The sequence below is a fragment of the Talpa occidentalis genome, unplaced genomic scaffold, assembly GCF_014898055.3.
Source record: "Talpa occidentalis isolate TD23 unplaced genomic scaffold, MPIMG_talOcc4v2.1 talOcc4.14, whole genome shotgun sequence".
Classification (NCBI taxonomy): Eukaryota; Metazoa; Chordata; class Mammalia; order Eulipotyphla; family Talpidae; genus Talpa; species Talpa occidentalis.
The window spans coordinates 27,013,925-27,085,279 of record NW_023601433.1 but is presented as its reverse complement, the minus strand read 5'-3'; the positions used below and the strand labels follow the sequence as shown (position 1 = coordinate 27,085,279).

Here is a 71,355-nt window from a genome sequence, read left to right as displayed (position 1 = left end):
GTCTTCACAATCTTGTAAAACATCATCTGCACAAGGTGTGTTTTTATGAAATAAAATAAGGACTATAATGTGTCTCTCTGGTGAGAAACTTGGTCTGAGTTGCACACTTGTGACATAAGTAAGTTTACCTTTTTTGGGCTTATATCACTTTTTTGTGATGTAGTTCTAATAACCAGCATTGCAGCAAATTCAGCAAGAGCTTCTGGAAACCTCTGCCCTGATGCTGCCCAGCTGCACTGGCCTCTCCATGCTCCAGTCTTTTCCTCCCTGCCTGTAGCTCCAGGAGGCAGGGCAGCCAATGCAAATCTTCTCCAGTCCCCGGGGTATGTGTCATAGTCTTGTCTGAGCCCTGAGCCTAAGGGCCTCAAGCTGGTGATTTCCTGAATTTAGAAGAATGGCAGGTGTGGGTTTCAATTTGGAAGTTGATTTTTACAGCTGAGTGTCTTCAAAGGGAGAATCAGTCATGCCCAGTGCACTTGAGCACAGCCCAGTGTCTTGGACTAATTTGCTCTCCAAACAAGGACCAGAGCGCCCCCTGGTGCCAGGATGAATGTCATCCTGCATGTGCCGACAGTCACCAGCATGACTGCTTCTGACCCTGATGGAGACCAGGCCCTGGGTGAGTGTGACATGAGCCCCCTCACCAGACACTTGTAATAACCCATGGCAGCCTCCACTCGTGTCAACTAAATGAGGAAACAGGGAGAGGGTAAGTGATCTTCTCTAAATAACGAAGACCATGATGATGGGTTAGAATTCCCAACCTCAGCGCACTTTATTCACCCTCCTGCCCTACTCCTTATGGAGCCCCAGGTCTTCCCTTTTCCCTTTTTGCAGTCCTCCAGGGCCTTCCTAACAGGACTCTACTTTCTGTATTCAGGAGTCTGTCCTCCCCGCATCTTTCAGTGTACACTGAGATGTTCACAGTGCTGGAGTCTGATTTCCTGTTAAGTATGAGTCTGTCTGTGCACAGAGGTGGGGACACTCTACCTGCTCCCTCTGGGGCAGACAACCCAGATGCTGGGTGGGTGGGACACGAAGACCTGAACTGCCTAGTAGGGCTCCGAGTGTCAGGCTTCTTTCCTAAGAAGTTAGGACCAAGACTCCTTTTCTTACTTGTCAAGGCCAGGGCATTTGGAGAACTGTTAGTAGGAACAGAAACCATTTGTTTTTAATATACAGTCTGAAAAGTGCATGTTCCTCTAATGTCTTAAACAAATGTATTGTCCTCCTGCTCCTGCTGCTGAAAATGTACAATGTGACTCATTGACACATGCTGAGATGCTGCACCTGGACCCCCTGAGAGGCCCCTATAGCCCCTGGGCACAGACACCCCTGACATGCTGCCCCTCCCAGTTGTATGTGAAGAAGTGACTGAGACTGGACAGGGCCACGGCCTTAGGCCCGTCCATCCTGCTCCCAGCTGAGCGCCCCACACAATCCTTCCCCTGAAGCCTCCTCTCCTCCATGTGTCCCTCAGAGTCTCCAGGGGCTCTGGCTCCTCAGGACCAGTCCTCACACCTTCCCATCTGGGTCTCAGTGCAGTGTGTGGCGAGTTGTTAGCACCATCCTGGGAGAACGGACTTTTGCAAAGTGACCTGAGCTTGGGAACTCGGTAAGATCTCTGTATGGAGAATGACAAGTCATCCGACTTCATAACATTTCCTGATGATCAGCCACCATCTAGGTCTATTCTAAAATACAACTTTATGATTTGTCACAAGATTCACAGAAATGACCTTCTCTGAAAGGGATTCTTGTAACACGTGAGTTTTTCACACGGTCATTTGTCGGTCCTTACACTGACTCATAATACAGCTGTGTTGGATGATGGACACTCATCTTTAAAATTGTCACTATATTCAATGTCTTTTGTTTGAGAATGAGATTAGTGTGGTCAGCTGTGATAACCATTCCCCCGTTCTGAGTGGGTCTGCATCTTGGTTTGCCTGAGAGTGGAGATGTCCTTCCCCTACTGAGGCCTCTGCTTCGTGGCTTCTCCATCGCTCCTGTGTCTGCATGCACAGCTGCAGGGCCTGTTGTCTCAGGAAAACTCAGCCCTCCACCTGCTCTGTCGTGTTGTGGTCTAAAGCCACAGGTCACTGTGGAGGATGAAATGTGGGCAGTCTCTGGAGAGATGTGCTACATATACTTCTGAAATTCCCACCACATTTAGGAGACCTAGTATAAAATAATGTAAAATACAGTATATGCACTATTGAATACTTATGGAAATAATTTATTTGATTGAGTTAAAATATAATATAAACTACTTGCATATCATTCTGTAATTTTTAAAATTAAATTTGAACAAACTGGAATATTTAATTTACATATGTGGTTTACATATTAGTTACATTAGTTGAGGTACCCAGTGAATCACACCATCAGTCACTTGGCTTTGAAAGGCAAAGACCCCACCAGACATTAAGGAGAGACAGTTCTCAGCTCTGAAAGCACAAGCACAAGTTTGGTGGCGAGGAGCGGGCACTCTGGGGCCAGAGAATCTGCTGTGCGATCAGTTGTTTCCTAGATCTGAGTTCATGTATCTTGCACATCGCTCTGTGCCTTAGTTTTCCAATCAGTGAAACAGGTGAAATGAGAGCACTTACTCTTAGGGACTGTCATTGAAGTCCCTAATAAATATGCAGTGCTTTGAATGGTTCTTGATATGTGTTAAGTACAAAAGTATTTCTTTTCCTCCTTCTATTAACATCCTTCCATAACTAATCTAATAAAAAGCAAAGACACTGAAGATGGAAGAAAGTAAAATTCTGGATATGAGAGACTGACATGGTTTCCACTTACCAATACAAAACTGTACGCACAAAGACAAGCACACGCACACGCTCACACCCACACATGCACAAACCAACAAAAGCTATAGACAGCAGGAGTAACACCCTCCCAGGCCACAGACCTGTTCACTAGGCCTTTATGTCCAAGGGCAGGATCATGGCACAACTGCCTCATACTTGTCCAGATTCTGTGAGGCGTGTCCTTTCTTCCCCATTGTGACCACCCCATTCTGAGCATGTGTACCTCGTCCTGCAGAATCTGCACCCCTGCCCTGCCCTAGGCTGAGCTAGTGTGTGTCCTCTGCCCCCTGCCAGCTGGGCAAGTGAGGCCTAGGGGGCGCAGCATGGGCTGGTGTCACTGAGGCAATGGGAGCTGAGGTACAGGTAGCAGAGTCACCTGATTCTGGTCCTTCCCAGTTGGGCCACAGAAGGGCAGAAGGCGTCAGGGGCTCTGAGGGATCCAAGGGCACAGCAGAGCTGAGCTGGCCAGAGACCAGGAACTGCAGATGGAGAAGAGAGCAGTGAGTGTCCTGAGGGCTCCTCCAGGAAGCAGCTGAGGAGTCCCCTCCCCCCGGAGACAGGTGACCATGGGTTTGTCTCACTTATGTCCTGATGGGAGGCCCCAGAGGCCACCTTGTCACCTGTCAGAGATTTTGTTACTGTGTGATGATGAGACAGCAGGATGGAGCCAGGGACAGTCATTTAGGGAGGGTTAGGGTCCTTGTGGGCCTTCAGTACTGCCCATGATTGATGATTGATGTTGAGAGCTTGACTGATGTTGAGAGCTTGGTGGTGTAACCTCCACCTGCAGTGTCCCCAAGGAGAGGGGGGTTGTGACCATGGAGGAGACAGTGTTGGGAGTTCAATTGGGTGGACTAGATTTCTGGTTTTCCTGGTCTTTATAGGTTTGGGACATCTGGATGCAGCTGCTTACAGGGAGATGCCATGTGAGGCATGAGCAGAATCTACAAGCTGAGGAACCACAGCAAAGTAGCAAGAGCTGAACAGAGGCACGGAAAAGATTTTCCTCAGAGTCCACAAAAATCTGAACAAAACAAAACAGAAAACTAACCCTTCCAATAGCTTGATCAGATATTCTCTTCAGGAATGTGTCAATGTGTCTCTCTTGTCAGCCATTGGTGTGTGGTTCTCTGTTACTGCAGCCCTTAAAAGGACACTTTTTTTTTTTTAAGTTTGAAAATAGTAACTTATTGTGATTTTTTTTTATTTTTAGGTTTTTTTTTTTATTTTTTACATCATTGTTCATCTTAAAACAATATTTGCTTCCCCCTACCCCCCCAAGTGTAGTCCCATAGTTTCTTGTACCAAGGCACCTGTACACCATCACCTCAGTCCCCTGTGCTCCTCCCTCCCTCCCTCTGATCCCTCTCCCTCCTCCCCTATAATATGGCTCTGATTTATAATTGTCTCTTTTGCTTTGTTATGTTCGTACTGTTATTTTTTTGCACTGATGTCTTATTTGGTTTCCCTATATTCCTGCTATACGGGAAACCATCCAATATTTTTTTCTTTTTCTTTTTGACTTATTTCACTGAGCATAATTCCTGAAAAGGACACTATTGCCCAAAGATCTCTGCTCTCAGGGTATCAGCAGTTTCTCCTTCCAGAACCTTCAGTCCCTGGCATCACCAGCTTCCGGCTTGAACCTACTGCCATGTGCTTCCCTCCCCTCCAGTGTCAGAAAGCAAACTGTCCTCTATGGCCCTGAGTATCTGGCCCATCTGTGGTCACAGTGTGACTGGGGTCACAGTGGGGCTCCATACCCATGGTCTCCAAGGTCCTGTCCTGTCCCACAGAACGTTCGTTCATTTCCATGTGAGTTGTCAGCATGACTGTGAAGAGTCATCATTAGTTTCTTGGGTCCTGTGCTCACTATTGATGTCACAGAAGTGAGTTTCCATGTGACTGACGTGTCAGGAGAGGTGACTTTGTGCTCAGGGATTACCAAGGGTGACCTGTGCTAAAGAATTTACTGTGAGAATATTCAGTAGATTATCTCACTGGGTTGTTCATGTGGGTGGATCCATGGGGATGGGACTTTGTAATAGAATAGTGAAGGACAATTTTGTGATAAAGAGTTTGACAGCAGTTGCCAGGCAGCTAAGAGCAGGGAGGTGAGCTATTCCTTGGAGCTGGAGGGGGAGGCAGGGATTTTCTAGAGGAAAAGACATCCAATTCTTGCTGTGGGTGTCACCTGGCATTACTCCCACTCCCCTATTTCATTATGAGAAGTGACTTTCTTCTTTTCCTCATTTTCTGTTGCTGAAGGTTTTCTGAATTCTTGGATTTGTGCTTTATTGTTTCCACCAAATTCTGAATATTTTTAGCTATTTTTTTTTCCAAGAATTGTTCTACTCACACACCCCCAACCTTCTCTCCTTATCACCTCCAATTACATACAATCATCTGAATTAGCCCCATAACTCAGGGATAATCTGCTCATTTATTGCATTTTTCTGTATTTCATTTTGGAATATTTTCTACAGCTTTGCTGTCATTTTCACTCTTCACTGGTAATATGATCTGATCTGTTGTTACTCCAGCCACGGTATTATTTAACTGACCTCAGTTATTGTGGTTTTACTTCAAGAAGTTCAGTTTGATCCTTTGCCAGGTATGTTCTGTGTCTCCACTGAGCAGTTTCTCTCACTCTCCTCCACTCACGTCTTGGAATATAGTGAAATCATGACAGTCACAAAAGCCACAGATCTTCCTCTCAAAGCACCGCTCTCATCTACGCCACCAAATATCCTCGTTTTTTTCTTCTGCCTCTTCTCCGTAAGTCTCTCCTCAGTTTGTTATAGAGCAACCCCGATATTAAACGGGTTCCTGGCTGTGGGTCTTCACCCGCGCGCTTTAAAGGGACTTATGAATACTCTACTACAGACACACACAAAAAGGTTAATAAAAAGTTTATTTACAAGAGGAAAGGAAATAAGGAAAATGTACAACTCAGGGAGAAAATAGGGAAATGAATTCTTTAATGCGTCCTACCCGATCTGACGACCTGGAAACCCAAAGTCACTCTCAGAGCTGGCCGGACGCTGCGAGCTGGTGGAGAGCCCAAAATGGGGTCCTCCAAAGCCCACGTGTCTGCCTTTTGTATCCACCTGGCTGCTTAACCCCACCCTCAGGTCCCAGCCACCTTCCCTTTGGTGGTGATGGGATTTGGAGTTCCCAGTGTCTTTGGCTTTGGCCTGGGGTGGGGGTGGAGTCCACAAAGCCTATATGGAATTTGCTTTGGGACATCCTTTTCCCCCTAACAATTCCCCCCTTTCACTTTTTGCCACCATTTCCATGGTGATGAAGATCGAATATATGGAGGTTGGGATGCAGTCTCAGATGAACATTTTGTCAGGTTCCAGTGTGAAAGAAAACCAGTCTCTCCAGGTATTTGTCCATTGTGGAATGCAAAAGTTCTCCACTCCAGGAAAAATAGTTCATCAGTTCAAGCCAAAAAAAAAAAAAAAAAAAACCATCTGGAGGCATTAGCCAAAACAAGACAGCAGATATGTAAAAATCACAGGGAAAAAAAAAAATCTTAAAATGGTTCAACTGATGTAAAACACAAATTTTCTCAACCATGATCCCAAACTTTTAACAGCATAGCAAAAGTTTGCAAACTAAATCTACTTTTAAATCATTTTTCCTATTTTTGCATAAAATCACAGGGCAGAAAATAACTAACAGCAATTTTTTGCTGGCTTTGTTGAAATACTCCATACAGGATCAGAGCGAACCGGTGGCATCCAGTCGATGTAGGCTTCAGGTATAAAGTTGGTCTCATCAGACTCCACCTGGGCTTTCCTCTTCTCGAGGGTACCAGGGCATTTTCGTTGGCCGGGTTGTCCAGTCCTGCCAATGGAGGCAGCTTCCTCACCTTCTTTGGAGGTCTCTGGAACCCTACAAACAAGGCAAACAGGTTCTCCTCTTCTTGGTTCAGCTCTTTTTCAACTTTTTGGAAGAACTCCACACAAAGCCACACAATCAAACTCACGTCCAATTTTTGTTAAAACAGACAAAATCCCTATGGGAGTTATGCAAAAACAGACTCTAAGATAAGTAGCAAAATTACTACCACTATTTGTATGCTGTGTTGGTATCAAGGGGAGAGAAAATGTGACAAGTTAGCTTTGCTGGAAAAAAAATTGCAACCTTGCTGCAGATCCTGGTTACTCAAAACAAAACAAAACAAAACAAAACAAAAACTTTGTGGATTCAGGACAGAATGCATAGAAAAAATTACCAGTATTATGTCAAAGAAACCTTAGTAAATGTCAGGTGTATTTCCAGGTCTATTCAGTCCTTTGTAGGAAAGTTTTTTTTACTCTCAACAGTTCCATCAACAGGAATCTGTTGAGACCTTTTCTCCCTATATTTCCAGAAACAATTTCTGTAGATGTGAAACAATTGAATTATACAATATTACAAGGTGACAATCACCATTGACAATTTACATACATACCAGATACTGAGAGGTTTTTTCATACACATTTTAGAAAACTACTGTTAACATTTTGTACATACCAAAGTTTTACCATTTTCCCAAGAGACAATGCTTCCCTTCCAGTTTTACTTCATTAGGTAAAAGCCAAATAGAACAAATTCATCTAATGCCTTCCCAGGAGGAAAGGGAGAAACTTTGTGGAGTGTCTCAGGAGCTCTACTGAGGTTCCACAAAATTTCCTTGCATCAGTCAAATGACAGGCTACCAAATTTGTACTTGAATTTAGATTTCTGGGAAGCTTTGCCATAAATATCAGAAAATTAACAGAAACATCAATATTCAGTCTCTATGAAGGCACCGGCTTAGTTCAGTAGCACAATGTTGACAAACCATAACTTTTTTGTTTTTCTCATAACTGGAGACGTCTGTGGGCACCATGTATACCAATTTGTCAATCACTGGAGGTCAAGACGGTTAGACACAAGGACATACAGACAGACAACATATAGACACAAAGAGCTCTTTAGTTACCATTCATCACGCGTGGGATATCCCATACAACTGCAGTTTGTCTGATAGGCCAAAGTAAGAATAAAAAAAACAAGCAGAAAAAAAAAAACTTCAAAGTAAAAAAAAACAAAAGTTGATAGGAAATAACAAAATCAAGATTAAAAACCTTTCTATGTAAAAAAAATACTGGCAGCATATGCATGATCCTAGATGTTATTTCACATCTCCTAAACTTTGAAAGGAAGAGATTGGTTAGAGCATGTTAGTTTTTTTCCCAGGGTTTCTTCAGGAAAAAAAAAAAAAAAAAAAAAAACAAAACACGAGTTCTTGGTTATCCTGCAACAATAACTGGAAAAGAAGTCAGTAACATTCAAGTTTTTTTCTGTTTCTTAAACAAATATCTCAAGTCCTCAATGGGTTCACAAGACCAATGGGACTTCGTCTCTGGGTCAGTTCCTTCTGGCGCTTTCTTAACTCTGGAATGATGTACCCAGGGTTTTATACCTGCAAGTTTCAGAGAAGTATGTGTGCTTAGCAAAACGTCACATGGACCAGTCCATTTTTCTGACAGCTGGTTTTGGGCATCCCCACTCTGCCAGGTCTTCAGTAAGACCTGATCTCCAGGTTTGAAGGGATGCAATGGTTGATCAGGAGGCATAGAGATCCTTGAGTTTGCAAAGTTATGAATTACTGCCAGAACCTACTGGATGTGTTTCACATATTGTGTGATTCGGCAATCTTGAGCTATTTCCGGACTGACTTTCAGAACTGAGGCCTGGAAGGGTCTTCCAAACACAATTTCAAAGGGGCTTAATTGTAGCCCACTTCTAGGTGCCACTCTTATGCGGAGGAGGGCAAGGGATAGTACCTGGTCCCAACGAAGCTGTGTTTCTTGGCAAACTTTTGCCAAGGTTTTCTTTAAGGTGTGGTTCATTTTCTCCGTTTGTCCAGAAGACTGCGGTCTCCATGCAGCATGCAATTTCCAGCTGATCTGTAACGCACTGCTTACTGCATGAGTAACGTCAGAGACAAATGCTGGCCCATTATCACTCTGGATAGAATCCGACAACCCAAAGCAAGGAATTATCTCCTTCAGCAGCTGTTTTGCAACCTCGGAAGCTTTTTCCGTCTTTGTGGGAAATGCTTCCACCCATCCCGAGAACGTGTCCACAAAAACCAATAGGTATTTGAAGTTGCCTGTTATTCTAGGCATTTGTGTAAAGTCCACCTGCCAGTCCTCAAAAGGGCACTTGCCTCGATATTGAACCCCAACGGCTTTAGGGTGGGAGTCAGTCTTGGGGTTATTCCTGGCACATAGTTGACAACCTCGGGTGATCCGTTGTGCTATTCTATGCAAATATGTTCCCTTCAAATATGGGCGCACAGTTTCTAATAAGGCATCTCTCCCATAGTGGGATCCTTCGTGAAGATGTTTTAGCACCGGATATACCAGGGCCTCCGGGAGGAGTATCATCCCATGGGAGTTTACTCTCCAAGTGGAGCTGGGGTCAAACTCAGTAAATCCCCATGCACGAGCTCTCTCCTCCTCCCGCTCGGTGTATTCAGGAGCATACTGAGTCAGGTCCACAAGAGGGATGAGTGCACCCTGGAGGGCAGAACGGGCAGCGGCCTTAGCTGCCCGATCAGCTGCCCTGTTGCCCTTTGCCAAGTCAGACCCACCCTTTTCGTGGCCAGGACAGTGCATCACAGCGACAGCTGATGGTAAAGCTACTGCCTTTAACAAGGCCAGGATTTCTAATGGGTGTTTGACATCCTTGTTACTAGCCGTAAGAAGTCCCCGCTCCTTCCAAATGGCCCTATGCATGTGGAGAATCATAAAAGAATACTTTGAGTCAGTAAATATATTGACTCTTTTACATTTTGAGAGTTCCAAGGCACTGGTCAGGGCTATTAATTCGGCTTTCTGTGCTGATGTACCTGCCGGAAGAGCCTTGGCTTCCACGGTGTTCTGGAGCGTCACCACTGCATATCCAGCACATCGACGGCCATGATCCATAAAGCTGCTGCCATCTGTAAATAGCTCCCACTCTGGATCTGGCAGAGGCTGGTCCGTTAGATCTGGTTGGCTAGTATACACTGTGTCTATGGTTTCTAAACAGTTATGGATTAAAGTGTCATCCTCAAGTCCGTCTGCATTGCTTGAAAGCAGTGTGGCAGGATTCAGGGAATTAGAAACCTGCAGCTTCACATTAGGATTGTCCAACAGAGCTGCTTGATATTTTCCCATTCGCCCAGCGGTTAACCAAAGTCCACCCTTCTGCTCCAGCAATGTCAAGACCTGATGTGGCACACACACAGTGATGGGCTGACCCAATGTAAACTTCTCTGCCTCGTGTAGGAGGTCACAAGTGGCAGCCACAGCACGCAAGCATGAAGGCCATCCCTTAGTGGTGTGGTCCAACTGTTTGGACAGATATGCAACGGGCTGCATTTCTGGTCCCAACAATTGGATCAGCACTCCTAGGCCAACCCCCTGTCTCTCATGTACATAAAGTCTGAATGGCTTCCTAAGATCCGGAAGCCCTATTGCTGGTGCTGAAATCAACTTTACTTTTATTTCATCAAAAGCCTTTTGACATTCCGGAGTCCAAGACAAAGGTTCAGAGTCCAGGCCTTTGAGAGCATCATATAAGGGTTTTGCTATTAGTCCAAAATTAGGAATCCAAATCCTACAAAACCCAGCCATACCCAAAAATCCGCGCAACTGTCGCCGGTTACTGGGGATTCTAAGGGCTGAAATTACCTGTTTTCTTTCCGTCATCAGGCTCCGTCTGCCTTTCTTGATTTCAAACCCCAAATATGTCACAGTTTGTTTGCATATCTGTGCCTTGTTAGGTGACACCTTGTAGCCACATTTTTCCAGGTGGTTCAGTACCACTATAGTATTTTCCAGACGAGATTCGTAGTCTGGACTTGCAATCAATAAATCATCTACATATTGCAATAAGACACCCTGGTTTAGTTGAACCTTCCTGAGAACCCTGGCCAGTATTTCCCCAAAAATAGTTGGGGAGTTCTTAAATCCCTGTGGAAGCACAGTCCAGCAATACTGGAGAGTGCTCTTGGACTTAGGGTCCTGCCACTCAAAGGCAAAAAACAGTTGATCCTGGACATCAATTGGGATACAGAAAAAGGCATCCTTCAGGTCTAATACTGAAAACCACCCATAGTCACCAGGTATGGCAGTTAATAGTGTGTACGGATTAGGCACAGTGGGATGTAAATCCTGAACAATGTCATTAATAGCCCTTAAATCTTGGACAAAACGGTACTCGCCTGTATGGGGTTTCTTCACTGGCAGAATTGGAGTGTTGTACGGTGAGCGACAGGGCCGAATGAGTTCAGATTGAAGGAACCTTTTCAATACTGGCTCAATTCCCCTCAAGGCCTCCTCCCTTAAGGGGTATTGTTTCCTTCTTGGGGTTTTGCTCCCCTCTATCACTTCTATCCTTACAGGCTCCGCATTTTTCGCACGTCCTGGGGTTCCATCAGCCCATACCCACTTACTTACTCTTTCAACAATTTCTGGAGGTAAAATTTCACTTTTTGGTGGAGCATCTTGAGTAAGCAACATCTGGAACCGCAGAGCATGCTCTGGAGGAACCTGTAGGTGAAGCCTCTGATTTTTGGGTGAGAATATAATTCGTGCATTAAGCTTACTTAAAAGGTCACGACCAAGGAGAGGGATTGGACACTCTTCCATGTATAGGAAGCTGTGCTGGAGCTGTGTGGTGCCCAGCCGGCACTCCAAAGGTTGCAGGAAGGGTGTCTGTTGTGACCTCCCTGTAACCCCAATGATTGCTGCAGTCTTTTTGCTCATTTTAGTTAATTTCGAATTCAAAACTGAGTATGTTGCTCCAGTGTCCACCAAGAAATCAATCAGACGATCCCCCACAGCGAGGGTTACCCGGGGCTCCGAGGGGGTTATTTTGATGGGTTTAAGATCTAGTGGAACCCCTGGGCACCCCTATTCTTCATCTGAACCTTCTCCATGAACTTTCATTTGTCTCCTTTCCTCCACACTTGGCTCCCGATTCCTTCTACTCTGTCTATATTCCCTCCTATCTTCACCTGAGACCCTACTCTGTGCTATCACTGGTCTCCTGTCCTCTGTACTTGGCTCTCGATTCCTTCTCTGTCCGTATTCCCTATCATCATCTGAGCCTCTACTCTGTGCTAACATCTGTCTTCTTTCCTCTCTCCTTGGTTCCTGGTTCTGTGTGCTCCTCCTATATTCCCTCCTGTAACCCCTACATGAATCATCCTGTCGTGGTGTCCTCAGTCTTCTATCCTGCCTTCTGTAATTACTGCGTCTACCGCTTCCCTGTAACCTGGGACAACTGTACTTCCAATGTCCCTCTTCCCTACAGAAAGCACACTAATCTCTTCCTAGGGGTTCACGTCTCTGTCCATTACTGTTTTCCCGAAACCCTGGCCTGTGCTGTCTTTGTACAAAAACTGTCGCAGGTTTCGGTCTCCTGTCCTCTCTCCTGTTCTCTCTATTATTATAAACCTTAAATGCTAAGTCCACTACCTGGGACGGACTCATCTCTGTGATGCCGTCTACCTTTGCTAACTGTTTCCTTATGTCTGGAGCACAATATGTGATGAACACCATAGTGAACAAACGAGCATTTTCTGGGGCATCCGGATTTATATCCATGTGGTCTGTATACGTCTGAATAATCCTCTCAAGGAACTCTGATGGATCCTCATTAGCCCCTTGTGTAAGGTCCAATAATTTGTTAACATTTTTATGTTTGGGGATTCCCTGCTCCAGTCCTACCAATAAACATTTTTTATACAGATCCAACTTCGCCATTCCTCCATTGTTGGGGTCCCATTTAGGATCTACCTCTGGGACAGCAATCTGTGGCTCTGGGGATTGGCTATCCTGTTGGCAGAGACGTGCAGCCTCCTCCCTGGCTTTCCTCACTACTATCCTCTGCTCATCTAGACCTAGTAAAACTTGTAACATCAACTGTATATCTGCCCAGTTAGGGCAGTGGGAGAGAAAAACGGAGGCAAACAAGTCCGCCATCCTCTTAGGAGCCTGCCGGTACGGGGGAACAGAGTTCTTCCAAGTTTGGAGGTCCCAGGTGCAAAAAGGACGGTGCGACCAAAAGTACCCAGCAGGTCTCCCCTCTTCATTCACGCCACCTATCGGCAGCTGGCGAAGAGGAAACTGTCCTGCCACAGAGTGGTCCTTACTGCCAAAATGGGTGCCGCTCCTAGTGTGGGGAGGAGAAGCCATGATAACTACCTCCCTGGAGGGCAATGGAGGCTGTGAGGCTTCAGGAATCTGTGCAGGAGGGGCCTCAGGAGGGGCCTGGTCAAGTGGTGAAGGCCTTTGTCCTGAAGCCTCAGGAGTCTGTGCAGGAGGGGCCACTTCATGTGGAGAAAGCCTTTGTCCAGAGGAGTTTAAGGTATGTAGCATATGAATCTCTTCCTCCTCTTCTAACTCTGCCCTTCTGCAGTCCTCACGGGAAGGAGAACATTTATCTCTTCTCTGCACCATTACTCTAGCCTTCTTCTGCGTCATATCCCATTCATGGAGGGCGGCCTGTATCTGGTCCTGCACACTTTTAGAGGCGGACTCAAAAACGTTACGATTTTCGTCCCTCACACTGCCAATAGCTGAATCAAAAGCCTGATTTTGTCGTTGCACTTGATCCTGCATGCTTTGAAAAGCTGACTCAAAAGTCTGATTTTGTCGTTGCACTTGATGTTGCACGCTTTGAAAAGCTGACTCAAAAGCCTGATTTTGTTGTTTCATCGCTAAGTTAAGCGCTTGAATTTGTTGCAGCACATTCTCAGTATGTGAAATATATCCACTACTTCTCATAGAAACAAGAATGTAGCACATGGCGCCTATGCACATTACCAAAAAAACACCTAGAAGCACAGACTGCAAAGGGATGGCTTGTAAACCATTCACATATGTATACAGAATTAAAATCATGTGCCATAAGCTAGGTCTAATCCAATTATTTACACTTATCAAACTGGTGGTAATATTTAATGGAAAAAGGCTACTTAAATTCAAGGCCGGAAAAAAACTGAAAGAACTCAAGTTAGGGATTAAACTGCTGAAGTTCATGGTTGAGGCCACCTTTGGGTCAAAACCACACCCACAACAGCCGTATGCGCGGGAAAAAAAAAAAAAAAACTTTTCAAGACGTGAAACAAAGAGTTTCACTGCGAGTCCTGCAGACCTAATGCGCTTTTATGGTGACCAACGCAAGAAAAAATTACTTTGGGCTGGTCAAACACGGGTGAAACTTGCGAATCCCGTTGGGCGCCAAGCTGTTATAGAGCAACCCCGATATTAAACGGGTTCCTGGCTGTGGGTCCTCACCCGCGCGCTTTAAAGGGACTTACGAATACTCTACTACAGACACACACAAAAGGGTTAATAAAAGGTTTATTTACAAGAGAAAAAGAAATAAGGAAAATGTACAACTCAGGGAGAAAATAGGGAAATGAAGTCTTTAATGCGTCCTACCCGATCCGACGACCTGGAAACCCAAAGTCACTCTCTGAGCTGGCCGGACGCTGCGAGCTGGAGGAGAGCCAAAATGGAGAGCCCCCCAAAGCCCACGTGTCTGCCTTTTGTATCCACCTGGATGCTTAACCCCACCCTCAGGTCCCAGCCACCTTCCCTTTGGTGGTGATGGGATTTGGAGTTCCCAGTGTCTTTGGCTTTAACCTGGGGTGGGGGTGGAGTCCACAAAGCCTGTATGGAATTTGCTTTGGGACATCCTTTTCCCCCTAACAATAGAACCAAGAATGTAGCACATGGCGCCTATGCACATTACCAAAAAAACACCCAGAAGCACAGACTGCAAAGGGATGGCTTGTAAACCATTCACATATGTATACAGAATTAAAATCATGTGCCATACACTAGGTTTAATCCAATTATTTACACTTATCAAACTGGTGGTAATATTTAACGGAAAAAGGCTACTTAAATTCAAGGCCGGAAAAAAACTGAAAGAACTCAGGTTAGGGATTAAACTGCTGAAGTTCATGGTTGAGGTCAAAACCACACCCACAACAGCCATATGCGCGGAAAAAAAAAAACTTTTCAAGACGTGAAACAAAGAGTTTCACTGCGAGTCCTGCGAGTGCACCTAATGCACTTTTATGGTGACCAATGCAAGAAAAATTACTTTGGGCTGGTCAACCACGGGTGAAACTTGCAAAGCACGTTTGGCGCCAAGCTGTTATAGAGCAACCCTGATATTAAAAGGGTTCCTGGCTGTGGGTCCTCACCCGCGCGCTTTAAAGGGACTTATGAATACTCTACTACAGACACACACAAAAAGGTTAATAAAAAGTTTATTTACAAGAGGAAAGGAAATAAGGAAAATGTACAACTCAGGGAGAAAATAGGGAAATAAAGTCTTTAATGCGTCCTACCCAATCCGAAGACCTGGAAACCCAAAGTCACTCTCAGTGCTGGCCGGACGCTGCGAGCTGGTGGAGAGCCCAAAATGGGGTCCTCCAAAGCCCACGTGTCTGCCTTTTGTATCCACCTGGCTGCTTAACCCCACCCTCAGGTCCCAGCCACCTTCCCTTTGGTGGTGATGGGATTTGGAGTTCCCAGTGTCTTTGGCTTTGGCCTGGGGTAGGGGTGGAGTCCACAAAGCCTATATGGAATTTGCTTTGGGACATCCTTTTCCCCCTAACATTTCCACCTGGGCCCTCAATGCCCACAACTACTGTGGGCAAGAAAGCACATGGGAGCCCCATCCTGTGGTCTGATGTCACTTTTAAAGTTGTTGATTTGGAGAGTGGGGTCCTTGGGTTACCCTGGGAAAGGTTTACCAAAGCTCCCCTTTCAGCGGTACATGCAGAGTTTCCAGGCGAGTTTCTCTAGGACACAGAAACATTAGCTATACCCAAGGGGCAGGTTTGTCATAAAAGCAAGAGAAGAATACAGGACTTGTATCGACACAAGCAGGCAGAAAGGGCTGCCCCGAAAGGGACGGGTTTGCTAAGAGAGAGGCCTGCACGGTCACAAGCAGGTGGCCTTGAGGAGAACTGCCTCTGCTGAGGGAGGTCCTGAAGAGGAGCCCTGGCCTGTTACAGGTCACAGGCAGGCAGGAAGGCTGTTGCCCTGAGGAGGGAGAGAGCTGGCAGGAAGAAGCACAGGTGAGCAGAATGATGCTGCCCTGTGCCTGTGCAGAGACTGCACTGCTACAGTCTTCTCTTTGGGTGGGCTCACTCCTTCATGGAGTGGTTTGTTTGTTGTTGGTTTTGAATAACTACGTGGAATTTGAAAGGACCAGGAAATTCTACAATGACTTGAAACTCCTTATCTTCACCTTCAGGTTCTGAGGTCCTGACAACCCCTACAGCAGTCTGACACCTGCTTAGCGCTTGTGCTTGGTGATCTGGCACTGGTGCCTAAGGATCTTAGTTTAGTGCCTATAGCTGGGTTCATGGATATATTAACCCCTTCCACCCTACCTTCAGCTCTTGGCATTGTGAGAGCAGGTTTCTGATCTTGGGGTGCCCCCTTTCAGTTTTTCTATCCTTACCTTCCCAGTCTCACCCTCCTGACCTGCCTGGTGCTGATGCTGCCCGGAGGGGCAGGGACACAAGGGATCTCAGAATGGGACCCCGGTGTGAGCTACTCATGGCCGTGTCTCCATCCTCATGGGGCTAGAGGAGACTGTGAAGTAGACAGTTTGAGGTTTGTGTCTCACCTCCCCATGGCCCTGAGTCACTGTGGATGTTTACTGCTGCTGTCCCACACCTGACAGTAATAGTCAGCCTCGTCCTTGGCCTGGGCACCGCTGATGGTCAGGGTGGCCGTGTTCCCAGATTTGGAGCCAGAGAAATGGTCAAGGATCCCTGAGGGCCGCTTTTTATCGTCATAAATGACCAGCACTGGCTGGAATTCTGCTGGTACCATTGAACATATTTACCATCAATGTTGTCTCCCTGACACGTAATCCTGGCAGTCTCTCTCAGAGACACTGACACTGAGGAAGGCTGAGTCAGCTCATAGGAGACCACAGAGCCTGCAGGGAGAAAAGGAGAGGGGGGTTAACATGAGGACCCATTCCCAGAGCACCCCCCCTTGCCTGGCCTGGCAGAGAACACATGGCTGCTGTGACCCCGTGGATTCCCCTTCTATCGTTGTCATCTGTAGCTTCCCATAAGCCTGGCTGATATATGGCATTTTGGACAAATGAATGAACACCACACCCTCCTCTTCTCTTGGCAGGCACAGCCCTTCAGGCTGTGAGCACAATGAGGGTCTACCCAATCCAGTCCCCCATCCTGAGCAGATCATGAGCACCCTACCCCCACAGATAGCCCTGCTAGGGCTGCCTCATACTCAGAACCAGTCTTGTCCAAGAGCCCAGGGGTTGGGGTGCAGTGAGTCTGGCTCAGCACCTGTGCAGTGAGCCAGGAGGCCCAGGAGAATTGGGGTCCAGGCCATGGTGGTGTCCCTGATCATGTTCCCTGAGGCTGAGGCTGGGCAGGACACACTCCAAGCCTGTCTTATCCCCTTGCTGAGAGAGAGATGCTGGGTATGCAAATCAGCCAGGCCCAGGCTGCTGCTTGGGGAGCAGCAGGGAGGGGAGGGGTATTTTCTAGAGTCCTCACCTCACCTCAGGGATCCTCCTTCTCTGTAGGTCTCATGGTCTGCTTGAATCTCCTCCCCTAGACTCTATCCTGGCCTCTCTCTGGACAGGCCCTTCTACAGCAGATTCCATGGAAGCCTGTGTGTTCTGATCCTGTTCTACAGGTAACAAACCCAGCCTAGGTAGGTCCAGATCCTCCCCTGTCCTCACAGCTTCTGAGCAGCAGATTCTGCATAAAATCCCTCACTTGCCCACCCAGGAGTTTTGAGGCCTGTCATTTCTTCGACTTTGAGCTACTGGGACAGTCCCAGGGGCTGTGCCTCAGTACCCTCCGTGTGCACTCAGGTCACATAGACTTCACAGGATCCAGTAATGCTGCATGAGAGTGAGGACTGGGAAGGACTCTAAGAGCAGTGCCTCTGTGAGTTCACTCTAATTGTGTTCTGTTGATGAGGTGAGGTATTTAGTAACAAGCTGTCTTCTTTTGTATGCAAGTCAACATAGGTTTATCAGACACCTGCTGTGTCCAGGCACTCATCCAGGGCCTGGACAGTGAGGCCACTTTAGCCGGACTGGGCTGTGTGTGAAGGTATGGAAATGTTGGAAAAAGAGCCAGAGAAACAAGCCAATTTCTACGAGCCTCAGGTCGGGGGCTGTGGAGTCTGAAATTTGGACATCATTGTCAAGAGAAACATTGCAGACAAATGACCCTGTTCACTCAGTTGTTAGCTCCTGGTGACTGACTCTCCCCAGGCACAAGCTGCAGGGAGGCTTTAACCTGCTGTGGGTGGCTCTCTGCTGCCCCCTGGTGGCTCTGTGCACTGGGTGCAGCAGGCACAGAGGTTTCCTTTGTTCAGATTTGGATTCAGAAGCTTCAATTCAGGAGGAGATTCCCTGATCTATGAAGTGCTGTCCCACAGGTGAATATTATTACCCTCTCTATCTGGCCCCTGTCTTCCTAAGACTAGGCATTAGGTCTTTAGAGGATCACAGCTGAAAACAGACTTAGAACAGAACCATTTGGTAGAGGAAGGGGCTGTGCCCACATGAGACACCCAGCGCATAACAACCAGGTAGTGGAAAGTCATAAGATGACAAAGAAGTTTAGGTGTGGGGAGACTCAGGGGATGGCACCTGCAGTGCTTTCATGGGGCCATGGTGATGATGCCCCCAAGAAAGAGACAGAAGAACATCCCTCAGTAATGCCCACGGCACCCACTTTGCTCTTGCATATCTCCTGTCCTTGGCATAGGGCATAAGCGCCCACCATCTCTGTTCCTAGGGTTTTCTGTACTGTGGGTGGGGCCCACTTCAACTGAGTTCCTGTGGCATGGCCTGCCAGAGAGAGATCAGTTGACACATGGGTTGCTGATGCAGTGATAGTTCTCACCACATCCTCCCCGTGTGTTGTCCTTCATCTCTAAGCTGAACTCTGTTGTCAGTGCCAGAATACAAAGACCATGAAGGGGCCACCCTGGTGGCCCAAGTGGTTAAGTGTCAACACTACAAAGCAATCCACAGCCACTGCAGAATGAGTTCAATCACCAACTGGTCAGGGAGCTGATCCACATGGTACAGACCTCTCCTGTCTTACCTTCTGCTCCACCCAGTAGTGTATCTCAGTTGATTTTCCTGTGCCTCTCCCCAATCTGTCTGCTGACTCTTCTCAACCCCTTTCCTTAACTCTGTCTGACACCCCTAGTCTTGTATGCATAAATAAATAAATACTTAAATTTAAAAAAAAGAAAGAAAGAAAGACTGTGAGGTCTACCTTTGTCCCAAAACATGTAAGTATCTGTTCTAGTCAATGACATTGTGATTCTGGACTGATGTGGCTCCCTTGTGCTAGCTGTGGGTATCTTTGCTGGAGCTGGAGCAGCCAAGCTGTGGTCTGTTAACATGAATGAAAGCAAGGTCACCAAGTGGGACATAGAACCAGATCATAACAAAGGGTGGGATCTCAGGAAATAGTATCTGGAGAGAATATTCTGACAAGAGTTAGTATTGCAGTTATTTGTCAGGTGTATATTTTACACTTCAAAAAGGCCTTTCATATCTTCGTATTTGGAACAGAATTCACAGAACTCCATCAGTTAATGCAAATAATGAAAGGGAAGATTTGTTTCAGTGGTTGGTGATTTGCAGATATTTATTGAGAACAGATAAATGACAGGCAGGTGCTATGTGGTGAGAGGTGGGGGTCCTCTCTGCAGGGGGCACTGGGAGCAGCTGTCAGGTGGGAAGATGGAACAGGAAGGGCCTTCCTGGAGTGCTGACTCAGCTCCCTCTGGGGGTAAAACCAATTAATTTGTCCTCAACCCCTTAGATCACAGAGGCCTTGTCTAGCTCCTGTTTCAAGGTAATTTGTTACCAAAGGGCCCTGAGTTGGTCCTGCCCCTGCTAGGCCCCCGACATCTGGGGCCAGGTGCAACTTGCTTGCCTGATGTACTTGGGGGTGCCAGAGCCAAGGCAGAAGCTTTGAGGATGTGTGGTGGGGAGGGGAAGCCTCTGTCCAGAAGCCAGAGGTGCCAGCAGCCTGGGCCCAATGCCACCTCAGGGAGAGCAAGTTACCAGACATGGGGACAGGGATCTCTGGGAGCCATTCAGGGGCTTTTGGGGCCGAGGCAGGTGATCACGCAGCCTGAGCATGTCCCACATGTTGACCTGAAGGTAACTCCAAGTCAGCCAGATCTAGAGTCAGCCACTGTGCAAACAGAACTTGACAAGACCTTTCACCCCGGGACTGATTTGTGTCTAGTCATTAAACTGCCCACCTCTACCTTCTTCATTCAAGCTTTTTTTCTTATTTCTTCTGCTCCCACCAAATTAATCTGAGCCACACTGAGGCAGACAGATGTGTCCTTGCTGCATACTTCTTCCCTGTCAAGTCACAATATATTCTTTTTTCTACTAAAGCCTGTGTCATACTGTTCACTTGTATATTAAGCCCATGAGTTCCTTCTCTGTAGCAGGGAAAGTTCTGGTTTGTCTGATGTGAAAGACAGTTTGTCTGATGTCAGGTGTCTGTGACTCAAAAATAGTTCACTTCCTCTGTGACATTTTCTCCTAAGAACCTTGGGAGGGGGATCAAGTGATTATCAGAAGACTGGGTGGATTTTCCAGGTAATCATCAGGATCTCTGGCACCAGCACAGTGGTATAGGGGGCCTCTGTGTCTAGGTTGCTGGGTGGGGCAGATGTGACCTATAAATTCAGACCTGGGCCCCTCCCAGGTGACCTAAGGGCTGAGGGCAAAGTAATGGTTACTATCCCCCTCCCTACACTTCAATCTCCAGGCACCCAGCTGGGGACTAAGGTGCTGCCTGTGCCTCTGCTCTAGGGTCATCTCACTTGGCCCCAGAAGGTGACCGTCGCCCTCTCTACCTGACACTGATGGACATTTGACAGGGAAGGGAAAAGAATTAGAGAAGGTGAATGACATTCTCTAGGATACCTTTGGGGAATTGGAGAGAGCTAGACCTGGGCTGTCTAAGGTCAGAAATGACACCCTCTTCTGTGTGTAGCAAAATCAGGCAGGGTTGGGGAAGGGAAAATGGGGGCAAACAGCCAAGACTGGGGTCCTGTAGTGGAGACAGGTTCTCCCTGAATGTTTTCCCAGCTGCCTGAGGTGGGGGTGGGGGCACTTCTGCTCTGCACCAGGGCAGCTCAGGTGCATGGGGGCTGTTCCCAGTACTCTGTGGGGCTAATTAGAAACCCAAGGGAAAAGACTAATTATAATAAAGTGAAAATCAAAATCAACATGCAACTATAAACCAGAGACACATTACAGGGGCGGAGAAGGGAGTAGGATCAAAATAAGGGAGGTGGGAATTTTACGGGGATGATAATCAAGATGAAAATGTAAACATTGTACAAAAATGAAAATTATGTAAAAAATATATATAAAACAAAAAAAAATTTAAAAAGTTATCCAGACTGATGTCACTTGAGTGGTATTTTTATGAACTTTGTCATGGAAATTTCTGATTATTGTCAGGTCCCGGGATGCAGCACAGAAAATCTTCTCAATCTCCTGCTCCTTTTCCAGTAGCTGCTAAGAAGATGAAGCTGTCATAATCTGTCATTGGTGTGGATGCCTCTTTGAGTCACAGATGATTCCACCAACGCCTGTGATTTCTTCCCACAAATGACAAATCCTCTTAGAGCTTGTCAGGAGCTTGTCATAGGAGCTTGTCAGTAGAGTATAAGCAGGAAATCTCTGGTTTTTCTTTGTAAAATGTGCACTGTTGACATTTGTACATTATCCAGGGGCCCTGAGGTGACCTTTCAAAGGCAGTAGCCTCACCTGCTGAGCAGACACAGCTGGAGACAAGGCCCCACCCAGGGCTCTGAAGAGGCATTTCCTGAAGCGTGACCTTTACCCAAGATCACAGCCAGGAGGGAGTCTTCACACTCTTGTGCAACATCATCTGCACACACTATGTTTTTATGAAATAAAATAAGGACTATAATTTATATAATTTATATCCTGTTGAGAACTCGGTGACAGGTAACCCGACATTGTTCCATGGACCATGGAATCCTACTCAGCGAAGCTAGGAATGATCTCTTAACAGCACAACCATGTAGAGGGCTCTAGGGAGCTTTGTGCTGAGTGACAATGCCAGTCCCCAAGGCAACACACACATGGACTCTATTTTTTGTCACATATCAGTCCTGAAAAGACAAATTTTAGAAATAAAGAACCAGTTAGTATCAGCACCTTGTTTAGGATGGGGGAGGTGTGTTTATAACGGACAGCACTAGGGACCCTTGTCTTGAGGAAAGTGTTGGTAGCTTACTACTGGGATGGCTCAAAGCAGCCACTCCTACTACCTTCGGGGATCCTGTGGGTTGGGAAGGTTTGGCCATTATAGAAATTTACCCTTCTGTGGGGTTCCACACTAAGTTGGAGAACACCTGTGGGGTAGAACAGGGGCCTAAGGAAAAATGGGTGAGCCTTAGCTTCTTCCACATGCTCATCATGTTAGATAGGCAGGTTGGCCTCCAAGCTCTGCAGTCACAGTCACCTCCTTGACTTGACCCCACGCAGCTCTAATCCCCACCTTTAATCTGTCCTGGCTGGCTCAGGCTGCAGGGGACTTCCAGGAGACTGGGCCTGGGCTGAGCAGGGCCTGAGGAAATATCAGTCTCCAGTGACCTAGCAGTTGGGGTCCCCAGACGCCCTCATCTTCTTTCTTCTCCTATCATCCTGCCCGTGTACCCCAGATGCACTTTGTCCCATCCTGGGCCTGTCATTAGAATATGCGTGTGTGGCCTGTGTCATTGGCTGTTTGTCCATTATTGAGTGCATGGTAGTTTCCTTGTTAAACAACCTTCCCCTTTGGAAGAGTGATCACAGCTTGGTCTCATTTTACACATGATGTTGGGTCCTTCTTGTTGGGTCCTTCAGCTCACACAACACAGACAATGACACTAGGATTTCACTACAGTTTTATATGAGATGTGAAGCTTTTGAAATGCAGACCTAGCAAAGAAACTCTGTTTAGTCTCTATGGTCTCTGAAATTGCCCAGGGTCATGGTCTTTGCATAGGGAAGAGCTCTGGGGACTGAATGGCCAGGTGATCCCTTGGGAGGTTGATCCTCCAACGATAAGCAAGGGCAGCCTGTGACCAGACTGTGACCAGAGAGTGATGAAGTGGGAAATCTCAGACTGACCTGCTGATCTGTTAAAGTCAGGACAAAACATGTAAGCTAAAAGTTTCTCGGAACAGCTGATAATGCTATCAAGGTCACACGCACCGTGATTTAAACATTCCCAGATGACTGTACCCCTTGCTTGAGTCAATAAATGTTCTGTAACCTGGCTGCTCAGGGCACAGACTTTGGAGACAGATCTCCCAGGGCCTGCAGGTGTAAAACCCACAGGTGTAAATAAAGAAGTTCCCTCCTCCTCTCTGAGTGAAGCCCGCTTCCCTGATGGAATTCTGCCCTAACAGTGAGAATCCACTTCCATCTCTAGAGGGTCTCTGAAGTGAGGAAACAGCCCTCTTTCCTGGGCCCAGAGGCCTGGAGTAATGTGCCTGCCCCTCCTACATGACCTGAGCAAAGTAGGTGCAGCCCGATCTCACAACCCAGAGGAGGGAGAGGCACAGGGCAGGGGTGAGGGTGCCCCTGATGTGCCAGCACAGAGTGTCAGCTCCCTGGACACAGGTTTTATGGATGCATTTCCCAAGTGATACCCCTGGATGCGGGTCCCACCAGTGTTCTGGGGGCACAGTGTGATTCTGAACCTTAGAAGGTGGTCACTGCAGCCTGGGGGAAGGCCTGGCTGTGCTGAGTTCCTCTGAAGCTGTTCTGGTTCCCAGACCCCTGGGCAGGCAGGTAGGTTTCCCTCTGAGGCTCCTGGGCAGCCCCAGCCTTTGTCCTGGCTGTGCTCTGCTGCCCCCTGCTTCTGAGGCAGAGCTCCTTGGAGGAGCTTCCTTCCTTTAAAGTTCTCCAGAGTCTACATCAAGGACAGAGTGTTGAACAGAGTCCAGCCCTCCCCTCTACCAGCTGGGATCCCCTGACCCTCCAGGCAGAGTGCAGCTAGATAGAATATGGGGCACAGGGAGCAATCACATCAATTTTTTGAAGCACATCCCACTGGTCAAATGTGCTAGCTGGCGATATTTGCTCATTTGCAAAACTGAAAATTCTGGAACCTGCGTGATGCTCCAGGGGCCTCTGCCTTCGTGTCTACTCAGATTCAGGAGGAAGCCTCCCCCCACAGCATGGGGAGACTGATCATCACCATAACCTCCTGGAGCTTCCTGACCTAAACTCAGTTGCACTCACCCCATCACTATTCATGAGTCATTTATTTAACCAGTGTTTTTATTCACCATCGTTCTCAGAGTTCATGTTCCGAGGGTTTCTACCTCAGCCTAGTCTGAACTGGTGCTTAGATTTTTTTTTTATTCAATATATTTTATATTATTTTTTTTCATCATTGTTCATTTTTAAACAATATTTGCTTCCCCCCACCCCCTCAGGTGTAGTCCCCATAGAGTTTCCTTCCCCAATGCACCTGTGCACCATCACCTCATCCCCTGTGCTCCTCCCTCCCTCCCTCTCATCCCGCTCCCTCCTCCTCCCCTGCAGGATGTCTCTGGTTTATAATTGTCTGTTTTTGCTTTATTGTGTTTTGTACTGTTATTATTTTTTTACACTGATGTCTTATTTGGTTCCCCTGTATTTCTGTTAAAAGTGAACCTCTCGAATATATTTTTTTTTCTTTTTGCTTCTGGCTTATTTCACTGAGCATAATTCCTTCTAGTTCCATCCACGTTGCAGCGAATGGCATGAGTTTATTTTTGAATCTTTGTATTTACTGTGGCTTTTCTCTCTGAAGCGTATATATTATATAAGTTCATTTCAACCGATAACTTCTGCTCTTATTGTGGTATTGTGATTATTTACTATGAAAGTGGACATTAATATATTTAAATATACCTTAGTATTTTTCAAACATGCCATAATATTATCTTAAACATTCGATGGTATTTCGTTTTCCCATCTTTTTTTCTTTCTTTGCTTTTTCATTTATCTGCTTCTTTTTGCTTAGTGTTATGATTCCACTTTATCTACTCCCCCTTCACTTTGCTTACTAACTGTAACTTGTCATAATCTTATTGTAATTCACAATTTAAATTATGTGATATTCTACATGTCACATCAGAGTATTAGACCCTTGAACAGGTTGCCATCACTTCTTTTCATTCATTTTGCTTCAATTGTCAAACATTTTACTTTTACCAGCTTTATAAATTCCACCCAACATGGTCAGTGCATTTTGATTGAGAGAGTGATGTTCTTTTCAATAGATTTCAATATTACCATCTTGTCTCTGCAGTTCCACCTCTGATACTTTTCATTCCTTCTTGAAGATTAAGATTCTCTCTGGTATTATTCTTTTTTTTTTTACGATTTATTTATTTATGCATAAAAAGAACTGGGGGTACAGGCTAGAGGTGGGTGGCAGGAGAGGATTCACCAGAGACAGAATGGGGAGCAGAACAGGCAGATTGACAGAAATACACTGCTGAGGGGAGCAGCGGGTGAGCCAGGAGGGGTCTGCTGCACCATGTGTGTAGCTCCCTCCCTGGGGATCAAACTCCAACTGCAATGGCTGCGGATAGCTTGATAGGGCTGCATCTTAACCCCTTGCACCACCAGGGAGGCCTCTGGTTTTATTCCTTCTGCCTGAGGAGGTTCACTACTCTTTTCTGTCTTATTGCTCTGCTATGAGGAAAGCCTGTCCTTTCATTATGGAAAATGAAACAACTTGGTGAACCTTTAGATCTTTTCTTCTTTTTCGTCTTAGAGATGTTAATCACCGTCCACTCACCTGCATTTCTTCTCATGAGATATCTGCTTCATCCTCATGCTGTCCCGCTTCCATAATGCCTCTTAGCTCTGAAGACTTTTAACACTGTCTGTTCCACTGTTGTAAACAATGCTGTTGTTCTTTAGTAGCATTTACTGTGCTTGTTGTTTACTGAGCTTTGGAAATGGTGGGTTAGAATCTCAGATTCTCATTCGTAGAATATGCCTGAATATTTTTTATGTCCCTACTCTCAGGAACAAAGGGGAATCATCATAATCATTTATTTAGTTTCCTTATCTACAAATTATAGCAGCTGGGCAATTTCAAGGCCATTTGGGATCATTGATATTTTTCTTATTAATTAGATCCTTATTTTCTTAATTCTCTGCAGGAAAGTTTTGATTGATGCCAGGTTTGGTGAATGAGTCCGTGTGTGGGACTGGAGGTCTGTGTTCATTTCTAAGCATTTTATATATCTCTGTTCTGTAAAATGACTGGGCACAGTTCAATCTTTGCTCAACTTCCTTTTACACTTTCTAGGAGGCCCAGGGATGGCTGTGAGACTGGACTCATTATCCCACTACTGAGACAAAGCTCTCCTGGGTAGGAAACCTGATGCCTTACTAGGAGCTTTCCTCTCTGGACTGGGCCAAAGCATCTATGATGGGATGTGTTTGTGTGTGTGTGTGTGTGTGTGTATGTGTGTGAGTGTGAGGGAGCTCCTTCTGTGCCTCAGGGAGCCATTCCTCTAGCCCATCCTCATCCTCCCACATACCTGTGCTCCCCAGTGCTCTTGGGAATCATGCACAGCTCAGGGTTCTCTCTGCCCTTTCTCTTCTCTGTACCTTCTGGGCCCGCAATCCATCACAACTACTGTGGGCAAGAAGCACATGGCAGCCTGTCCTGTGTTCTGATGTCATTTTGGAGTTGTTGGGTTTGGAGAGGGGATCCTTGGGTTACTCTGGGAAAGTTTTCACCAGAGCTCCCCTTTCATTGGCACACGGCACACTTCCCTATGTGTTTGCTATGACACAGAATCATTAGTTATGTGTTATTATAAAAGGGAGAGAACAAAACGGGCATGGTTATAGACACAAGCAGGCTGAAAGGGCTGCACTAAAAGAGGTGGGTTTGCTACGAGAGAGGCCTGCATGGTCACAAGCAAGTGCCCTTGATGAGAGCTGCCTCTGCTGAGGGAGGTCAGTGAAGAGGAGCCCCGGCCTGGTACAGGTCACGGGCAGGCAGGAAGGCTGCTGCCCTGCAGAGGGAGAGAGTTGGCAGGAAGAAGCACAGGTGGGCAGAAGGATGCTGCCCTGTGCCTGTGCAGAGACTGCACTGATACAGTCTCCTCTTTGGGGGGGCTCACTCCTTTGTGGACTGGTTTGTTTGCTGTTGATTTTGAATAACTACTTAGTATTTGAAAGGACCACAGATTCTACAATCACCTCAATCTCCACATCTTCACCTTCAGGTTCTGTGCTCCTGACACTCCCTACAGCAGTCTGATACCTGCTTAGGGTTTGTGCTTTGTGTTCTAGGGCTTGGTGCCTAAGGAGCTCAGTTCCTATAGCTGGGTTAATGGATATATTAATACCTTCCATCTCCACCTCTGTCTCATGTGAGAGCAGGTTTCTGATCTTGGGGTGCCTCCTATCTAGTTTTTCTATCCTTACCCTCCCAGTATCACCCTCCTGACCTGCCTGGTGCTGACACTCCCTGGAGGGGCGGGGACCCACAGAACTCAGATATGGGACCCAGGTGTGAGCTGCTCATGGCCATTTCTCCATCCACGCGGGGCTAGAGGAGACTGTGATGTAGACAGGGAGAGGTTTGTGTCTCACTTCCCCATGGCCCTGTGTCACTGTGGATGTTTATTGCTGCCTTCCCACACCTGACAGTAATAGTCAGCCTCGTCCTCGGCCTGGGTCCCGCTGATGGTCAGGGTGGCCGTGTTCCCAGATTTGGAGCCTGAGAACCTGTCAGGGATCCCTGAGGGCCGCTGGTTAGTCTTATAAATGACCTGCACAGGGGCCTGGTTGGGCTTCTGCTGGAACCATTGAACATATTCACCACCAATGTTGTCTCCCTGACATGTCAACCTGGCCGTCTCTCCCAGAGACACCGACACTGAGGAAGGCTGAGTCAGCCCATAGGAGACCACAGAGCCTGCAGGAAGAAAAGGAGAGGCGTGTTAATGTGCAGGACCCATTCCCTGAGCACCTCCCATTGCCTGGCCTGGCCAAGACCCGATGGCTGCTGTGTCCCCTTGGATGCCCCTTCCCTCATTGTCATCTGCAGCTTCCCATAAGCCTGGCCGATGTGTGGCATTTTGGGCAAATGAAAGAACTCCACACACTCCTCTTCTCTTGGCGGGTACAGGCCCACAGGCTCACACCAATAAATGTGTATAGTAGGTGTCTACCCAATCCAGCCCCCCATCATGAGCAGATCAAAAGCATCCTGCCCCACAGGCAGCCCCTGCTGAGCTCAGAGTTAGAACCAGTCTTGTTCCAGAGCCTTGAACCTGGGGGGCTGTGAGTCTGGCTCAGCACCTGTGAAATGAGCCAGGAGGCCCAGAAGGAGAGGGGTCCAGGCCATGGTAGGATCCCTCATTCTGCTCCCTGAGGCTGAGGCTGGGCAGGACAACCCCCAGGCCTGTCTTATCCCCTTGCTGGAGAAAGCTGCTGGGTATGCAAATCAGCCAGGGCCAGGCTGCTGTTTGGGGAGCTTTGTGTTGTCAGCCCCAGACACAGAGAGGGGAGGGGTATTTTCTAGAGTCCCCACATTCAGCTTAGGGGCCCTCCTGCTCTTCTGGTCTCATGGTCTCCTTGAATCTCCTCCCCTAGGCTCTGTCCTGGCCTCTCTCTGGACAGGCCCTTCTACAGCAGATTCCGTGGAAGCCTGTGTGTTCTGATCCTGTTCTACAGGTGACATTCCCAGGCTTAGATAGGTCCAGGTCCTCCCCCTGTCCTCACAGCTTCTGAGCAGCAGATCCTGCATAAAATCCTTCAATTGCCTACCCAGAAATTTTTGAGGCCTGTCGTTTGTTCTGGTTTGAGCAGCTGGGACAGGCACAGGGGCTGTGCCTCAGTATCCACGTGTGCACTCAGGTCACAGAGACATCACGGGTCCAGAAATGCTGCGTGAGAGTGAGGCCTGGAAAGGACTCTAAGAGCAGCACCCCTATGAGTTCACGCTAATTGTGTTTTGTTGATGAGGTGAGGTATTAAGTAACAAGCTGTCTTCTTTTGTAATCAAGTCAACATAAGTTTATCAGACACCTGCTGTGTCCAGGCACTCATCTAGGTTCTGGACAGTGAGGCCACTTTAGCAGGACTGGTCTGTGTGTGAAGGAATGAAATATCAGAATAAGTGCCAGAGAAACAAGACAATTTCTCCAAGCCTCAGACTGAGGCTATGGAGTCTGCAATGAGAACATGATTGTCAAGAGTGACACTATAGGCCTCCCATGGTCGCACAGGTGTGGAGCGCTGCGCTGTGAAGCTTTCCTCAGCCTCTGCAGCACAAGTTCAGTCCCGGCTGACCAGCAAGAATCCCACATGGCACAGCAGACCTCTCCTGTCTCACCTGCTGCTCCGCTCAGCAGTGTATTTCATCAGTGTGCCTGTTCAATTCCCCACTCTGTCTCTTGTGAATCCTCTCACCCTCCCACGTGTCCGGGCTTACCCAGTTCTTGCATGCATGAATAAATGAATCTTAAAAAAAAAAAAGAGTGACACTGTAGAAAAATGACCCCCGTTCACTCAGGTGTTAGCTCCTGGTGACTGATGCTCCCCATGTCACAAGCTGCAGGGAGGCTTCAACCCTGCTGAGGGTGGCTCTCTGCTGCCCCCTGGTGGCTGCCTAAACTGTGTGCAGCTGGCACAGAGGCTTCATTTGTTCAGGTTGGGATTCAGAATCTGATTCAGGAGGCGATTCCCTGAGCTATGAAGTGCTGGCCCACAGGTGAATTACCCTCTCTATTTGGCCCCTGTTTTCTTCAAGACTAGGCATAGGGCCTTCGGAGGGTCACAGCTGAAAACAAACATGAACAGCACCATTTGATAGAGGAAGGGGCTGTGCCCTCCTGAGACACCCAGCGCATACCCATGAGGTTGTGAATGGTCACAGGATTACAATGAGGTTTTGGTGTGGGGAGAGTTGGGGATGGTGCCTGCTGTGTGCAGTGCTATCATGGGGCCATGGTGATGATGCACCCAAGACAGAGACAGAGGAACATTTCCCTAGTAATGCCCATGACAGCCACTTTGCTCTTGCATACATTCTGTCCTGGGCATATGGCATGAGCACGTACCCTCTCTGTTCCTAGGAGTTTCCCATACTGTGGGTGGGGCACACATCAGCTGAGCTCTGCTGTGACAGGGCCTGCCCAGAGAGATGCCAGTAGACACATGTGGTTGCAGATGCTGTGACAGTCCTCACCACATCCTCCCCGTGTGTCGTTCTTCATCTCTAAGCTGGACTCTGTTGCCAGTGCCAGAATAGAAAGACCATGAGGGGTCCTCCTTGGTAGCACAAGGGATTAGGTTTCAGCACTATGAAGCAATCTGCAGCCATCGCAGCATGAGTGCGATCCCTGGCCAGGGAGCTACCCACCTGACTCAGCAGACCTCTCCTGTCTTGTCCCCTTCTCCCCTCACAGTGTATTTCAGTAGATCTGCCTGTTCTGCTCCACGCTGTGTCTCTGATGACCCCTCTCATGCCCCTGCACCTCTCACCTACACCCAGCTCTCGTAAGCATAAATAAATACATAAAAACCAAGAAGTCTACCTTTGTCCCAAAACATGAAAATATCACTTCTAGTCAATGACATTATGTTCAGATGAAGAAAATTTCTGGACTGATGTAGCTCCCTGTCAAATCTCAATAATTTTTTTTCTACAAAATCCTGTGTCATACTGATGACTTGTATAGAAAGCCCGTGAGTCCCTTTGTCTGTAACAGGGAAAGTTCTGGTTTGTCTAATGTAAAAGACAGTGATGATGGCAGGAGTCTGTGACTCAATGATAGTTCACTTCCTCTGTGACACTTTCACCTAAGATCCTTGGAGGAAGGATCAAGTGATATCAGCAGAGTGGGTGGACTTTCCAGGTAATCATCAGGACCTCTGGCACCAGCACAGTATTTAGGGGGCCTCTGTGTCTAGGCTGCTGGGTGGGGCAGATGTGACCCATAAATCCAGACCTGGGCCCCTCCCAGGTGACCTGGGGGCTGAAGACAAAGTAATGGTTACTATCCTCTACCTGCACCTTCACCTTCCAGGCATCTAGCTGGGGGCAAAGGTGCTGCCTGGGGGCTAAGGTGCTGCCTGTGCCTCTGTTCCTGGCTCATCTCACTTGGGTCCCACAGGGTGACTGTTGGCCACTCTAGCTGACACCCAAGGACATTTGACAGGGGAGGGAAAAGAACTAGAGAAGGTGAATGACATTCTCTAGGACAACTTTGGGGAATTGGAGAGAGCTACACCTGGGAGGTCTAAGGTCAGAAATGACACCCTCTTCTGTGTGTAGCAAAATCAGGCAGGGTTGGGGAAGGCAAAATGGGGGCAAATAGCCTTGTCTGGGGTCCTCTAGTGGAGACAGGTTCTCCCTGAAAGTTCTGCCAGCAGCCTGAGGGGGCGCCATTGCTCTTCACCAGGGCAGCTTAGGTGCATGGGGGTTGTTCCCAGTGCTCTCTGGGACTGATTAGAAACCCCAGGAAAAAGTCCTCCAGACTGATATTACTGGAATGACCTTTGTCCTGGAAATTTCCTGCACAGGAAATGCCAGGTCCTGTGATGCAACGCAGAAAATCTCCTCAATCCCGTGCTCTTGTACCAGTAGCTGGTAAAAGATGAAACTGTAATAATCTGTCATCAGTGTGGATGCCTCTTTGAGTAGCAGTTGAGTCCACCAACCCCCTGTGATCTCTTCCCACAACTTCCATGTCCTCTTGGAGCTTGTCAGTAGAGTATGAGGAGGAAATCTCTGGTTTTTCATTGTAGAAATGTGCACCATTGACATTTGTACATTATCCGGGGCCTCTGAGGTGACCTTTCTAAGGCAGTGCCTCACCTGCTGAGCAGACTCAGCCAGAGACACAGCCCCACTCAGGGCTCTGAAGAGGCATTTCCTGGAGCTACAGGAACCTGCCCCCTTGACCGTCACCCAAGATCACAGCTGGGAGGGAGTCTTCACAATCTTGTAAAACATCATCTGCACAAGGTGTGTTTTTATGAAATAAAATAAGGACTATAATGTATCTCTCTGGTGAGAAACTTGGTCTGAGTTGTGCACTTGTGACATAAGTAAGTTTACCTTTCACTTTTTTGTGATGTAGTTCCAATAACCAGCATTGCAGCAAATTCAGCAAGAGCTTCTGGAAACCTCTGCCCTGAGGCTGCCCAGCAGCACTGGCCTCTCCAGGCTCCTGTCTTTTCCTCCTGCCTGCAGCTCCAGGAGGTGGGGCAGCCAATGCAAATCTTCTCCAGTCCCTGGGGTGTGTGTCTCAGTCTTGTCTGAGCCCTGAGTTAAGGGCCTCAAGCTGGTGATTTCTTGAATTTAGAAGAATGGCAGGTGTGGGTTTCAGTTTGGAAGTTGATTTTTACAGCTGAGTGTCTTCAAAGGGAGAATTAGTCATGCCCAGTGTCTTGGACTAATTTGGTCTCCAAACCAGGACCACAGCGCCCCCTGGTGCCCAGGATGAATGTCATCCTGCATGTGCTGACAGTCACCAGCATGACTGCTTCTGACCCTGATGGAGACCAGGCCCTGGGTGAGTGTGACATGGGCCCCCTCACCAGACACTTGTAATAACCCATGGCAGCCTCCACTCGTGTCAACTAAACGAGGAAACAGGGAGAGAGTAAGTGATCTTCTCTAAACAATGAAGACCATGATGATGGGCTAGAATTCCCACCCTCAGAGCACTTTATTCACCCTCCTGCCCTGCTCCTCATGGAGCCCCAGGTCTTCCCTTTTCCCTTTTTGCAGTCCTCCAGGGCCTTCCTAACAGGACTCTACTTTCTGTATTCAGGAGTCTGTCCTCCCCGCATCTTTCAGTGTACACTGAGATGTTCACAGTGCTGGAGTCTGATTTCCTGTTAAGTCTGAGTCTGTCTGTGCACAGAGGTGGGGACACTCTACCTGCTCCCTCTGGGGCAGACAACCCAGATGCTGGGTGGGTGGGACACGAAGACCTGAACTGCCTAGTAGGGCTCCGAGTGTCAGGCTCCTTTCCCAAGAAGTTAGGACCAAGACTCCTTTTCTTACTTGTCAAGGCCAGGGCATTTGGAGAACTGTTAGTAGGAACAGAAACCATTTGTTTTTAATATACAGTCTGAGAAATGCACGTTCCTCTAAGGTCTTAAACAAATGTATTTGTCCTCCTGCTCCTGCTGCTGAAAATGTACAATGTGACTCACTGACACATGCTGAGATGCTGCACCTGGACCCCCTGAGAGGCCCCTATAGCCCCTGGGCACAGACACCCCTGACATGCTGCCCCTCCCAGTTGTGTGTGAAGAGGTGACTGAGACTGGACAGGGCCACGGCCTCAGGCCCGTCCAACCTGCTCCCAGCTGAGCGCCCCACACAATCCTTCCCCTGAAGCCTCCTCTCCTCCATGTGTCCCTCAGAGTCTCCAGGGGCTCTGGCTCCTCAGGACCAGTCCTCACACCTTCCCATCTGGGTCTCAGCGTAGTGTGTGGTGAGTTGTTAGCACCATCCTGGGAGAATGGACTTTTGCAAAGTGACCTGAGCTTGGGAACTCGGTAAGATCTCTGTATGGAGAATGACAAGTCATCCGACTTCATAACATTTCCTGATGATCAGCCACCATCTAGGTCTATTCTAAAATACAACTTTATGATTTGTCACGAGATTCACAGAAATGACCTTCTCTCTGAAAGGGATTCTTGTAACACGTGAGTTTTTCACACGGTCATTTGTCGGTCCTTACACTGACTCATAATACAGCTGTGTTGGATGGCGGACACTCATCTTTAAAATTGTCACTATATTCAATGTCTTTTCTTTGAGAATGAGATTAGTGTGGACACATGTGACAACGATTCCCCCGTTCTGAGTGGGTCTGTATCCTGGTTTGCCTGAGAGTGGAGCTGTCCTTCCCCTACTGAGGCCTCTGCTTCGTGGCTTCTCCATCGCTCCTGTGTCTGCATGCACAGCTGCAGGGCCTGTTGTCTCAGGAAAACTCAGCCCTCCACCTGCTCTGTCGTGTTGTGGTCTAAAGCCACAGGTCACTGCGGAGCATGAAATGTGGGCAGTCTCTGGAGAGATGTGCTACATATACTTCTGAAATCCCCACCTTATTTAGGAGACCTAGTATAAAATAATGTAAAATACAGTATATGCGCAATTGAATACTTATGGAAATAATTTATTTGATTGAATTAAAATATAATATAAACTACTTGCATATCATTCTGTAATTTTTAAAATTAAATTTGAACAAACTGGAATATTTAATTTACATATGTGGTTTACATATTAGTTACATTAGTTGAGGTACCCAGTGAATCACACCATCAGTCACTTGGCTTTGAAAGGCAAAGACCCCACCAGACATTAAGGAGAGACGGTGTCTCAGCTCTGAAAGCACAAGCAGAGCTGACAGGTTGGTGGTGAGGAGCGGGCACTCTGGGGCCAGAGAATCTGCTGTGCGATCAGTTGTTTCCTAGATCTGAGTTCATGTATCTTGCACATCGCTCTGTGCCTCAGTTTTCCAATCAGTGAAACAGGTGAAATGAGAGCACTTACTCTTAGGGATTGTCACTGAAGTCCTTAATGAATATGCAGTGCTTTGAATGGTTCTTGATATGCATTAAGTACAAAAGTATTTCTTTTCCTCCTTCTATTAACATCCTTCCATAACTAATCTAATAAAAAGCAAAGACACTGAAGATGGAAGAAAGTAAAATTCTGGATATGAGAGACTGACATGGTTTCCACTTACCAATACAAAACTGTACACACAAAGACAAGCACACACACACACTCACACACTCACTTGCACAGACCAACAAAAGCTATAGACAGCAGGAGTAACACCCTCCCAGGCCACAGACCTGTCAATAGGCCTTTATGTCCAAGGGCAGGATCATGGCACAACTGCCTCATACTTGTCCAGATTCTGTGAGGCGTGTACTTTCTTCCCCATTGTGACCACCCCATTCTGAGCATGTGTCCCTCGTCCTGCAGAATCTGCACCCCTGCCCTGCCCTAGGCTGAGCTAGTGTGTGTCCTCTGCCCCCTGCCAGCTGGGCAAGTGTGGCCTAGGGGGCGCAGCATGGGCTGGTGTCACTGAGGCAATGGGAGCTGAGGTACAGGTAGCAGAGTCACCTGATTCTGATCCTTCCCAGTTGGGCCACAGAAGGGCAGAGGGCGTCAGAGGCTCTGAGGGATCCAAGGGCACAGCAGAGCTGAGCTGGCCGGAGACCAGGAACTGCAGATGGAGAAGAGAGCAGTGAGTGTCCTGAGGGCTCCTCCAGGAAGCAGCTGAGGAGTCCCCTCCCCCACGGAGACAGGTGACCATGGGTTTGTCTCACTTATGTCCTGATGGGAGGCCCCAGAGGCCACCTTGTCACCTGTCAGAGATTTTGTTACTGTGTGATGATGAGACAGCAGGATGGAGCCAGGGACAGTCATTTAGGGAGGGTTAGGGTCCTTGTGGGCCTTCAATACTGCCCACATGATTGATGTTGAGAGCTTGGTGGTGTAACCTCCACCTGCAGTGTCCCCAAGGAGAGGGGGGTTGTGACCATGGAGGAGACAGTGTTGGGAGTTCAATTGGGTGGACTAGATTTCTGGTTTTCCTGGTCTTTATAGGTTTGGGACATCTGGATGCAGCTGCTTACAGGGAGATGCCATGTGAGGCATGAGCAGAATCTACAAGCTGAGGAACCACAGCAAAATAGCAAGAGCTGAACAGAGGCACGGAAAAGATTTCCCTCAGAGTCCACAAAAATCTGAACAAAACAAAACAGAAAACTAACCCTTCCAATAGCTTGATCAGATATTCTCTTCAGGAATGTGTCAATGTGTCTCTCTTGTCAGCCATTGGTGTGTGGTTCTCTGTTACTGCAGCCCTAAAAAGGACACTTTTTTTTTTTTTAAGTTTGAAAATGGTAACTTATTGTGATTTTTTTTTATTTTTAGTTTTTTTTTTTATTTTTTACATCATTGTTCATCTTAAAACAATATTTGCTTCCCCCTACCCCCCCAAGTGTAGTCCCAGTTTCTTTCACCAAGGCACCTGTGCACCATCACCTCAGTCCCCTGTGCTCCTCCCTCCCTCCCTCTGATCCCTCTCCTTCCCCCTCCCCTATAATATGGCTCTGATTTATAATTGTCTCTTTTGCTTTGTTATGTTCGTACTGTTATTATTTTTTTGCACTGATGTCTTATTTGGTTTCCCTATATTCCTGCTATACGGGAAAACATCCAATATTTTTTCTTTTTCTTTTTGACTTATTTCACTGAGCATAATTCCTGAAAAGGACACTATTGCCCCAAGATCTCTGCTCTCAGGGCATCAGCAGTTGCTCCTTCCAGAACCTTCAGTCCCTGGCATCACCAGCTTCCGGCTTGAACCTACTGCCATGTACTTCCCTCCCCTCCAGTGTCAGAAAGCAAACTGTCCTCTATGGCCCTGAGTATCTGGCCCATCTGTGGTCACAGTGTGACTGGGGTCACAGTGGGGCTCCATACCCATGGTCTCCAAGGTCCTGTCCTGTCCCACAGAACGTTCGTTCATTTCCATGTGAGTTGTCAGCATGACTGTGAAGAGTCATCATTAGTTTCTTGGGTCCTGTGCTCACTATTGATGTCACAGAAGTGAGTTTCCATGTGACTGACGTGTCAGGAGAGGTGACTTTGTGCTCAGGGATTACCAAGGGTGACCTGTGCTAAAGAATTTACTGTGAGAATATTCAGTAGATTATCTCACTGGGTTGTTCATGTGGGTGGATCCATGGGGATGGGACTTTGTAATAGAATAGTGAAGGACAATTTTGTGATAAAGAGTTTGACAGCAGTTGCCAGGCAGCTAAGAGCAGGGAGGTGAGCTATTCCTTGGAGCTGGAGGGGGAGGCAGGGATTTACTGGGGGAAGAGACACCCAATTCTTGCTGCATGTGTCACCTGGCATTACTCCCACTCCCCTATTTCATTATGAGAAGTGACTTTCTCTTTTCCTCATTTTCTGTTGCTGAAGGTTTTCTAAATTCTTGGGTTTGTGCTTTATTGTTTTCACCAAATTCTGAATATTTTTAGCCATTTTTTTCTTCCAAGAATTGTTCTACTCACACACCCCCAACCTTCTCTCCTTATCACCTCCAATTACACACAATCATCTGAATTAGCCCCATAACTCAGGGATAATCTGGTCATTTATTGCATTTTCTGTATTTCATTTTGGAATATTTTCTACAGCTTTTCCATCATTTTCACTCTTCACTGGTAATATGATCTGTTGTTACTCCAGCCACAGTATTATTTAACTGACGTCAGTTACTGTGGTTTTACTTCAAGAAGTTCAGTTTGATCCTTTGCCAGGTATGTTCTGTGTCTCCACTGAGCAGTTTTCCTCACTCTCCTCCACTCACGTCTTGGAATATAGTGAAATCATGACAGTCACAAAAGCCACAGATCTTCCCCTCAAAGCACCGCTCTCATCTACGCCACCAAATATCCTCGTTTTTTTCTTCTGCCTCTTCTCCATAAGTCTCTCCTCAGTTCCCCTGTGTGGAGTAACTGCTTTATTTGTGCTAATCATTGAAATGTAATTTTGTTGAAAAATTGTTAACATTTCTTAAACGATCAGTTTTTCTTTTGACACAAAGACCAAAAGTTTTGCCTTCTCTGTCCTTCAACTCATTCCAGTTTCCTCAGATCACAGAAAACATCAGGACAACCTGGCCCTGAGCCCTAAATCACACCTTACACACACAATAAAAGCCCCGAGAGGATGTAGTAGGGGGACCCTGGGTGCCTCAGATCTGGGACCAGGCCAGAGCTGTTCAGGGCTGTGTTTCCATCCCCTGGGGCTGGAGGAGAGTGTGTGGGTGGGTGGGGGAAAGTAACCTAGATGGAGCAGGTGATTGTGTCTCACTTCCCCATGGCCCCATGTCACTGTAGTTGTTTACCATCATCTACCCACACCGAACGGTAGTAATCAACCTTGTCCTCGGCCAGGGTCCGACTTAATGTTTCTCAGGCCCTGGGGTCCCTGTTCCACTAGTCACAGCCACAGGGAACCATAGGATATAGACACATGGAGGATTTGAGCATGTGACACCCTCCCACTTTCTGTTTGCAGGCATAGCTGATGAGGCTCACACAGAACAGTGAGCACTGTGGGGGGTCTCATGAGACATCTGCCCCCAAGGCAGCCCCTGCTGAGCTCAGAGTCAGAAACAGTCTTGTCCCAGTGAACCTGGGTAAGGTACCTGTGCAGTGAGCTAGGAGGCCCAGGAGGAGAGGGGTACAGGCCATTATGGGGTCCCTGATCCTGTTCCCTGAGGCTGAGGCTGGGCAGGTTCCCCCCTAGTCCTATCTATCCCCTTGCTGGAGAGAGCTGCTGGGTATGCAAATCAGTCAGGCTCAGGCAGCTGCTTGAGGAGCTCTGTGATTTCAGAGAAGGTTCAGCCCCCACAGAAAAAAGAGGTGAGTCGTGTTTCCTATAGATCCCCACTCAGCCCAAGGGATCCTCTATGTAGGCATGATGTTTAAAGAAGGTGATTTGCATGCAACTAGGTGCGTGATCTGGGTAATTTACTCATCTCCAAATAAATAACTGAGTTTAGAAAAATAAAATCTGACTGTATGTTATCTCCCATCAGTTCTAGAGAGGTTGCACTAGGAAATAAAAATAATTGTCTATTTAGTAGATAAAGGTTAGGAGAAGGTAAGGGTGTTACTGGATTGGAATGAAAAGGAGAAACACAGCTCATGGGTTTTCTAGAGAGAGACATGGATTGATGACAATTACCCTCTTAGCTAGACAACAGGCTCTAGGGCCTGGACGAGGGAGGGGAACCTGTGGGCACTGGGAGGACGGCATGTGGACGGTGACTTTATTTGAAGATGACAAATGTGTGTGGGGATTTGAGAGGTCTGCATCTGTTGGAAAAGCAAGCAGTTTTCACAACATTTAGATCAGAGCCATGTAGACAGAAGTTGTGCATCTGTGCCAGGGATACTAGAAAAACCTACCACTTTCCCTTCAGCAGAGAACTTGGTTACAAACACCCGCTGCCTGTTAGACACCCTGCTGCCCAGAACACCCCTCTCCAGGTGCCTTGGTCAGGTGACTCTTTGCTGCCACTGGTGGCTGCTCCACACAGTGGCTGCAGCACTAGTCCGTGCCCTGTCCAGGAGCAGATTCAGAAGCTACTATTCAGGGGCTGATTCCCTGATCCAGAAACTCTGGCTGCAAGGATGATTCTTAGTCTTCACTACTCATAGTGACTCAGATTCCCCATGGAACAGGCCTCTTCACAGGTGGAGCTGGCAGGACCTACCTGGGCCAGCTTGCACAGCTCCCAGGGTGCTCTGTGGTGATGCATGTGGTTCCAGTGGACACAGCACTCAGGGCTGCCTGTTTTGGTTCTGGCTGCTGTGTCAGGGCCCACATTGGGTGGTGGTGGCTACTGCACCAAGGACAGAGACAAGAGGCCAAGGGCTGAGCAGAGGTGAATGAGGAGAAGGAGCACTGGGAGAAAGAGCAGGGGCCCCTGACTGTGAACCCTGCAGGTCAGTTCAGGGAGGCAGAGTTGGGAGAAGACCCTGCTCCTGAGCCCACCGTGTCACAGCAGAGCTGAGCTAGGTCAGGGGATCCGGGATGCAGGATGAGCAGTGGTCCTGGGATTCCTGAAGGAAGCAGCTCCACTGCCCTGCTGCTGAGACATGGTTAAATGCCACCTGGGAGACTGAGGAGGTCACCTGTCACATATTGAGATTTGTCACTGTGTGAATGAGAAGCAAATTGGAGCCTGGCCATCCAGGCACAGGGACAGTCCTCCACGGGAGGTCAGGATCCTGCTGAATTGTCAGGTCTGCCCACCTAATCCCTGAGAGCTTGGGGGTGCACCTCCCAGCTGCAGGAGGGATAGTTTTGGTCATTTTATTTTTATTTTTAAGATTTGTTTTAAAGATTTATTTATTTATTATTTATTTATTTATTTGCTTGCTTGTTTGTTTGTTTACACAAGCACTGTGTACAGTCAGAAGCACAGGAGGGTGAGAGAATTCACCAGAGCCAGAGAGGGAACAGAGCAGGCAGACCGACAAAATACACTGCTGAAGGGAGCAGCAGGAGTGGCGGGAGAGGTCTGTCCCGCCATGTGGGACCCTCGCCAGCGGCCGTGGATTGAACCGGCGCTTCAGAGGCTATGGGCAGCTTCGCAGCCCAGCACTCAACCGCTGCGCCACCAGGGGAGACCCAAGATTTATTTATTTATGCGTACAAGAACCAGGGTACAGGCCAGATATGCAGGAGGGTCAGAAGATTCACCAGACAGAGTGGGGAGCAGAACAGGCAGACAGACTGAAATACACTCCTGAGAAAAGCAGCAGGCAAGACAGGAGAGATCTGCCAGGACATGTGGGAATCTCCCTGGCCAGCCAGGAATTGAACTGGCGCTGCCGAGGCTGCGGACAGCTTCACAGTGCTGCTCTCAACCCACTGTGCCACCGGGGAGGCCCAGTTTTGGTCATTTTAATATTAATTTTTCCTTTTTTCAAATATTTGTACTAGCCTCCATTCCTTCCCCAGCTTTCTCCCTAGTGTCATCACTTATGTACATTTTGACCCCATGTTGTTCTCCTGTAATTCACATTACTCTAGTCATTTTCTTCACTCATTTACTTTCAGTATCAAAGAATACATTTGATTGTAATGAAGGTCAGCAATCTTTACTTTTGGACAAAGTAATCTCTGCCAGTCTCATCTGTGTATTTTTAAATCTCAAGTAGTATGATATTTAGTTCTAGAATTTCATTTATACTCATATTGTATTTCTCCCATGTCTTACTTAGCATGGTCTGTCATCTGCTGCTCTCGGGAATGATGGAACATTATCATGAGCATTTCTCTAGTCTCCAGGTCTGATACCCATCATCCCAAAAAGTTCACTGTCAGGATGGGCTCACTGATAATTTGTATTTATTGGGGCAAATATATTCCTCATCAGTCATAGCAAATTTCTGATAAATGCCAGGATTTGTGTAATATTCCATATTAGTTACTAGAGACATATATTTATCTCTAAGGTTTTTTGCATAGAGCTATTTTGATTGAAAATGTATTGCACATAGTTCAAACTTCACTCTCAGCTTAAATTTTTATTTTCTTAGGAGGCACCAGATCGGCCTACAGTTTGGGCTAATTTGCCTTCTATCGGGCAAAACTCCCCTGACTAGGCAAACAAAGCCTCAGTGGAAACATATATGTATCTCTGTGTGTGTGTGTGTGTGTGTGTGAGAGAGAGAGAGAGAGAGAGAGAGTGTGTGTGTGTGTGTATGTGCATGTGTGTGTGTGTGTGCCATACAAGAAACTCCCTCTGAGGTCTCAGGGCGGTTATTCCTCCTGCCCATCCTGTTCCTCTCTCACTCCTGTGCTCACCTGTGCTCTTAGAATCTGCTCAACTCCAGAGCTGCCATCTGCAGTTTCTCATGCTCTGCACTCTCAGACTTTCCACCTTGTTCTCTATCCTCACATCTATTGGGGGGTCAAGGAAATACCACGGAGGCCCTTCTTGCAGTCCCAGATCCAATCATGACCACATCTGCAGAGACTGCCCCAGAGTGGGGGAGGGGCCAATGAGCCAGGTCCACGGTCACCTGCTCATGGCTGTGTCTCCATCTACATGGGGCTGAGAAGAGTGAGGCCCAGACGAAGAAGGGGTTTGTGTGTCACTTCCCCATGGCCCCGTGTCTCTGTGGGATGAGTATAACTGCTGTCTAGTGACACAGTAGTAGTCAGCCTCATCCTCAGCCTGGGTCCCGCTGATGGTCAGGGTGGCCTTGCTCCCCGAGCTGGAACCTGAGAATCGGGTAGGGACCCACAAAGGCTGGGTGCTATCAGCCATGACCAGCACAGGGGCCTGGCCTGCCTTCTGCTGGAAACAGCTAGCATTGCTGCACCTCCCCCTGCAGTGACCTTTAGGGCTAATGGCTTTCACCAAGGTCCCTAGGTCCAGCTGGGCAAGGAACCAGCACGCAGGGGGAGAACAGCAAAAACTCCCTGAGGCAGGGGAGTACAGCAAAGTTCCTTGAAGACATGGATAAGACAGAAGCTTATCAAAGGATTACGACCACCAGAAGCTAAAACCTTATCTCATCTTTCTAGAATTACAAACTTTATCCCTTTATTGTCTTTCTAAACTTCCTTCTTTCTTCTATAAAGGTCATTTGTTGTTAATTAAAAAATCATATGAAATCCTTAACACAAGGCTGACTCAAATGAAACGTTACTAAACCCTGTAATAATTAAAATATAGTATAGGTGAAAAAAGTAGTTAGTAAAACAAAAAATGCGATCATATAGCTTAAAAACAAAACTAATGGATTATCTACTTAAGAAAGAGGCTAGGTCCAGATGTAAACCACTCAGCGATAAGCTAAATCCATTCACTGCTCCTGTATATATACTGGCGACTAACTTAAATAAAATTGCACTCAGATTTACACTCTCTCTTGAAGTGTGTCTGTTTGTCATTTCTTCAGCCGAATCCCTGACCACCCTACGCAGTCTCTCAACCCTGAGACGGCCTCATCGTTCACTGCTGTGCTGGTCCGCGGCATAGCATAACTGTTTATTCCTTGTCAGGTGGTCGTGGCTGTCTGTCCCAAGGCCACAGAGACTGACTGTGGTTGACTCAGCTCAGCAGTGACCACTGAACCTGCAAGACAGGAGAGAAGAGAGGAGAGTGTGAGGATGAGGGTCATTTCCAGAGGGCACAGCCCTGCTGCATCTACTGTGCTGAGCTGAATTTCAGGCCCAGGCTGCTCCCTGGTTTTGTGTGGGCTGATTCCTGGGGGTCAGTACCTGTGCAGATAATGAGGAGGGGGAGCAGGAGAGGGCTCCAGGCCATGGTGCAGATGTCCCAGGAACTGCCTCTGAGCCTGCAGCTGGGATGGGAGCTCAGGGCTTCTCTTAACCTAGGGTGGCATGCAAATCACTTCATTCCTGACGTGTGCTTGGGGGTCTCTGAAGAACAGAAAGAGCTCTACTATAAGAGACCATGAAATGGACCCTAGTCTTATGGTCTCTACTAGAGATTCTAAGATCTGTCTGTGGCTTGAGAGACGGTGTTTCCTGTGCAGACCAAACACACAAACACAAATGCAAACACAATTCCATCTCTACCGTGGGCTACTGCTCTGGTTTGGTTCACCCCCTCATCATTCACAGTCCACACATGGGAGTGAACTTTGAGGACTTGAGGAGGGAGCTGTGGGGTCAGAGTTCACACTACGTGAAAGGCCATAATTTCATCATCACACAGGGGACTCAGTCGTGTAACTTTAGGCAATCGTTCTTGTTTATGTTTAAAGAAAGCATGGGAGAAATCTCTTTAATAAAAAGACAAGGTAGCAATTCTTGATGACACCAGAAGAGTGAGATATGAATGGAAGATGAATGCACTGACCTCACCAACACTCCTCTCTTTCTCTTTATAAACCCTCCTCTAAAGAATGAAAGAAACAAGTAACAGGCAAGAGAAAAGATTAGCAAAGACATATCCGATGAACAGCTAGTATAGAAAGGATACTAAGAAATGTGATCAGTAAAGCATGAAAATACAACCCTTAGAAAAGGAGTCTGAGTGGAACGAACACTTGCGTGAGGAAGATGAAGGATGGCAGGACCCAGGGGCAGGAGCTTGTCATCAGAGAAATGCCAATGTAAGCCTGATGAGAGGGAGTCCCCACGTGCCCTCAGACAGGCTGAAGTAGAAAACTGGGCTGAGGAGAAGTGGTGTCCTCATGATGGCTGATGGTGTGAAGTGCACAGCCACTCTGGAAAGTATTTGCAGGTCATGAAGAACCAAAACCTGCATTTCCCACATGGGCCTGTGGTGGTTCTCTGGGCATTTATTTCAGATCTTGAAAAGTTATGTTCACAGAAGTTCTACTCACTAATATTCACAGCGCCTTCGTGCGTAGGAGCTTCTCCTCATTCTATCCAGAGAGAGAAAATGACGGTTAACCCTACGTTGTTGCATGGATCATGGAATCCTACTCAGAGAAGCAGAAGAATGATCTCTTAACAGCAGAGGGCTCTAGGGAGCTTTGTGCTAGTGACAATGCCAGTCGTAAAGACTATACACACAGGGACTCTATTTTTTCTCACATATCAGGCCTGAAAAGACAAATTTTAGAAATAAAGAACCAGTTAGTATTAGCACCTATTTAGGATGGGGGAGGTGTGTTTATAAAGGACAGCACGAGGGACCCTTGTCTTGAGGAAAGTGTTGGTAGCTTATTCCTGGGATGGACCAAAGCAGCCACTCCTACTACCTTCGGGGAACCTGTGGGTTGGGAAGGTTTGGCCATTATACAAATTTACCCTTCTGTAGGGCTCCACACTAAGTTGGGGAACAGCTGTGGGGTAGAACAGGTGCCTGAGGAAAAATGGGGTGAGACCTAGCTTCTTCCACGTGCTTGTCACATCAGAAAGGCAAGCTGGCCTCCAAGCTCTGCAATCACAGTCACCTCCTGGAATTGACCCCACGCAGCTCTAGTCCCCCCCTGTGGTCTCTCCTGGCTGGCTCAGCACTGCAGGGGCCTTCCAGGAGACTGGGCCTAGGCTGAGCAGGGCCTGAGGTGATATCTGACTCCAGTAACCTAGCAGTTGGAGCCCCAGACCCTCTCATCTTTATCTCCTTCTGCCATCCTCCCCTTATATCCCAGGTGTACTTTGTCCCATCCCGGGCCTGTCATTAGAATGTGCGTGTGTGGCCTGTGTCGTTGGCTGTTTGTGCATTACTGAGTGCATGGAAGTTTCCTTGTTAAACAACCGTCCCCTTTGGAAGAGTGATCACAGCTTGGTCTCATTTTACAGGTGATGTTGGGTCCTTCCTGTGACAGCTTATGCCCCACAGACAATGACACTAGGAGTTCACTACTGTTTTATATAAGATGTGAGACTTTTGAGATTCAGACCTGGCTAAGAAACCGTTCTGTTTAGTCTCTATGGTCTCTCAAATTGCCCAGGGTCATGGTCTGTGCACAGGGAAGAGCTCTGGGGACTGAATGGTCAGGAGTCCCCTGGGGAGGTTGATCTTTCATCAATGAGCAGGGGCAGCCCATGACCAGACTGTGACCAGAGAAGTGAAGACGTGAGAAAGCTCAGCCTGACCTGCTGATCTGTTAACGTCGGGACAGAACATGTAAGCGGAAAGTTTCACGGAACAGCTGATATTGCTGTCAAGGGCACACGCACCCTAATTCACACATTCCCAGATGACTGTACCCCTTGCTTGAGTCAATAAATGTTCTGTTACCTGGTTGCTCGGGGCACAGACTTTGGAGACAGATCTCCCAGGGCCTGCAGGTGTAAAACCCACAAGCCTAAATAAACAAGTTTCCTCCTCCTCTCTGAGTGAAGCTCGCTTCCCTGATGGAATTCTGCCCTAACAGTGAGAATCCACTTCCATCTCTAGAGGGTCTCTGAAGTGAGGAAACAGCCCTCCTTCCAGGGCCCAGAGGCCTGGAGTAGTGTGCCTGCCCCTCCTGACATGACCTGAGCAAAGTAGGTGCAGCACGAGCTCACAGTCAGCCCAGAGGAGGGGGAGGCACAGGGCAGGGGTGCGGGTGCCCCTGATGTGCCAGCACAGAGGGTCAGTTCCTTGGCACAGGCTCTATGGCTGCATTTTCCAAGTGATACCCCTGCATTCTGGTGCCCACCAGGGACCTGGGGGCACAGTGTGATTCTGACCCTCAGAAGGTGGTCACTGTAGCCTGAAGGAAGGCCTGGCTGTGCTGAGTTCCTCTATAGCTGTTCTGGTTCCCAGACCCCTGGGCAGGCAGGTAGGTTTCCCTCTGAGGCTCCTGGGCAGCCCCAGCCTTTGTTGTGGCTGCAGCTCTGCTGCCCCCTGCTTCTGAAACAGAGCTCCTTGGAGGAGCTTCCTTCCTTTAAGTCACTCCAGAGCCCCTGTCAAGGAGAGACTGTTGAACAGAGTCCAGCCCTCCCCTCTACCAGCTGTGATCCCCTGACCCTCCAGGCAGAGTGCAGCAAGATACAATATGGGGCACAGGGGGGCAGGCACATCAATTTTTTGAAGCACATCCCACATCCCAAATAACCCCTAGCTGGGGATATTTGCTCAGTTGCAAAACTGAAAAGTCTGGAACTTGGGTGATGCTCTAGGGGATCCTGTCATCATGTCTACTCAGATTCAGGAGGAAGCCTCCCCCCACAGCACGGGGAGACTGATCATCACCAGGAAATCCTGGAGCTTCCTGACCTAAACTCAGTTGCACTCACCCCATCACTGTTCATGAGTCATTTATTTAACCAGTGATTTTATTCACCATCATTCTCAGAGTTCATGTTCCAAGGGTTTCTACCTCAGCCTAGACTGAACTGGTGCTTAGATTTTTTTTTAATTCAATATATTTTATTTTATTATTTTTTTACATCATTGTTCATTTTTAAACAATATTTGCTTCCCTCCACCCCCTCAGGTGTAGTCCCCATAGAATTTCCTTCCCCAATACACCCGAGCACCATCACCTCATCCCCTGTGCTCCTCCCTCCCTCCCTCTCACCCCTCTCTCTCCTCCTCCCCTGCAGGGTGTCTCTGATTTATAATTGTCCGTTTTTGCTTTGTTGTGTTTTGTACTGTTATTATTTATTTTACACTGATGTCTTATTTGGTTCCCCTGTATTCCTGTTATAAGTGAACCAATATGATAGTTTTTCTTTTTCCTTCTGGCTTATTTCACTGAGCATAATTCCCTCTAGTTCCATCCACATTGTGACGAATGGCATGAGTTTATTTTTGAGTCTTTGTATATACTGTGGTTTTTCTCTCTGCAACATATAAATTGTACAGCTTCATTTCAATCGATAACTTCTGCTCTTACTGTGATATTTTGATTATTTACAATGAAAGTGGACATTCATATATTTTAAATACCTTAGTATTTTTCAAACATGCTATAATATTATTTTAAACATTTGATAGTATTTCCTTTTCCCATCTTTTTTTTTCCTGTTGTTTCATTTATCTGCTTCTTTTTGCTTGAATAGCATTATGATTCCACTTTATCTACTCCCCCTTTACTTTGCTACTAACTGTAACTTGTCATAATCTTATTGTAATTCACAATTTAAATTAGGTGATATGACAACATGTCACTTCAGAGTATTAGACACTTGAACAGGTTGCCATAACTTCTTTTCATTCATTTTGCTTCAATTGTCAAACATTTTACTTTTATCAGCTTTATAAATTCCACCCAACATGGTCAGTGCATTTTGTTTGAGAGAGGGATGTTCTTAGCAACAGATTTCCATATTAGCATCTTGTCTCTGCAGTTCCACTTCTGATACTTTTCATTCCTTCTTGAAGATAAAGATTCTCTCTGGTATTATTCTTTTTTTATGATTTATTTATTTATGCATACAAGAACTGGGGGTACAGGCCAGAGGTCTGGGGGAGGGGAGAGGATTCACCAGAGACAGAGTGGGGAGCAGAACAGGCAGATCAACTGAAATACACTGCTGAGGGGAGCAGCAGGTGAGCCAGGAAAGGTCTGCTGCACCATGTGGGCCTCTTCCTTGGCTGGGGATCGAACTCATGCTGCAGTGGCTGGGGATAGCTTCATAGGGCTGTGTCTTAACCCCATGCACCACAAGGGAGGCCTCTGGTATTATTCTTTCTTCCTGTGGAGGTTCACTATTGTTTTCTGTCTTATTACTCTTCTATGTGGAAACCCTGTCCTTTCATTATGGAAAACGAAACAACTTGGTGAACATTTAGATCTTTTCTTCCTTTTCATCTTAGAGATGTTAATCACCGTCCACTCACCTGCATTTCTTCTCATGAGAAATCTGCTTCATCCTCATGCTGTCCCGCTTCCATAATGTCCCTTAGCTCTGAAGACTTTTAACACTGTCTGTTCCACTGTTGTAAACAATGCTGTTGTTCTTTAGTAGCATTTATTATGCTTGTTGTTTACTGAGTTTTGGAAATGGTGGTTTAGAATCTCACATTCTACTGTGCTCATTTGTAGAATACGCCTGAATATTTTTTGTCCCTACTCTCAGGAACCGATGGGAATCATCATAATCATTTATTTAGTTCCCTTATCTACAAATTAGAGCAGCTGGGTGATTTCAAGGCCAGTTCGGGATCCTTGATATTTTTTCTTATTAATTAGAACCTTATTTTCTTTATTCTTTCCTGGAAAGTTTTGATTGATGGCAGGTTTTGTGAATGAGTCCGTGTGTGGGGCTGGAGGTCTGTGTTCATTTCTAAGCATTTTATTTTATTTTATTTTTTTAAAGATTTATTGATTGATTGATTGATTGATTTATACATACATACATACAAGCACTGGGTACAGTCAGAAGCGCGGGAGGGTGAGAGAATTCACCAGAGCCAGAGCGGGGAGCAGAGCAGGCAGAAGGACCGAAGTACACTGCTGAGGGGAGCAGCGGGCGCAAGGAGAGGTCTGCGCGCCATGTGGGACCCTCCTCCGGTGGCCGGGGAGCGGCCGGGGAGCGGCCAGGGAGCAGCCGGGGAGCAGCCGGGGAGCAGCCGGGGATCGAACCGGCCCTGAAGAGGCTGCGGGCAGCTTCGCAACCCAGCGCTCAACCGCTGCGCCACCAGGGAGGCCCTCTAAGCATTTTAAATATCTCTACTCTGTAAATGACTGGGCACAGTTCGATCTTTGCTCAATTTCTTTTATACTTTCTAGGAGGCCCAAAGATGGCTGTGAGCGTGGACTCATCCATACTACTTTTATTTATTTATTTATTTATTTTTAAGATTTATTTGTTTGTTTGTTTGTTTGTTTGTTTATACACATAAGCACTGGGTACAGTCAGAGGTGCGGGAGGGTGAGAGAATTCACCAGAGCCAGAGTGGGGAGCAGAGCAGGCAGAAGGACCGAAGTACACTGCTGAGGGGAGCAGCGGGTGGCAGGAGAGGTCTGCGCGCCATGTGGGACCCTCCTCAGGTGGCCGGGGAGCAGCCGGGGATCGAACCGGTGCCACATAGGCTGCGGTCAACTTCCCAACCCATCGCTCAACCGCTGTGCCACTGGGAGGCCCTCATCCATACTACTGAGACAAAGCTTATCCACTTATCCAATTACTCACTTATCCAACTACTGAGACAAAGCTCTCCTGGGTAGGAAAACTGATGCCTTAATAGGAGCTTTCCTCTCTACACTGGGCCAAAGCACCTATTATGGTGTGCAGGTGAGTGTGTGTGTGTTTTCATGTGTGTGAGTTTGTGTGTGTGTGTGTCTGTTTGTGAGGGAGCTCCTTCTGTGCCTCAGAGAGCCATTCCTCTAGCCCATCCTGATCCTCCCACATACCTGTGCTCCCCAGTGCTCTTGGGAATCATGCACAGTTCAGGGTTCTCTCTGCACTTTCTCTTTCTGTATCTTCTGGAACTACAATCGATCACAACTACTGGGGGCAAGAAAGCACATGGGAGCCTCTTCCTGTGGTCTTGATGTCATTTTGTAGTTGTTGGTTTGGAGAGGGGGATCTTTGGGTTACTGTGGGAAAGTTTTCACCAGAGCTCCCCTTTCATTGGCACATGGCGCGTTTCCCTATGTTTTTGCTATAACACAGAATTATTAGTTATATGTTATTACAAAAGGAGAGAATGGGCTTCCCTGGTGGCGCAGGTGGTTGAGCACCACACTGTGAAGCTGTCTGCAGCCTCTGCAGCACCAGTTCATCCCGGCCAGACAACAAGTGTCCCACATGGTGTGGCAGACCAATCCTGTTGCACCTGCTGCTCCCTTCAGCAGTATGTTTCATCAGTCTGCCTGTTTTGTTTCCTGCTCTGTCTCTCGTGAATCCTCTCACCCTCCCATGCATCTGGCCTGTACCCCAGTTCCTGTATAAATAAATAAATCTTTAAAATATATATATATATATATAAAATAAAAGGGAGAGAACAATACGGGCACAGTTATAGACACAAGCAGGCAGAAAGGGCTGCCTAAAAGAGGTGGGTTTGCTAAGAGAGAGGCCTGCATGGTCACAAGCAGGTGGCCTTGAGGAGAGCTGCCTCTGCTGAGGGAGGTCAGTGAAGAGGAGCCCCAGCCTGGTACATGTCACGGGAAGGCAGGAAGGCTTCTGCCCTGCGGAGGGAGAGAGTTGGCGAGAAGCAGCTGCATAGGCACAGGTGGATGCTGCCCTGTGTCAGTGCAGAGACTGCACTGATATAGTCTTCTCTTTGGGGGGGCTCACTCCTTTGTGGACTGGTTTGTTTGCTGTTGATTTTTAATAACTATGTAGTATTTGAAAGGACCAAAGATTCTACAATAACCTTAATCTCCACATCTTCCCCTTCAGGTTCAATGCTCCTGACACTCCCTACAGCAGTCTGATACCTGCTTAGGGCTTGTGCTTTCTAGTCTAGGCCTTGGTGCCTAAGGATCTCAGTTCCTATAGCTGGGTTAATGGATATATTAATACCTTCCATCCCCACCTCTAGCTCATGTGAGAGCAGGTTTCTGATCTTCGGTGCCTCCTTTCTAGTTTTTCTATGCTTATACTCCCAGGCTCACTCTCCTGACCTGCCTGGCTGATACTGCCTAGAGGGGTGGGGACCCAAGGGATCTCAGATATGGGACCCAGGTGTGAGCTGCTCATGGCCATTTCTCCATCTGCACGGGGCTAGAGGAGACTGTGATGTAGACAGGGAGTTTGTGTCTCACTTCCCCATGGCCTTGTGTCACTGTGGATAGTTACTGCTGCCGTCCCACACCCCACAGTAATAGTCAGCCTCGTCCTCAGGCTGGATGTTGGAGATGGTCAAGTAGCGGTCAGCCCCTGAGCTGGAGCCTGAGAAGCGATCGGGGATCCCCTGCCCCTTGCTGTGGCCTCCATCACTCCAAACATACATCACATACCGCGGGGCCCTCCCTGGCAGCTGTTGATACCATATAATGTAGTAGTTGCTGTGCTCCCTGCTCAGGGTGCAGGTGAGCTTGGCTGAGGCTCCAAGGGAGGCAGATGCAGAAGGGGTCTGGGTCAGCACAGGCACAGCACAGAGACCTGGAACAGAAGATTCAAGAACCATGTTGAGTGAAACTGGACAGATATCTTTACTTGGGGTGAAATACTGGGACAGAGACCCTGAGTGTCTGGGCTGCTCTAACCTGAGGAGACCATGAGGGGCAGGAGGTAGAAGGACACCCAGGCCATGGTGGAGGCTTCCAGGAGCTCTGGCCTGAGGCTGCCCAGCTGCACTGGACTCTCCAGGCTCCTGTCTTATCCTCCCTGCCTGCAGCTCCAGGAGGCGGGGCAGCCAATGCAAATCTCTTCTCAGTCCCCAGGGTGTGTGTCTCAGTCTTGTCTGAGCCCTGAGCCTAAGGGCCTCAAGCTGGTGATTTCCTGAGGTCAGAGGAAGGTCCAGGTGTGAGTTTCATTGTGGGAGCTGATTTTACAGCTCAAGTGTCTTCAGAGGGAGCATCAGTCATGCCCAGTGCACTTGAGCACAGCCCAGTGTCTTGGACTAACTGGGTCTCCAAAATAGGCCCACAGCTCCCCCTGGTGCCAGGATGAATGTCATCCTGCATGTGCTGACAGTCACCAGCATGACTGCTTCTGAGCCTGATGGAGACCAGGCCCTGGATGAGTGTGACATGGGCCCCTCACCAGACACTCAGAATAACCCACTGCAGCCTCTGCTCCTGTCTACTAGGTGAGGAAACAGGAAGAGGGTAAGTGATTTTCTCTAAATATCAAAGACCAGGATGATGGGTTAGAATTCCCACCTCAGAGCCCTTTATTCACCCTCCTGGCCTCCCCTCACTTGTGTCTTCCTCCTTCCCTCATCCCAGGCCTCCTAAGCCCTCCTGTCAGGACCCAGCTTCTGTATTCAGGAATCTGTCCTCCCTGCATCTATGCAGTGAACACTCAGATGCTAAAAGTTCTGGAATCTGATTCCCAGTTAAGTCTGAGTCTGTGCTCAGAGTGGGAAACCTCAGAGTGGGTACCCTCCTCCTGTTCCTTCTGGAGCAGACACACAGACCCTGTGTGGGTGGGACATGGAGACCTGAGAGCTTGGTTAGGCTCTAAGTATCAGGCTCCTTTCCTGACACTTTAGGATGAGGATCCTTTTCCAAGTAGGTCAATACCATGGCTTTTGTAGAACTGTCAGGTAGGCACAGGAGCATTTGTTCTAATGTATTTGTCCTCAGGCTCCTGCTGCTGAAAATGTACAATGTGACTCACTGACACATGGCTGAGATGCTGTACCTGGACCCCCCGAGTGGCCCTGTGCCCCTGGGCACAGACACCCCTAACACACTGCCCCTCCCAGTTGTGTGTAAAGAGGTGACTGAGACTGGACAGGGCCACGGGCCTCAGGCCTGTCCTTTCTGCTCCCATTCGAGCACCCCACACAGCCCCTCCCCTGCACCTCCACCGCTCCCTGTGCCCCTCAGGGTCTCCAGGGACTGCTGGCTCCTCAGGGCCAGTCCTCACACCTTCGCTTCTTGGTCTCCATGCAGTGTGGCCGGTTGTTAGCACCACCCTGGAAGAAGGACTTTCCCAAAGTGACCTGAGCTTGGGAACTCGGCAAAGATCTCTCTGTGGAGAGGACAAGTTATCTGACTTCAGTAACATTTTCTGATGATCAGCCACCACCTAGATCTATTCCAAAGTATAACTTTATGATTTGTCATGGGATTGATGGAAATGAACTTCTCTCTGAATGGGATTCTTGTACCATTAATATAAGGACACTTGTCATTCCTTACCCTGACTCATAATACAACTGTATTTGAGGCTGACACTCATCTTTAAAATTATCACTCTATTGAGTATCTTTTCTTTGAGAGCGGGATTAGTGTGGACACATGTTATAACAATTCCCTCATTGCTGAGTGGCATGGAGAGTGGAGCTGTCATTCCTCCCCAAGGAGACCCAAGGTTCATGGGACCCTCCATTGCCCCCAACTGTTACAGTTACCTGAGGAAAACTCACCCTTCCACCTGCTCTATCCTGTGGTGGATTCAAGCCACACGGGGTTTTAGAGCATTATCTGTGGGTAGTTCCACTACACGTGCTGTAGTTCTGAATTCCAACCACATTTAAAAGACTTAGTATAAAATAATTTAAATACAGTATATATTATACTGAATATTTATTGAGATAAGAAAATTTTGTCTATTTGAGTTAAAATATAATATGGGGCCTCCCCTGGTGACACAGCGATTGAGCACTGGTCTGCGAAGCTGCCCGCAGCCTCTGCAGCGCCGGTTCGATCCCCAGCTGCCGGCGAGGGTCCCACAAAGTGCACAGACCTCTCCTGCCACGCCTGCTGCTCCCCTCAGCAGTGTATTTCGTCAGTCTGCCTGTTTTGCTCCCCGCTCTGGCTCTGGTGAATTCTCTCACCCTCCCACGTGTCTGACTGTACCCAGTGCTTGTATAAATAAATAACTAAATCTTAAAAAAAACTTAAAAAAAATAATATGAACAACTTCTACTCACCTTTCTAATCATTCAAATGTGTAAGCTGGAATTTTTAAATTAAATTGAAGGTTCACATTTTATTTATATTAGACTGAAGTGCATGGCAAACATTAACAGTCACTTGACTTTGAAAGAGAGACACCACCAGACATTAAGGAGAGACCGTGACTCAGCTCTGAATACACAAACAGAGCTGACAGGTTGGTGGTGAGGAGTGGGCACTCTGAGGCCAGAGTATCTGCTGTGGGATCAGTTGTTTTCTAGTTTTGACTGCAGGCATATTGTACATCACTCCATGCCTCAGTTTCCCCATCTTTGAAATGGGTGAAATGAGGGATTTTTACTAAAGGATTTAATAAAAATATCAGGAGATTTCAGTGGTTAGATACATGTTTAGAACATATGAATGTTTCTCTTTTTTCTTCTATTAATATCCTTATCCACATCTCTTCTAATATAAGCATAGATACTGACATTGAGGAAGATGTAAAGGAAATAAAGAAATTTGCATTTGAGACATTGACAAGGTTTCTATTTCACAGTTATACCAAACTGTGCATGTATACACATGTCCACACACACACATACACAAACACAGTCCAACATATACAATGTCCTTGGCATAGACAAGCAGGAAGTTACATCCTCCCATATCCCTGCCCTGGTCACTAGGCCTTTATGCCAAAGGGCAGGATCATGGATCCCCAAACATGGGACACATCATGGGGTATCCGGCAGAACCAGGAAATAACTGCTTCATGCTTGTCCACACACTGTGAGGTGTGTCATTTCAGCAACATTGTGACCACCCCATTCTGAGCAGGTGCCCTTGTCCTCTAGAATCTGGAACCCTATCCTTCACATGTCTTCTGTCCCCTGCACAGAGGACATCAAGGAGACTGGAAGGGAGGTGTGGCCTGAGGAGGCTCAGGGTGGGCTAATGTCACTGAGGTGAGGGGAGCTGGGGCACTGGTAGCAGAATCATCTGATTCTTCTCCTTTCCAGTTGGTCCACAGAGGCACGAGGTGCTACAGAGGCTCTGAAGGATCCATGATCACAGTAGCGCTGAGCTGGCTGGAGACCCAGGACCTGCAGATGCAGAAGAGAGCAGCAGGGATCCTGGGGGCTCATCCAGGAAGCAGCTGAGAAGTCTCCCTTCCCCCACTGAGACAGGAGGCAATGGTCTTGGCTCACTTAAGTTCTGATGGGAATTCAAGGAGGCCACATGTCAGAGATTTGTCACTGTGTGATGATGAAACAGCAGGATGGAGTTGGAACAGTTATTCAGGGGAGGGGGAGGGTCCTTGTGGGCCATCAGTCCTGCCCACCTGATTGATCCCCGAGAGTTTGGTGGTGTAACCTCCACCTGCAGTGTCCTCAAGGAGAGGGAGGGCCTGACTGTGAGGAGACAGTGTTGTTGGTTGAATTGGGTGGACAAGTTTATCCAGTTTTCCTGGTCCTTATAATTGGGGTCATCTGGAGACAGACTCAGTAGGGAAATGCCATGTGGGGAAGGAAGCAGAATCTACAAGCCGAGGAACCACAGCAAAGTAGCCGTTGCTGAAGAGAGGCATGGACCAGATTCTCCTCAGAGTCCACAAAAGTCTGAACAAAGCAAAACAGAAAACGATCCCTGCCAATGCCTTGATCAGACATTATCCACAGAACTGAGTCAATCTGTATCTCTTGTCAACCCCTAGTATTGTTAAGAGGAAAGGATTCCTGAGCAAACTCCATACAGGTTTTGTGGACTCCACCCCCACAACACTGGGAACTATAAATCCCTTGATCACCAAAGGGTGGGTTGTGAGGACCTGAGGGTGGAGTTAAGCAGCCATGTTTTCTTGTTTGGGTGTATAACCAGCCATGTGGGCAGGGGTCACTCTCTTGGCCTCATGGCACTTGGCTTTTCACCAGCTCTCAGCAGGTCATTGGGATTCCAGGTTAGCAGAACGGGTAGGACACATTCATGAATTTATCTCCTTTTTTTTCTCCCTGAGTTATTCATTTATTCATTGCCCCTTCTCTTGTAAATAAACCTTTTATTACCCTTTTGTGTGTGCCTGAAGTTTAGCACTAATAAATCCTTTTGAAGCACATGGGTGAGGACCCACAACCACACAACCCATTTCTTATCAGGGTTGCCCTGAAACAGTATGTGGTTCTCTGTCACTGCAGCCCTAGAAATGACCCTATCACCCCAAAATCTCTTCTCCTGGGCTTTAGCAGTTGTTCCTTTCAGGACCGTCTGTCTCTGGTATCACCAGCCCCAGGGCTGAACCTGCTGCCATGTGCTTCCCTCCTTCAGTGTCTGACCCTCCTCCCAGGGGACTGTCTCCAGCGCCCAAGCAGCAAACTGTCCTCTAGAGTCCGAGACCCTCTGTCACCCCACCTGTTCCTTTTGGGGTCACTGTGAGGTGCGATGCCCATAGTCTCCAGGGCTCTATCCCACAGAATATTCTGTCATTTCCATGGGAGTTGTCAGGTTGACTATGAAGTTTCATCAATAGTTTCCATGGTGAGTCCCTGATCCTGCTCCCTGAGGCTGAAGCTGGGCAGGATCTGCCCAGGCCTGTCTTGTCCCCTTGCTTGAGAGAGCTGTTGGGTATGCAAATCAGTCAGGGCCCAGGCTACTGCTTGGGGAGCTTTGTGGATTCAGAGAAGGCTCAGTCCTCAGGGACACACAGCAGGGAGTGGTATTTTTGAGAGTCCACACTCCTAGCTTAGGGTTCCTCCTTCTCCTGCTGGTGTCATGTCCATTTGAATCTCCTCTCCTAGGCTTTGTCCTGGCTTCTCTCTGGAAAGTCCCAGCCACATCAGATTCAATGGTAGCCTGTGTGTTCTGATCTTGTTCTAAAGGTGATATTTACAGGTTTAGAGTCAGCTCCTGGGGCACCTCCTGCAGAGGTGTCCACTAGTCATTTCTCATCTATGTTCTCAGTATCTTGGCTATGCACCAAGATGGTGTTGCCAGTGCCAAGTCCATGACCATCCTATGGCTGTCCACAACCTGATGGTCATGTACAGCGATGCCTCAGGTGAGCCTAGTTCACTCTTCCTCCAAATGGGCATGTTCATGTTTGCTTTCCACTTTGATCAGATGAAGACCCTGCACCTGGTCTTGAGGGAAATAGGGGCCACATAGAGAGGGTAATTCACTCATGGGACCATCACCTCCTGATTGCAGCTTCTGAATCTAAACCTGAACAAAGGAAGCCTCTGTGCCTACTGCACCCAGTGCAGGGAGACACCAGGGGGCAGCAGAGAGCCACCTGCATCACGGTTAAAGCCTCCCTGCAGCTTGTGATGTGGGGAGCATCAGTCACCAGGAGCTGAATCAACAGGGGTCATTTTTCTACAGTGTCACCCTTGACAATCATGTCCTCATATCAGACTCTGTGGCTTCTGATCTGAGGCTTGTAGAAACCAGCTTGTTTCTCTGGCATGTACTCCGACAGGACTCTGCTCTCCGATGCCCCTTCGGAGCTCTGCCCGGTGTCTGGGGGCCTGGTCTTCGGACCCTCTAATCAGGCTTGGATACCCGACGTTAGGGCAGGGACGCAGCACAGGGGGAAAGGTGGCTCTCTTCATGGGGAGGGCTAGCTTTTGAAGCCAGGCTGTCTGCGGGCAGTAGGTAGATAAATGAACCCTCTGTTTCAGAAGGGGTTTCCTGCTGCTACATACTGTCAACCAACCCTCTTGCAGCCCAGTGGTTTCCAATTCTTAGCTTTCAGCAAAAGTAGAAGAGCATGAAAACTGTCAGCTAATAGACTAAAATTTTCATCTAATAGAAATTTTCATCTCATAAGCAGAAGTTGTGTAATACAGTGTCTCTCACCAACCTGAGCTCCTCCCTAGTTCCATGCAAAAAATCTTCGTCATTGATGGACAACTTTTATCATCAATGACCAAGATTTTTGGCATGGAACTAGGGAGGAGCTCAGGTTGGTGAGAGACACTGTATTACACAACTTCTGCTTATGAGATGAAAATTTCTCCAAGTTTCATAAAGTGGAAGCCAGGACAGAATTAAAGTCAGACCTTGATTCATTCTAGCAGAAAATTGTATAGACTGGTGGATCCATAAACAAACACTATTTGATATTTATTTATGAAACTCTTAATATGTGTGTTGTTTTGATTACATTTTACTACTAGAAGTTTTGACAATGTGGAAGAGAGTCAATGAACACTTAAAACCACAGGAAAAAAAGCACTGTTTTTTCCCAGAATGAGTGGCATTTTATTTTTTTCTTTATACTTTTTTCTTTTTTTTTTTAAATTTTATATATATTTTACATCAGTCTTCGTTTTTGTACAATACATACTTTCTCCTCTCAGGTGTAGTCCCCATGAGATTCCTACCACCAATTCACCCGTGCACCATCACCTAGTCAGTCCCTTGTGCTCTTCCCCACTCCCTGTTTTGATCCTTTTCTCTCCTCTTCCCCTGCAGAATGTCTCTTATTTATAGGTGACTATTGATTTTGATTTTTTAATTTATTATAACTACTTTTTTTCTGATACCTTATTTATATCCTGTGTGTTCCTCCTATAAGTGAAAAAACCATCCAATATTTTTCTTCTACTTTCTGGCTTATTTCACTTAGGATATCCCTTCCAGCTCCATCCAAATTGCTGTGAATGGCCTAAGTTTATCTTTTTGATTGCTGAGTGATTATCCATTGTGCATGTATAATCCACATATTCTTGATCCAGTCATCTATTTTGGGGTATTTGGGTTAAGAAAACACATTTTTAAATGTCTATTTTTATGATAGATGTAAGAAGGGATAATGAATGAGAGACTCCTAGGCACAAAAATATGCATTAGATCATCAGTAAGAAGTATGGTATGGAAGCTAAGTTAAAGATGGCAAGAAGAAACAGTTGTAAATAATAAAAAAAAATTTCAAAAGAATGGCCATCTAAACCTGATGATATTTGTTACATCTAATAATGTAAAAGAGTGATGTCGTGTTTTACAAATGTCTGATGAAAATGCTCAGATGTGAACCTACAAAGGAGCAGAGAGTCTGGAAGACATGGCTGCTGCCCCACCCCTCTCCTCCCAGGGAGGGCTTTCTCTAACAAGCAGGCCTTGGGCTCTAGTGCAGGGTGATCCTGAGCTAATAAGAGGAATGACCACAAGGTCAGAGGCCACCCAGAGCCAGACACTGTCCTTCTGAATCTTGACTCCTTTCAACATCCCAGGACAAGTGAAGAGACTGAGCCTGGAGATGGTCTTGGCTGTCCTGGAGCCTTCGTTAGAGGGTCCTTGCATCTATGGATGCTGACAAGAAGTCTCAGAATTCAGAACAGACTCCCGCCCTCTCTATTTCAGCAGGGGAACAGCAGCCCTGAGAACAAAGAAGCTGCTTGGATTCTCCCAACCCTGAAGAGGACCCCACAGGAGGCCTCAGAAGGCTGTGGGAGTGAGCGCCAGGCCAGGGATAGAGGTTCTTGTCCCACTTCCCCATCTGTCTGTGTCACTGTGAGTAACGCCGGCTGCTCCCACTGCCATCACCTGCTGCACAGTAATAGTCAGCCTCGTCCTCGGCCAGGGTCCCGCTGATGGTCAGGGTGGCCGTGTTCCCCGAGCTGGAGCCAGAGAACCGGTCGGGGATCCCTGAGGGCCGTTTGTTATCCTCATAAATGACCAGCACAGGGGCCTGGCCAGGCTTCTGCTGGTACCAGTAAGCATAATTCTTATCCAAGTTGTCTCCCTGACACGTCATCCTGGCCGTCTCTCCCAGAGACACCGACACTGAGGGTGGCTGAGTCAGCTCATAGGAGGCCACAGATCCTGCAAGGGAGAAAAGGAGAGGGGTTTAATATGTAGGACCCTTTCTCAGAGGACCTCCCTTGCCTGGTCTGGATTCAGATCCAGTAGTGTCTGTTCCCCTGAGTGCCCCTGCCTCAGTGTCCCATAAGCCAGGCTGATACATGGCAATTTTGAGACATGAATAAACACCCTTTCCCTAATCTTGATGACTCAGACCTTAAGGTTCACACTAAATGATGGGTACAGTGAGGGCTGACCACCCACGCCCCCTTCCTGCACAGGGTCATGAACATCCTGCCCCCACAGGCAGCCCTTGCTGAGCTCAGAGTCAGGGCTAGGATGGTCCCAGAGCCCTGGGAATGAATCTGGGCTCAGACCTGTGCAATGAGCCAGGAGGCCCAGGAGCAACGGGGTCCAGGCCATGGTTGCGTCCCTGATTCTGCTCCCTGAGGCTGAGCCTGGGCAGGTTCCCCCCAGGCCTGTCTTATCCCCTTGCTGGAGATTGCTGCTGGGTATGCAAATCAGCCAGGGCCCAGGCTGCTGCTTGGGGAGGTTTGTGGTTTCAGAGAAGACTCAGCCCCCAGGGACACAGGGAAGGAAGGGGTATTTTTAAGAGTTCCCACGCTCGGCTTTGGGATCCTTCTTCTCTGCTTGTCTCACGCTCTGGTTGAATCTCCTCCCTAGACTCTGTCCTGGCCTCTGTGCTGGGCAGCTCCTTCCCAGGTAGCACTCAGTGTGGAGTCTGTCTGTGTTTTCTGACCTGGCCTGAGGGTGCCATGAGGGGGCTTAGTGGAGGCAGGTCCCACCCCAGGGAGCAATACCTGAGCAGCAGAAAAGAATAAACCTGCTTCCTTGCACAGGACACATGGAGTCATTGAGGTTATTATATTTTCCTTGGGGTTGTGTCCTGAGGCCAGTGATAGGGGCTGTGCCTCAGTATCCCCTGTGTGCTAAGTTCACACAGGTATCATGTGCTCCCAGGAAATACTTGGTGACACTGCGCAAACTCAAGAGCAATTGAAATGAATGTTCACTCTAATTAAGTGCGTTTACTTGCCTGTGAAAATGTATTAAGTAATAAAACATTTCAGTTCATAAAAAGGGAACAAAAGTGCATTGAACAACTACTTGATGCCACGCTCTCATCCAGGAATATGGAGCAGTTTTTTGGCAGGACAGGGACGACTCAAAGCAAAGGGAGGGAGGAAGACTATGTGACCACAGAAAAGTTAAGGGTGAGGACAGTGACATCATTTTATCTGGACTGGGCTGTGTGTGTGTTTGGGGGTCCAGGACTGATATGTCTGAACCTGTGTCAGTGAAACCAGCAATTCTGCAAGATTCAATCAGAAGTCCATGGAGTCTGAAGATGGTGCATGATTGTCAAGGAAGACACTACAGGAAAATACCACCTGTTTACTCTGGTATTTGCTCATGGTTACCAACCTTCCTGTCCCAAACTCCAGGGTGCTTTAAAAATCCTGACACATATGGCTCTTTCCTGCCTCCTGGTGGCCACTCTGCACTGGCTACAGGAGACACAGGGGAATCAGGAGTTAGATGAGGATTCAGAAGCAGCATCTCAGGTGGTGACTCCCTGATCATGAGATGCTGACCCAGGGGTGAAATGTTCTTCCATAGTTGGTACAAAGTTTTCAGATCACCCATGAAAATCTGAGCACGTCCATTTAGAGGAGGGAGGTTCAGGGCCCACCTGAGACACACCTGCAAGAACTATCCTTTCACAGGGTTGGCACTGGGGAGAACAGGATTCAGGGAATGGCTCTTCATGGTGCCAGCTGTGTGTGCAGTGCCATATGGGGCCTAGTGGTGACTGTACCCAAGACAGACAGGGGAACTCCTCCAGCAAGTGTTTGTTGTTGTTGTTTTTCTATTTATTCTTAATTTTCTTACATTGTTGTTGATTTTGCACAGTATTTGATTTCTCCCCTCAAGTGTAGTCCCATAAATATCCCACCACCACATACCCGTGAATTGTCACCATGATCCCATGTGTTCTTCCCACTGTTTGATCCCTTTTTCCTCCCTCTCCTCTGCTTTAAGCCTCAGATCTCTAGTTGCCTACAAGTTTTCCCATGTTTTCTTCTGAAACCATATCTAATAGATTCAGGTAGTATATTCAGGTCTTTTTCCCATTTCATGTTGGTTTTTGTACATGGAATGAGGCAGTAGTCTAGTTTCATTCTCTTACATGTAGCAGTCCTGTTTTACCAGCTCTATTTATTGAAGAGTTTGTCCTTGTTCCAGGACATATTCCCTGTTCCTTTGCCATAGATTAGTTAACCATAAACATGTGGCTTTATGTCTGGGTTTTCAATTTGATTCCATTGGTCTGAGTGTCTGTTTTTATTTCATGCTTTTTCTATTATTATGGCTTTGCAGCATAATTTGAAGTTTGGGAGAATAATACTTCCTTCTTCCTTTTCTTAGTCAGGAGATCTTTGGCTATTTGAGTTTTTTTGTGATTATATATGATTTTCATCAATATTTGTTCTATTTCTTTGAAGAATGCAATGGAGATTTTTATTGGAATGGCATTGAATCTGTAAATTGCTTTTGGTAGTGACACCATTTTCATAATAATTCTGCTGATCCAAGAGCAGGGAATACCTTTCCATTTCTTTGTGTCTTCTTCCATTTTTTTAATCAAAATTTTGTAGTTTTCTTTGTATAGGTCTATACCCTCCATTGTGAGGTTTAGTACTAGTATTTAAGTTTTTTTGGTACTGGTCTGAATGGAATGGTTTTATTTACTTCTTTAGATGTATTGTTTACATAGAAGAAGGCTACTGACCTTTGTGTGTTGGTTTTGTAACCTAATTTACTAAACTATTTTATTGTTTTAATTAGTTTTCCTATAGAGTGTTTAGGGTTCTCTCTATATTGACATCTCATCAGTAAATAGTGAGAGTTTTACTTCCTGTTTCTCTATTGGAATTCCTTCTACATCTTTCTCTCACATAAATGCTCTAGCTAGGACTTCTAGTATATATTGAAAAGCAGTGGTGAGAGTCCATCCAACAAGTACTTGTGAACCCCACTTCAGTCTTGCACACATTGCTTCTGGGCTATGTGGCATGAACATGACACTGTCCATGCTCTCAGGAGATTTCATAGTGTGGATGGAGCAGAATAGTAGACATAGCTGGTTTTCAGACTCAGCAGGTGGTCCTCGTGAATCTCCCTATGTGTAGCTCCATCTATGTCCCAAGCTAGACACTGTTCACCGGTTCCTATAGAATGCATCAACCACATGGCCAGTTCTGGCAGAATTGTTATAACTTGACTGAGATTTTTCTATTGAACTTTACCTTGAATTAGAGAGAAATACTGGATTACTACAGAAAGTTTCCTCTTGAATGATAATGTGATAGCTGGAGCTACAGCAGCCATTTGATGTCCTATGTTAAAAAAGGACAGCAAGCCCTCCATAGTGGGGCTGCAGAACCAGAGTCTAAGAAGATCTGGCTTCTCATGGAAACAGTGGGTATATGGATCACATCCATCTCATTCCATTGTTATTACAGGGGGAAAAAAAATCTTGACTGTTCATGCTTAGGGTTGTATTTTATTGACGTTGCATATGAAAGAGATGTCATTTCCTGACCATTGGAAAAATGATTCACAAAAATTTATCAATTAATAAAAATAATAGGAGGAAGATATGTGCAGTCAATTAATTAACAAATGACAAGTGCTAGGTGGTGACAGGCTAGAGAAGATCTCTCTGGAGAGAAGACTTTGGAGCTGCTGTCAGGATAGAAAAATGGCATAAGTAGTAGGAAGTATCTTCAAAAAGATTTGACTCATTTCCCTGTGCGGATGAAAGTATGGTCATTTATAGTCAGACACCTAGACACTAAAACTTAACTAACTCCCTGTCTTTATATTTTCTCTCTTCACAACAGGGTCTTGGCCAAGAGCTCGGCTCTTGGCCCCACCCCTGCATCTGCACAGCCAGTTTGCGGGGTTGGGGGGGCATGCTCCCCTTCAAGGTGGTGGAGACTGGGCAGCATCTGGGACTGGGGTGTTGGGACGGGGAGTCCTGTGTAGACTTGGGGTCTGAGGCAGCGGAGCCCAAATGGCACCAGTGGGCAGGAGCAGGGGACAATCTTGTGGACTCCAGGGTGGAAGAGTCTTCTCATGCTACAGGAGCTCAGCATGAGGTCAGACAGCCCAAGCACGTGCTCCTATGACTGACCTTCAGCTAAATCCAAACAGGTGGGAACAAAGCACCCATACACAAAACCAAAATTAATTGGAAAATATCTCTCTCTCTCTGGACTGATATGTGTCTGACTAACGAAACTTTGCCAGGAATGTTACCTTTCTCAGTCCTAGCTTTCCTCCTTTCTTCCTTCACCTCCATAAAACTTATCTTAGCCCCACGATTGGGGAGACAGATTTGAACCTTTAGTCCCCTGTGTCCTTGCCTGTCAGCTCATAATAAACTTCTTCTATTGTTAAATGTCAGTCACAATATTGGCTTCTATATATGTTGGATTGGAGACTATTGGTCTGTAACAGGGAAAGTTCTGGCTTTTCTGAGGATGAAAGCTGGTGAGACACTCAGATAACTATGATTCAAAGTCACTTCAGTTCCACTGTGACAGATTCTTATAGTTCTTTGCAGCAATGATCATTGTGTCTTCCCAGGGGAATCTGCAGGTGACACATCAGGTTCTCTGGCAGCAGAACAGCATAGAGGTCCTCTAGCACCAGCCTTGTTTTACACAAGTGGGTTCAGACCAGCCCCCTGGCTACTCCTGTAGGGAACTGGGGCCTGAAGTTGGGATGTCACCTTTCCCTCTCCTCTGCACCATCCTGCAGCCAGGTGTGGACAAAGAAGCTGCCAGTGCATCAGACCTGGGCCATCTCTCTGAGGTCCAACAGTAACACAGAGGAAGGAATGTGTACCTGACAGAAGAGGGCAGGGTTGAGAGAGAGTGAGAAATACTCCCAAGATCACCTTTGGAGGTAGTGAGAATAGTAAATTCTGGGAAGTTGAAGGCTCAAAATAGCACCCTTTTCTGAGTGTAACGGAATCAGATAAATGAGGAACGGAAATGGGAAAATGTCCAAGCCTGAGGCCCTCTGATGAAGGGGCTGTGGGGACCCTGCAGCACTGGGGCAGCTCAGGCGCCCAGGGGGCAGTTAGCTCCCTGTTGACTTTGGGTGGCTCAGACACCCCCGGATATATTAATCCAAGTTAGAAAAACTACCGTGGCCCTTTCATGATGTTGACCCTAGAAGCTCTGAATTCTTGCTTAGATTCCCAGAGATTTGGTATAAAAACATCTTGTTAATTACCTGCCTATTTCCCGCAGCTGATAAGAGGATGAAGATCTAATAATCTACTGTCAGTTATCAGTGAAATTCTGAGGCATGGCTGATCCTCCCTCCCCATGTGCTGAACTTCCCACCAATTAGACATTAGTTCCAGAGTTTGTCCAGAGAATACTTGCAGAAAGTTTCTTTTTTCTTAGTAAAAATGTCCACATTTGCATTTGTTCATTATCCAGGTGACTTAAGGTAAAGTTTCTAAAGCAGCAGCTACACTGACATGAACAAACGAAGCCCGTGGTGCAGTTTAACTCAGGGCCCAGAAATGTGTTTCACTGGAGATTGAATCAGGCCCCAGCGGCCTTGACATCACATCAGATCACCTGGGTGAAGAGTCTCATAGCTGTATAGACCAATAGTTGAAGAAGGAAAAAAAAAAAGGTAATTTTTGAAACAAAATATAAAAAATGAATTTCTCTCTCTCTGGGAAATGTTTTCTTCAAATTTTCACAAATGTGTACATGCATATCTCCTTTTACTTCTACAGCAGTTATTTTGATTCTGCTGTATAATTCAAATACTTTCAATTTATCAATTCAAGTGTATATAATCCTACAGTTTGTGATATCTTTACTGAGACGTGTGCTCATCTCTACAGTTAACATTACCAAAAGTTAACATTACAAAAAGTTAACACTAAAATGAAACCTAACCCCTGCTCCATTTCTTATCTGTAATACCCTAGTCTTAACCACTTCTTTCATCACATAGCATTTCCTACCTGCAGTCCCACTGGAGTATGGAGCAGGATTTCATTCCACTTCATGGCTGAGTAATATTCTATGTTATGGACATACAATGCTTAGTTGACCCTTTCATTCATTGATGGATATTTGGTTTATTTCCATCATTTGGCCATTGGGGATAATAATTTCGCAACGAAAATTCCCGTACACCTTTTCTATGGGTATTTATTTTTATTTTTCCTGGGTTTACACTATGAACAGAATTACCTGATCCTTTGATATCTTTAGGATTAGTCTTTTGAGTACTTAACAGACTGTTTATCAAGATGGCTGTGCCGTTGACACTCTGATAGTGTAAAATGTTTGAATTCTTCTGCATTCATGTTACCACTTGTTATTTTCTGACTTTTCAGTTATCCACGCTAGTGTGTACAAAATAGGATCTGAATTCCATTTCTTTTTTTAATATTGTCAAAGCATATTTTATTAGGAAACAGAAAGAGAAAAATAAACAAGTGCATAGTCACAGGCAGGCAGGAGAACTGCTGAAATAGCATTTTCTTAATGACGAATAATGGTGCAGACATCACAAGCTTATGGCTATTTTTATATTTCCCCCAAAAGTGATCTCGTCAGATTCTCGGCTTCTATAACTTCATCATTATTATTATCACCATTGTAAGTTTTATCAATATCGTCATGAATCTTATGTGAAATGTGTACTGTGCCTGTAATTTCTCATTTTTAGGTTGTCTTTTCATTTCCTATGTATTATTTGTTGAAGGATAAAAGTTTTACATTTCAAGAAAGTCACTCCCCTCCTGCCTACCTTCCAACATGAAGGGCAATGGTCTTCATCTGCCTCCCTTGTACATCCCTTTGGTCACTTCTACAGTCTATCTCTGTCTTTCTATCTGAGGCCACTGTGTCATTTTATTCCAAATGATAAACCCTGCAAGCACAGGGTAGGTGTGCATGTGTATGATGCATGTGGGGCATTGACATATGTCCCCACAGTCCTCTGTCTCCATCTCCTACAGGGAAGGCCTGTAGGAAACCCCCCACCATAGGAGCCCTTGACTGGCCTTATTTGGGACACAGTTACTGTAAATTCTCAGTCACAACTGGTAACTGGAGTGGGGAGGGTAGAACAGTCTATGAGTCCCACAACTCTGCCATCCTTGTGTCAGAGGTCACTGCAGGACTGAGCCCTGATGTCCATCTCAGTTCCTGCTCTGCTCCCTGTCCATCCCTCCTGAGATACCAAGACCACCTCAGCCACTTCAGAGTCACCGTGGCCCAGGCAGCTACCAGACTCCCTCAGAGCTGTGCCCTTGTGGGACCAATCAACAGGGGTGCAGGGCTGATCCCCTCTGACCCAGTTCAGGTCAGGTACCTGGACGAGGGTCACTCAGTCCCTATATCTACTGTGGAGAATCAACCATTCCAGTGACCTGCTCCCCACCCAAATCAAGTGACAATGAGATGGTCTCCCATGAGGCTGAGACACATTGGTGTTACATATCTCCCACATCATCATCCACTTTCCCCTTCCCTGCTGCTGGGGTCCCAGTGGTATGTCCTGCTCAGTTCCTAGAAAGGCCTTGGGCAGATGTAGAGCCATTTTGGGCACCACAAGCTGAGAATTACCACATAAGAGATCCCTGTGTGCCCCTATTTGTCCTGCTGCAGACCTTACAGGCACCTCAGTGCCCAACTGGACCCTAGTCTGCACCCTCCATGGGGTAAGAATTTTCTTTCCATCCTCCCCTGAGGATGAATGTTTTCTGCTGAACCTCATTCCTGACAGGAACCCTGCTCCCTCCACAGGGACCAGGAAGCAGGACACTCCCTGCAGATAATTCTATGAGCAGAGCTCGTTCTGTGGGATCAGGGCAGTGACTCCTGGGGACATGGTCATTGGCCTTGCCACTCTCTCAGTGTTAGGATACTTCCTGTCTCTCCCATCATCACCCCACAGACCTGACGGGAGGACACAGATGCTATGTTGTCAAAGTGACCTTCATGACCTGTGTCCCTCTCTGTCCTGCTGTCTGGGGAGGAGGTCAGAGCCACAGGGTTTGAAGGAGAAGAGTAAAGATCTCAGGGTCCTGCATTGGACGGGTAGTAGCTCACCCTGAGCACTGTGGGGAAAAGAGGACGGGGGAGGGAGGTTTTGGCCTCACTTCACCTTTGTCTATGTCACTGTGGCTTAACCTACTTGGCCACTGATTGTATGCTTCTCACCACAGTAATACTCAGCCTCATCTTCTGGCTGGATGTTGGAGATGGTCAAGTAGCGGTCAGCCCCTGAGCTGGAGCCTGAGAAGCGATCGGAAATCCCATCTCCCTTGCCATGGCTTCCATCACTCTTCACATACATCAGATACCGTGGTGCCCTCCCTGGCAGCTGTTGAAACCATATAATGTAGTAGTTGCTATGCTCCCTGCTCAGGGTGCAGGTGAGCTTGGCCGAGGCTCCCAGGGAGGCAGATACAGAAGGGGGCTGGGTCAGCACAGGCATAGAACAGAGACCTGGAAAAGAAAATGCAAGAACCATGCTGAATGACACACCTCACAACTGTGGTTGCGGGGCACATGCTGGGGAGCCCAAACAACTGGGCTGCTCTGACCTGTGGAGACCATGAAGGGAAGGAGATAGAAGGACACCCAGGCCATGGTGGAGGCTTCCAGGAGCTCTGGCCTGAGGCTGCCCAGCTGCACTGGACTCTCCAGGCTCCTGTCTTATCCTCCCTGCCTGCACCTCCAGGAGGCGGGGCAGCCAATGCAAATCTCTCTCCAGTCCCCAGGGTGTGTGGCTCAGTCTTAACTGAGCCCTGAGCCTAAGGGCCTCAAGCTGGTGATTTCCTGAGGTCAGAGGAAGGTCCAGGTGTGAGTTTCATTGTGGGAGCTGATTTTACAGCTGAAGTGTCTTCAGAGGGAACATCAGTTATGCCCAGCACACTTGAGCACAGCCCAGTGTCTTGGACTAATTAGGTCTCCAAAATAGGCCCACAGTGCCCCCTGGTGCCCAGGATGAATGTCATCCTGCATGTGCTGACAGTCACCAGCATGACTGCTTCTGAGCCTGAGGGAGACCAGGCCCTGGGTGAGTGTGACATGGACCCCTCACCAGACACTCGGAATAACCCGCTGCAGCCTCTGCTCCTGTCTACTAAATGGGGAAACAGGGAATGGGTAACTGATTTCTCAAAATAATGAAGACAGTGATAACGGGTTAGAGTTCCCAAACCCAGATCACTTTATTCACCCCTGCTGCCCTGCCCTCACTCGTGTCTTCCCCTTTCCCTCATCCCAGGCCTCATGGGCCCCTCCTGTTAGAACTAGACTTCTGCATACAGGAGTCTGTCCTCCCTATGTCTATGCAGTGAACACTCAGATGCTCACAGTGCTGGAACCTGATTCCATGTCAATTGTGAATCTGTCTGTGCATCCTCCAGTTGCTCCCTCTGGGACAGAAAACACAGGTGCTGTGTGGGTGGGACTTGGGGAACGGAGATGCCTGGTTGGGCTCTGATGTCAGGCTCCTTTCATGACAAGTTAGAACCAACATTCCTATTGTAATTTGGTGAGGCAATGACATTCCTTCATTAGGAAATGAAGTTGAAGCCATTTCTTTTTAACTTATAGTCTGAAAATGCCCTTCCCCTTAATATCCTGAACATATGTATTTGTCTTCAAAGCATTTGCTGCTGAAAATGTATAATGTGACTCACTGACTCAAGCTGAGATGCTGCACCTGGACCCACTGGGAGGCCCCTGTGCCCCTGGCCATAGACACCCCTGACACGCTGCCCCTCCCAGTTGTGTGTAAAGAGGTGACTGAGACTGGGCAGGACCACGGCCTCAGGCCCGTCCATCCTGCTCCCAGCCGAGCACCCCACACAACCCCTTCCCTGACGCCTTCTCCATCCACGTGCCCCTCAGAGTCTCCAGGGGCTGCTGGCTCCCCAGGGCCAGTCCTCACACCTTCGCTCTGGGTCTCACCGCAGCATGTGGCCGGTTGTTAGCACCATCCTGGGAGATTGGACTTTCCTGAAATGACCTGAGCTTGCAAACTATGCAAAGATAGCTCTCTGTGGAGAATGAGAAGTCATCCGAGTTCAATAACAGTTCCTGAAGATCAGCCAACACCCAGATATATTCCCTGAGATCAAGGTAATGATCTTCTCTCAGAATGTGATTTTTTTTTAAAGATTTATTTATTTATACAAGAACGGGGGTACAGGTCAGAGGCGCCGGAGGGTGAGAGAATTCACCAGAGAGAGTGGGGAGTAGAATAGGCAGACAGACCCAAGACACTGCTGAGGGGAGGAGCGGGCTAGGCAGGAGAGGTTGGCCGCGCCATGTGGGTTTCTCCCTGGCCAGCCGGGAATCAAACCCGCATTGCAGAGGCTGCGGACAGCTTCACAGCACAGCACTCAACTCACTGTGCCACCAGGGAGGACCTCTGAATGGGACTCTTTTTAACACTGTATCAGTAATTCACATGACACTTGTCATTCCTTACACTGACTCATAATACAACTGTGTTTGATGGTGACACTCATGTTTGAAATTGTGTGTATTGACTATCTTTACTTTGAGAACAGGAATTGTGTGGACACATGTTATAAAAATTCTCTCGTTGAGCCTCCCTGGTGGCACAGTGGTTAAGCTCTGGCTGCGAACCTGCCCGCAGCTTCTGCAGTGCCGGTTTGATCCCCGGCCACTGGCGAGGGTCCCATATGGCGCACAGACCTCTCTGCCGCCTGCTGCTTCCTCTCAGCAGTGTGTTTCGTCAGTCTGCCTGTTCTGCTTCCCGTTCTGGCTCTGGTGGATTCTCTCACCTTCCTGCACTTCTGACTGTACCCAGTGCTTGTGTAAATAAATAAATCTTAAAAAAAATATATTATCTCATTATTGTGCGGTCTCAGTATCCTGTTTGCCTGGAGAGTGGAGCTTCATTCCTCCCATGAGGACACTGCTTCACGGCACCCTCTATTGCCGCCAGTGTCTGGGTGGACAACTTCAGGTACAGTTGCCTGAGGAAACTCAGCCCCAAACTGCTCTATCCTGTGGGGGCCACTAGCCGTGGGAGCATGAACTCTGGGTAGTTTCAGGAGAGACGCGCTGTAGTTTCAGACGCTCTGAAATTCCAACCACATTTAAGAGACTTAGTATAAAATAATGTAAATACAGTATATGTTATATTAAATACATATTGAGAAAAAAATTTTGACTAAATCTGTTAATATAAAATATGAATTACTTTCACGTGGGATGCTAATCTTGAAAACACATACCTGGAATATTTAAATTACATTCATGGTTCACACTTTATTTATATTACTGAGGTACCCTGGGAAGTCACACTATTGGTCACTTTACTTTGAAGAGGAGACTCTCCCAGCATGCTAAGGAGAGATCGTCCTCAGCTCTGAAACCACAAGCAGAGCTGGCAGTTTGGTGGGGAGGATTGGGCACTCTCTGGGGCCAGAGGGACTGCTGTGGGCTCCGTAGTTTTCTAGTTCTGACTCAGGTAATATACACATCCTACACGTCTCAGCTTCCACATCCATGAATCGGGTGAAACAAGAGCACTTGTTCACAGGGATTGTTACTGTGAAGGATTTCATAAATCTGAGGTGCTTTGAATGGCTCTTGATATATATCATGCACATGTGAATGTATTCCGTTCCTCCTGTTAATATCCTTCCATAGCTCTTCTAATATAGAACAAAGACACTGAACATGTAGGAAGGAGTAATGGTAATGATATATTTTTGATTTGAGATATTGAGTTCATGTCTGTTTATTAATAATACCAAACTTGGCCCTCCCCTGGTGGTGCAGGTGGTTGAGCACAGCAGTGCTGTGAAGCTGTCTGCAGCCTCTGCAGCACTGGCTACCGGGCCAGCCAGCGAGGGTCCCACATGGTGCAGCAGAACTCTCCTGTCTCACCCACTGCTCCCCTCAGCAGTGTATTTCGTCAGTCTGCCTGTTCTGTTCCCTGCTCTGTCTCTGGTGAATCCTCTTACCCTCCTGGCATCTGGCCTGTACCCTGGTTTGTATAAATAAATCTTTAA

The 71,355-nt window shown here is 47.2% G+C and overlaps 1 protein-coding gene, 1 pseudogene and 4 gene segments (V, D, J or C); all 6 read right to left on the bottom strand.

Annotated features, from left to right (window-relative positions):
• Window positions 1-4,703, bottom strand: part of LOC119244063 (uncharacterized) — an 8,063-nt gene extending 3,360 nt beyond the window's left edge. Inside the window, exons 1-2 of the mRNA XM_037509804.1 lie at window positions 4,583-4,703; window positions 3,196-3,298 (exon numbers count right to left, since the gene is read on the bottom strand). Coding sequence (XP_037365701.1) covers window positions 3,196-3,298; window positions 4,583-4,649 — 170 coding nt within the window. The 5' untranslated portion in view covers window positions 4,650-4,703. The remainder of the gene's footprint in view (window positions 1-3,195; window positions 3,299-4,582) is intronic.
• An 11,828-nt stretch (window positions 4,704-16,531) lies between these two features.
• On the bottom strand, window positions 16,532-17,257 carry LOC119244062 (immunoglobulin lambda variable 3-21-like; annotated as a pseudogene).
• A 4,807-nt stretch (window positions 17,258-22,064) lies between these two features.
• LOC119244061 (immunoglobulin lambda variable 3-27-like) lies at window positions 22,065-35,330 on the bottom strand. The segment is given in 3 exon segments: window positions 22,065-22,078; window positions 27,623-27,897; window positions 35,092-35,330. Coding segments are annotated over 3 exon segments (474 nt in total).
• A 15,353-nt stretch (window positions 35,331-50,683) lies between these two features.
• On the bottom strand, window positions 50,684-51,156 carry LOC119244060 (immunoglobulin lambda variable 4-3-like). The segment is given in 2 exon segments: window positions 50,684-51,006; window positions 51,111-51,156. Coding segments are annotated over 2 exon segments (369 nt in total).
• A 7,764-nt stretch (window positions 51,157-58,920) lies between these two features.
• On the bottom strand, window positions 58,921-59,639 carry LOC119244059 (immunoglobulin lambda variable 3-25-like). The segment is given in 2 exon segments: window positions 58,921-59,237; window positions 59,594-59,639. Coding segments are annotated over 2 exon segments (363 nt in total).
• A 7,839-nt stretch (window positions 59,640-67,478) lies between these two features.
• On the bottom strand, window positions 67,479-67,945 carry LOC119245227 (immunoglobulin lambda variable 4-3-like). The segment is given in 2 exon segments: window positions 67,479-67,801; window positions 67,900-67,945. Coding segments are annotated over 2 exon segments (369 nt in total).
• Window positions 67,946-71,355: the final 3,410 nt, after the last annotated feature.